Source organism: Haemorhous mexicanus, chromosome 7 (genome assembly GCF_027477595.1).
Source record: "Haemorhous mexicanus isolate bHaeMex1 chromosome 7, bHaeMex1.pri, whole genome shotgun sequence".
Classification (NCBI taxonomy): domain Eukaryota; kingdom Metazoa; phylum Chordata; class Aves; order Passeriformes; family Fringillidae; genus Haemorhous; species Haemorhous mexicanus.
Window position 1 is genome coordinate 18399619 of NC_082347.1, and position 60510 is coordinate 18460128.

The 60510-nt window shown below is 41.7% G+C and overlaps 2 protein-coding genes across 6 annotated transcripts; one reads left to right on the forward strand and one right to left on the reverse strand.

The window, feature by feature from the left end:
* The first annotated feature begins 10041 nt into the window (after positions 1–10041).
* On the forward strand, positions 10042–16745 carry TMEM254 (transmembrane protein 254). Its single transcript, XM_059851271.1, has 4 exons — positions 10042–10203; positions 11729–11832; positions 13015–13074; positions 15195–16745. Exons 1-4 carry the CDS (start codon positions 10099–10101, stop codon positions 15313–15315), a joined length of 390 nt encoding a protein of 129 aa, XP_059707254.1. The 5' UTR covers positions 10042–10098; the 3' UTR covers positions 15316–16745.
* A 1318-nt stretch (positions 16746–18063) lies between these two features.
* On the reverse strand, positions 18064–49816 carry LOC132329805 (putative threonine dehydratase). Of its 5 annotated transcripts, none has more exons than XM_059851265.1 (12): positions 49599–49816; positions 45414–45440; positions 41890–42232; positions 37639–37755; positions 36513–36754; positions 32687–32852; positions 32139–32235; positions 31179–31254; positions 30417–30542; positions 28997–29164; positions 28627–28684; positions 18064–20989 (listed from the first exon to the last, which is right to left on the reverse strand). In XM_059851265.1, exons 1-12 carry the CDS (start codon positions 49697–49699, stop codon positions 20891–20893), a joined length of 1620 nt encoding a protein of 539 aa, XP_059707248.1. In that variant the 5' UTR covers positions 49700–49816; the 3' UTR covers positions 18064–20890. The 5 variants fall into 5 exon arrangements, with proteins under 5 accessions (XP_059707248.1, XP_059707246.1, XP_059707249.1 ...); XM_059851263.1 differs by having other exon boundaries at positions 49405–49741; XM_059851266.1 differs by lacking the exon at positions 45414–45440.
* Positions 49817–60510: the final 10694 nt, after the last annotated feature.

The window sequence follows — 60510 nt, forward strand, 5'->3', positions numbered from 1 at the left end:
CATAAGGCTCAGAAACCACTATGCCTAAATAACATTTTCAAGCAGAAGTGCATATGTATCTGGGTGCTCAATTACAATAAGCAAACTTATAAAGCTTGGGGGCATGGTTTTATTGACAGTGTTCACTACAGCAAATTCAGCTTCAGCTATTAATTCTTGTTCTAGGCATGCAGGGTTCACCTCTAGCTGCCATGAAGTCCTCACAGGGCTTTGCACCCAGTCGTGCACAAGCCATCTCCAGTGCACTCTGGGCTAGCACAGCTCAGGCAGCTGCTCCTTCAAAAAAAAACCTGATCACTTTTTTTTTTTTTTTTTGGCCAGTTTTTAGTTTTTGGTGAACTTAATACAAGCATCAGCATGGGACAGGGAGGCACAGGGGCAAAGGGTAAGAGAGAATTGGGGAGCCTCAACTTGAACTGGCTCAATAAGGTGTGGAATTGCACATGATGTTTCCATCTCTGCAATTCCAATACAACTGTCCATGGGGTTAATGCTACACTGAATCAAGGATCACAAGGATGTTTGTAGGGTACGAAGAGAGATTACTCATTCAGTCTGGACAGAGGGAATGCTGGAACAAATGCTCAAAATTTTCTTTCTGGATTTCCAGTTTTCATAGCAGAAAAGATCATCTCATGGCAGGAACTACAACACAAAGCTGCCCCTGTAGGCAGCCTGCAATATTGAGCTCAAAAGAACAGGGAAGCCACCTCCTCCAACACACACATATAGACACAGCCAGTGCAGAAGAGATAAGAAGGAGCCAGCAGAGGCTTGCACAGACTTGCACTACTTGCTAACGGTGACTGTCCATCACTACAAGCTCGGCTCAAATAGAACAGCTTTTGTTAACATCCCCTAGCATAGAGAGAGCAGTTCACACTTCCCGGAGTTATTGTTTGAGGAACTCTGCCAGGCAGCCTCTTTACACCCTTCATTTTCAGAGATTTTCTTTGCAATGCTAATCGATAGAGATTGCGAGTTTTAAGTCAGATTCCAGGAAAGAAGAGGACAATCGTGTCCTCCCCCTCCTTTTCCTCCTTTTCTGCTGAGGCATATGGACTTGGCCTAACATAAGAGCTAATTTCTGCCGCAGCTGCAGATGGAAAATAATATTCTGACCCCTACTTTTGATTCATTTCACAAATAGAAAAATGGGAGAAGTGTGGGAAAAGAAGCAGGAATACCCAAAGCAGCATGCTTAACAAAACCAGCATCTCTTTGCTTCATAGATTGTCTTCAGACTTCCACAAAAATCCATGAAATTTTGCCATAGATTGAAGTAGAGTCCGAATGTGGAAACCCATTCTGCCGGGGTTCCTTTATGCCCTCTGTGATACGAGTTCATCTACAGAAGAATCCAAATCAGAGGTGGGATATGCTGAGAATAGAACAGAAATGAAGGATACAAAAGTAAAGTATATTTAGGAGCAACAACATAATTAATAGACAAGGACTAGCCTCGGTGCTCTTTAAAATGGCTCTCGAAAAAAGGTTTGCACCAATCCTATGCAGGGCACTGGAAGCAGCTCTGTTCTCTCCCTCCAGAGCAGCAAAGTCATGGTAGCATGAATGGTATGCTGAATCATCCAGTGCAGCAGGGCCCTGTCACCAGGCGCCTGCCTGGGGAGTCTTAGGACAAACACCCTTCAGAAATCCCTACATCAAACATTTTCTAGGGCAGTACAAAGCTATTGATGTTTGAGCAGAACTTTCAGCCCGAAGGAAGCAAGATCAATTTCACTAGTTGGTCTTCAGGCATTAACACCTCATAAAAAGGGTGCTCATGCCCTGCTTATCTGGAATGTGTCTTTAATTATCTTTTGGTACACCTTTTGCAGCCCATTACTTACCAGTCAACACTGCTTTAATTATGGGCTTGGCAGTAACAGGCAGCTCTTACATCGTTGAAATAAAAATGCCAGAAAGCAACTCGGGAGAATTGCAAAGAGATTTCATGTTCAAATGGAAAACGGTGGAATTCAGCAAAGGGACATGGATTCTCATTCACAAAGATTTCATACCATGAGCAGGACTCTCATGGCCAGGGGCACACAGGAACCCTCCAAAGAACATGAGCAGACAAGTGATGGTTGTGCTGTCACCTGTTCCTCAGGGAAAGGAGCACTTCCAGCAGCCCCACGTGCTTTGAAAAGTAGTTCAGTGTCCAGACATGTCCAATTCCATGGGGTTCCAGCAGGATAAGCAGGATGGAGGTACGTTTTTCACCGTGAGCAAAAAGAAGGCAAAATTTATGACAATCCTTGCTTTTCAAGAGTATTCATTCCCCAGTCCAGAACCGGCTCTTGAGGGAGCTGTCACCTACACTGAGCTTTTCCTAACAATAAACAGCTTTGTTAATCCAAGGCATTGCTCTAGACTTTTCTCCTACCAGAAGTAGATGTTGTTTCTAATGCTTGAAGGTGGAGGCAAAAAATATTGCTGAAAACACCATGCACTTTTGGGACATACCAGTCTTGCTGTAGTTCACACTAAAATCTATATATTTCAAGATGAAAAAGGCATTAGGTCCATTTCAGGTAACTTGGAATAATATTACACTTCAATATTTCTTATATTTAAATAAATATAAGAAATAATTTAAATAGTTTATGTGACTGATTGTAATGCTCTGAAATCCAGGGTAATAATAAAAAAAGACTGGATGTCTGTCTCACCTGATATTTAACTCTTCACCAATGATGAAAACTGAATACCTTCCATGGGAAGGTAGGAATCTATAACCAGCTCAGTAAATGACATACTGGTACTTGAAAATTATGATGGAGACAGCGGTCATTTTCAGCCCAGAGCTTCTATTTTGTGAATTCATTCAGTCTTTCTCTGAATGTATGTAAAATGTTTAGCTTCCAGAGCATCCTTTCACTAGGACTTGTCACGTGAAACAACATTTAGTTTTCTGTGTTCTGAACATGTAACTTGCTAAAATCATTTGGTGCTTGCTGCTGCCCACATAAGAATGTGGAGTGACCTTCACTGATTCCAGCAGTTCACACTGACCATTTTTTCATAAAACCCCTTCACTCTCTACCTTCAGCCACCTCATTTCCAGACTGAAGAATCCCATCTTATTCATGCTAGCTGCTCGATGCCTTCCTCATTCACATTGTCTTTTCCAGAGCTTTTTCTGGTTATGCTGTGTTCTTTGGGAAAAAAAAAAAGAAGACAGAGTGACTCTCAGAATTTAGGATGTAGAGACTAATGGTGTTTTAACTATTATGAAGGTAATGTGCAGGTTTTTTTACCAGTGCTTTCCTAACAGCTAACATTTGCTTTGTCTTTTTGACCCTCACTGAGCTTGTATCCTCACAGAATTATCTATCAAATTCCAAAATCTAATTTCTGCATTGTAATGGTAATCTGCTGTGAAACCTGAAAACAGTTCCTTACTTGTACTGACACTATGCTGCCTACTGGTGAGTTTTTGAGTCCTGTGGCAATCTTGAAAGAAATTGTCATCCCGGTCAAAGAGAAGGCTGCCTTAAATTTTAAAGGAAGTAAGACACTAGATAATACCAAAGCTGAAGTATCTGTAAAAATTGTGTATTTTATGAAGTGGTAGCCCAGCAGTACCCAACACTGTTCATTTTTTCTGGGCAGTAGAAAAAAAGTCTTAGAAGATGGATGTAGGATGGCTAGGAAAGTGGTGATCAGTGCCCCCAGCCTCATGCAATACAATGTCTCCTGCTCTGGTGGAGGAAAAATCTGTGTTCTGTGGGACAGACCTGCCCTCCCACAGCCACACATAACACTGATCTGCTATTTGGACAGGCTGAGCCTGAGTCTGTAAAGGGTTAGGATGACCACAGGGAAGGGCAAATCAGCAGACCAGAATCCACACCAGTGCAGGAATGGCCTGGAGTAGGATTTCCCTGTTCAATAAGCCTAATGAATAGTTTATCAGTGTTCTTGACCCCGTTGAACACACAGTAGAAAAGCCACACAGCCATGCAGTAGGAAACCTGCGGTCAGTAAAATCCTGCCTCAGGAAACATAAAAAAAATTGTGGATAAAATATCCTCCAGAAATCCAGCCTGGGCCTCCAGAGAGTTACTGAGCACAATTCAGTCTGGCGAGCCCTCGCTTGCTGCAGCACCACTGAGATAAATATGATTTCCTTTAAATGTCATGGTATTTCATGCCCAGTACAGTCAGGCTCACAGGCTACCTTATGTTATGGTAATCCTTTTCCCTGTACTCTGTGCTGTGTCCTTCCCTGTCTCCTTTCCTTTGTAATCGTCCTCACCCGTGCTGTTTATGTAACTGCAGATCTATCCTGTGACTGATCACCTCCAGAAGCACTACTGGACTCTCAGACCTGAGAGGATCAGACCTCTGAACTGCAGATGTTTTAGGAAAAGGACTATCTTTTTCATGTGCTGACAAAATCCAAGCACACCACATGATACTATAGGAATACAACAGATCTCAACATCGTAGTCTGCTGAACTTGATTATGATAACTAGTCACCTAAGGACGAGTGAATTTGGCCTTAAGGCTAGTCTGCTGGGACTGGAGACAAGTTGTCTGGAGTCTTCTCCTCCCTGTTTAAAGAACTATTGCTCTAACCTCCCTTGTCAATCCTATTCCGCCTCATCTCCCAAATAACATCCCCACCCATGTGGCTGTAGTGAAACATGCTTCCCACCTATCTCACCCATCTGCTAGTGAGTGACCCCATTTCTTTGCTAGATCTGTGCTGGCTTTTTCCTACTGCATTTAGTTTTTCCATCACAATATTTCAATTCCAGACACGTAGGAAAAAATATTCAGGACTATAAAACTGTGTCAATTGATATGACTTGTTCATTAACTGAGAAGCACAAAAAAGATCCATTAGTTGGTCCCGATGGACCCTCAAGAACAGTAAACTAAATGGAAGCCTTTCCTTTTTCTCAACACTGCACTCTGTGTTTACTGCCATACCACTTGGCAACATAAGGCAGTGTCTTTCCCAACAGGAAGCAGTAATAAAGAGTTAGGAATTCCTTCAGAGAGTAAGAAGAAATAGTGTCAGATTCCAAACACTATGTATTAAAATACACATGCATTGTCATGAAGTGATTAAAGGCCACAACAAGGCATCAAGATGCTGAGGGTTTGCTGGAGATTTAGTCCTTCATCCTGTTATGACCAGTGTATGTGCTGTAGGATGCTGGTGTGCAGAGTCACAGCACTGGACCTGTATGAAATATGTTTTTGAATAGTCTAAGCTGCTCAGGGTTTTCCAACATGACCAATTTGAATAAGGCTGTCTGTCACAATTTATCCTTGCAAAGTACATTCAGCTTTATTAAATACCCTCCCCAAATGACATAAAATCTTTCTTTGCTCCCATACCTTAAAAAATATCTTGTAATATGCTTCTAGTTCCTATCCAATTTTTAAAATTCTTCCAGATCCATGTACCATAAATCCAACATTTATAAACTGAGATTTCAAATGGACTTGTTACTTCTTAATATTTCATTTTTTAAAGCTACCTCACATAATAAAAAAGACATCAGAGATATCCACAAAATATTTTTAGTAGGACTCAGGTTACTGACTCCCAGCAGATATGAGTAAAAACAAGTAAACAACTGTAAACTGCACAGCTGTGGTCAAAACTGAAGCTCTCTGTGCAACCTGGACTTCAAACTAGTGAGCCTTGGCTGTCTCTTGAGAAAGGCTTATTAAGGCAATGTTGGTTGAAGCAAATCCTGATAAAGATGGCTGTTTCACCCTCCTCTTCCTCTTTAATAAGAGAAGAAATCCCACAGTGATATTGTTAGGATGAGCATATGGAACTCTGATATATTCACCTCTAAAATGCACAAACTGAATTTGTAGTAAAATCGATGAGAATTTCATGTTTATAACTTATAGGTTTATAAGTGTTACCTAGTTCTTAATCTTTGCAAAGAATATTTAGCTGGGACCTTTATAGCTGACAATCTCCAAGACTTGAATTATGCTCATAATTGTGTTTGAAATATGATAGAAGTAGTTTTATCAAACACCCAAGGAATCCAGTGACAAAGGAGGATGCAGCAGACAGATGCAAAGGTTAACTCACTCCAAGTTGCAAAGGCTATTCACCACAGTATCAAACAATTACTATAGCACATTGTTTCCTATTATGCACATCTCCTTACACTCAACATTTCCTGTAAGTATGGGAATCTGTTGAAAATCTTGTCTATTAACCTAAAAATTTAATGCTTGTCAAACTGCAACACAAATTATTTTAAAAGACCATACTTTCCTTAGCTTCTCGAGTCTTAGAACTGAAAAATTAAGGTGATACAATTCTGAGTCCCCACTAAAAATTAAAAATGACAGGTGAACTAGCTAGATTAGGAACCAGACATTGCTTGCAGTGGTTTCATTGCAGCACTGTGCCATTTAGCTCTGATTTAAAAAAAAAGTCCTGTTGATAATTCTATTTCCTTAGGTGACTTTCCCTGAACAGATCCCATCTCTTTTATCCCAGCTTCAAATCCAGTTTAAAATAGGCTCCGGTTTATTTCCAAGTAACTTCCTAAGAAAAGCCCAATCCCTAAATCCTTACTTATAAAGAAAGTTGCTGTTTAAACAAGTCACCTCACTGACTCTAGCATGATGACTCATGCCATAAAATTTGTTCCGAATTTGACTAATCCTCCCTCCCTCCCCCTCCTCCTTTTTTTTTTTTTTTTTAAGGAATTTTAAAAGACAGGGAAGAGCTAACGTGTCTCTATCTATTCTCTGGCATCCACCAAGAACACCAAACAAAAGAGGCCGACTACCTGGCAAATACCCTTTGTGCTTCCCGATGGAAGTGAGATAGCCAGTATCTCTAAGTTAGAGATAGCAAATGTTTCTAAACTGAAGAGGCAACAGTTTTCAAAGTAGAAATCTCAGAAGTTATAAAATAGTTTTATTTTCTGTAAACTCGACAAAGTGAATTTGTTCTGCATTTTTTCAATAATTCGCATAACAGTGTTTGGGATTTGTTGTTTCAAGTTTAGATTATACCTGTCAATAAATGCAATTCACTGACAAATAACATTTCCAATGCTGAAGCCACAAAGATAAATAATCTGTCAAAAATATGAGGGCAGAATTGCAAACCTTTGCAAAATATGAAAGAGCAAGCTTTTCAGCTACTCTGGGAAATTACTCCCTCAAAATTAGTCATCAGATGTATGTAACAACACCTAAGAAACACAAAAAAGATAAATCACTGAAAGCTGTGGACTTTCTATTTTATGACACCTTGAAAGAAAGACAAAATGATCCTTGAAACGTATCCTGTAAGTGTAAGTCACTGACCTCTATTCAGAGAAACTAGGTAATATTTAACGGCGTGTGCTGGCCAGACTAGATGATGCTACAGGTCTTCTGGCTTTCAATTATTACAACTGGAACTATATTCAGCTTCTTAAATACTCTAAAGACTCCTCTCTTTGTCAAGAGAAACAGCCTGTTTTAAAAAGTCGGGTCAAAGACACTGTCCTGGATCAGAAATGGAATCTCTGAATGTCCAGCCCCCAAGAAAGGCCTGAGCAGGGAGTTGCCTGAACTATTTCACATTCAGGTCCAAGGCTGCTGAGATGCCAGGACTGGTAGAGCTACCCATGACAGTCAACAGGGCTGGCAGCGAGTGGGGGGCTGCTGCCCCACGTGAAGCTGGAAGAATATCACTTGATAAAAAGATATATCCATTATTTTTGGCAAAAGAGAAACAAAAGTAAGCCAACTCCCTGTCCTCTGCCCACGGTGCGGGCGGTCCTCGCTGGAGTTTGGCAGTACGGGTGACACGATAGCGTCTCTGACCCCACCTGGCCACTCCTGGTCACCAAGGCCAGTCTAACGAGGCAAATGCAGCGGCAGCGGCTGGTGCTGGCAGCCCGCGCCTTTGCTGTGCATCCACCGCCCTCTGCAGTCAGCGCCGCGCAGCAGCCCTGCAGGGAGTGCATCCCTTCAGCCCCGGCACTTCTTGACTGCGTGCCCAAACACGGGCCGTGCTGTGACCGCGGGGATGGTCCTGGGCCGGGCAAGGTGGGCTCTCCTGGTGCGGGCCCGTCCCAGCCTCTTCCACAAAAGCTTCCACAAAGCTCGGCCCGGATCAGGATCTCAGCTCCACCTTTGGGCACGGCATTACTAGCAGGCAGAAGCAATTGTGTAGAATGTTCTAAAGAGGAAGAAACTAACGAATGGGCTACTAAAAAACAAACTAAAGCAAAACAAACCAAACCCGTGAGAAAAAAGAACAAAAAGTTTAATTTCAGAAATTTCTTCCAGATGCTAAGATGTAAGTGGGGCCACACGCTCTTCTCTCCTGCATCAGTAAAGCAACACAGGGAAACTTATGAATCAGGTTTAAGTCCACATAGCCAACCTCACTGGGTTTTGTAGATGGGATTCCCAGCAACAGTTTTACCACAGCAGGATTTTTTATCAAGCTGTCTCGTAATCTCCAAAGAACACACCAGAAAAAGGAGGAAAAAAAAAAAGGGGGGAAAAAGCGCACAGGTATGTCATTAACACATAATTAATGGAGCAGTGTGTTTAACCTTCATGCAAGGAGAAACAAGAGCACAGCCAACATTTTACAGCGTCTCTACACTGTCAGTCGTGCCAAGCAAACAGGTAGCAAAGCTCAAAGGAAAGCATAAACCCGCCCAACCCACTCCCCAACATTTCTACCCCTGAGCATCTTTCCCAAGGTCCTGGTGACTCATCACCAAGGCCATATTTCCAAAACGGCACAGAATAGAAAATGCTGGACTTAATATGCTTTGAATCGCCAGTTTTCAAAAGGGAAGGCATTCTGTACTGTTCTAGATAACGACTGAACTGCCCAGTGGTAGGAAGGTCAATAGCTGCAGGAGAGAGCGCCACTGCAGTCTGCGACCCGGGCTGTGCTGCGGCAGGGACAGCGCGCGTGTCGCAGGGACAGTCCCGACGCTCCAGGCGGCACCGGGGACACCCGGGAGCCGCCTCCGCCCCGCGGCCCCGCTCGGCGCCACGAGAGGGCGCTCCGGTCCCTGCGGCGCGGGCTGGGGCCGGGCCGGGGCTGCCCGGGAGCCGGGGGCGCGCCGCGGGCCGCATCTGCTACGATTGCTCCATTTCGCATTTTCTCACCCCTCGGCAAACCCTGCAGTAAAGTAGCAGGGAGTCACGTTGAAAAGATCACTCCAACTTCTGTGCTGTTCCACGCTGCGTTCGGTACAGAATCGCAAAATCGATTAGGTAGGAAAAGCACTCTGTGACCAAACACAAGCACCGAACACTTTGTCAATTAGACCATGGCACAGTGGGCCACGCTCAGTCTTTTCTTAAACACCTCCAGGGAAGGTGACACCACCACCTCCCTGGGCAGTCCATTTCGGTGTCTAATCACCCCAAACTGACCTAGTGTGGTTCTGTACTGTCTTCTTGTCCTGCCACTGACTGCCTGGGACAAGGGACCAATTCCCACCTGGCTACACCCTCCTTTCAGGCGGTCGTACAGAGTGGTAAGGTTTCCCCAGGCTAAACCCCAGCTCCTTCAGCACTCCTCACAGTGCTTGTGTTCTAGACCCCTCACCAGCCTTGCTGCCCTTCTGGACACATTCCAGCAGCTCAAAATCTTTCCCAAACTGAGAGGCCCCGAACTGGACACAGCACTCAAGGTGGGGCCTCCCCAGTGCCAAGTACAGGGGGATGATCCCTTGCCTGGTCCTGCTGGCCACACTACTGCAGATCCAGGCCAGGATGGCATTGGCCAGTGGTCAAACAGGCACACTGCTGGCTCATGTTCAGCCAGTACCGTGCAGCAGCCCCGCTCTTTCTCCGCTGGGCTACTTCCCAACCCCTCTGTCCCCAGCCTGGGCCTGTAGAGGCCAACTGCAGGAGGCGACACTCGGGCACACCGGGACTCCTTGCAGCCCCGGGCCGGCGATGCCGGGCCGCTCCGCGCCCGGGCCCCTCCCCGCCCGGGCCCGCCAGGCGCTGGGCGAGGCCACGGCCTCCGCCCGCCGGCCCCGCCCCCTCAGCCAGGCCCCGCCCCCCTCAGCCCGGCCTTAGCGGCGGCGGCGCGGCCTCCGCTCACAGCGCGGCCCGGCAGCATGGCGGCGGCGGCGGCGGAGCGCGGCCGCGATGGCAGCTGCCACTTCCAGCGCTCCCGGCTCATCTGGATGGTCGCCATCATCTTCGGCATGGTCCTCCTCGGCGTAAGGAGCGGCGCGGGAAGGGAGGGAGGGAGGGAGGGAGGGAGAGAGATCGGTCAGAAGCCGCAGGGTGGGTGGAACAGGTTCCCTGCGCCGTCCCCGTGTCCGCGGAAACGCCGCTCCCTAAAATAAACGGGGAGAGAAGGGAAACTAGAGGTGCTGCTTTGGCCAGGCAGGGAGGAGGCTGGACAGAGCCGTGCAGGAAGGCCAGAGTGAGGAGAAACCTGCTGGTCTGCGCAGGGAAGCGAGGCCGTGGCGCTGGAGGCGCGTCCCGGGCCCGGTCAGAGCATCCCGGGCGCGGCAGCAGCGAGGGTTTGCGGGGCAGGTGCCTCGGGAACGGGGCTACAGCACTGCCGGCACTGGGAGCTGAGGCACCGAGCATCAGCTCAGCTCGCTCCGGGACAGCTGTGGGGCGTGTCAGTCCGTAAGGTGCCTTTACAGGTGAGGGCTTTGGGCACAGGCTGTACGAACTGGTGGTGTTGGGAAACACACGAGTTCTGTCACCACGTTGTGGTAATTTCCAAAAACAGACTTCAGCTAAGTTAGCTTGGATTACTGGAGCAGGGATATTAATGACTTCTTGACGTATCTGATAAGTTTTTTCTGTTTGCACAGATTTTCTAAACTTTAGAACCACCACTGTAAAAATGATAGTGAGGGCACGTCAGGTCACTCACAAAGCAGTTTTTGGGCTGTTTCAAGAAACAGAAGAGCTTTAAGTGGATTCCCTGTTTAAACCCATCACCTCGCCACATCTTTGGTGTAGTTAAATTTACATGTAGTGAGAAACTACAGTGTCGATACCAGAAGCAAGATAAGGCACTGTGAACTTTGGCCTGGCGCTTACCTTACATCCCCAGTGGCCTCTGAAGTGCACAGCTCATCACTCACTACCTGCTTCTCCTCCCAGCTTGTGGAAGTCAGTGTGCACAGTGCTGAACACTGCGGACAGCTCAGTGACAGGAAGGAAACCAGGAAAGAAATTCTGCATCTCTGGTCTTGAGATTTGTGCTCAGCTTTCTTCTGTGCCCTGTTAAAAATAGACAAAAATCTGACATTTTCTTTTTTAGGGGGTGAAAGAAGAAAGACTGATCCCCTAGTTTTAGATAGTTATTCCTCCTAAACAGTGTATTTATTGTTTGGCCTTCTCAGGTCACTTGCCTCAGATTAACTTCTTCAGGACAAAGACAATGTAGGTTTTGCAGCTTCCATTTCTAATAGGTAATGAGCTTAGAACTTAAATACCACTTAAAGTGCAGATGCACTCTTGGTACTCAGACAACAGCCTTAAACTTATCCCCTTGGCATCTGGTATGTCAAGGAATAGAAATTTCCTAGTTGGAATCTTTCAAAGGCTACTGGAAGAATATGGTCCTTGGACAAGGTTAATAGAATTAAAGAATTTAAGTACTATGAATAAATGAGCTCTGAACTCATGGGGCTCAAAACTAAAGCTATTTTGAAGGTTAAATTGATAGTACTTCTACCTTGAAGTAAGATAACTTTTTTTTTTTTTTTTTTTTTTTAGTGGGTAACACTTTGGCCTTCAACTATACCTTATAGTTACTTGGGATTATTTGGTACCTTCCTTAATTATTTAGTGGAACACCACCACAAATGGGTATGCTACGGGTAAGTTGTATTTGACTGTGTAATTATTTTGCCTCTCTCTGACTCTTGTACTTAGTCTGTGTTAACAGGCTTTCCTGTAACCCAGTTGTTAATTAGATTTAAAGAGCTCTCCTTTCGAGCTCATTACAATTAAGGGTGTGGGGTAATAAGTATGTAGAGGACTAGACAGGCTAAGACCAGTTTGATACTTTAAAAATTCAACTTCGAATTTGGCATCACTGATGGTTTAACAAGAAAGAGAAAAATGTTAAGATACTACTTTTGATGACAGTTATTAGTCCAAAGTTATACTTGTACCATCTACTGCAAGTCTTTTTCTTCTCTAGCTCTTACTCGAGCAGTCCAATTCTTTCTTTAGGAATCTTTTTTATCCAGCTTCAATTAAAGAACATTTTCTACCCTGGTGCTCACTTCTCCTGATCTACATGAGAAATAACCTGCTGAACAAACTGCATAGTGCTGTTTTGCTGGGTTACAAAACTTAGTTTTTGCTACTGTAATTAACAAAAGAGCCAGAAAATATTTCCTCGACCTCACTGACTCCCTGTAAAGACAGAAATCAGTAGGTCTTATTTATTTCACCATGTATCATGTAGAACCTTCATCTTAGAGCATCTTTTGCTTTAGCAAGGTGTTGAATTGATCCTAACTGAATATCTTGTCTTTTTTTTTCCTACAAAAGCCTTTATATAAAAATTTGTAGGCCAAGTGTGGCTTATCAAGTCACATTATATATTCTGAATATGTACACACAGTTGTTTCCATAGAACTATATCTGTAAAAACTTAAGTAGCTCCTTAGGACCATTAAAAATACTTATGTAAGTAAAAGGATAGATTTTGCATGCTTAACTAAGATTAACTTGTACTGCTTTCACTAAGCATTTGGCTTTTTGGCTTAATCTGAGTGCTGAGAATTTTGGAAGCCTAGTGGATGCTTCAAAGAGCAGGTCAAGGCTTATTGCACAAGTTACAGTTGCTCTGATTTTCTCAGTGGGCTTCAGTTTCTTTTAAGTGTACACTTGTGGGTTTTTTTCAAGATGAAAAACACCCCTTCCTTTCTAGTTTAAAATAAGTTGTTGCTTCAGTGCTTTCAGATTTATATTCTCTGCATAATGCATCTTGGATACAGCAGTCTTCTCCCTAATTTTCAGCAAAATAAACCATATTTTCTTTCCACCAGGTTCTGGATATCCTGGTTGATTCACATAGTGGAAGCCCTCTACGGTATTAAGTTATGCCAGTAAGTTGTTCCCTCCTCTCACTCCAACACAGGTTCTCTGTAAGGGGTTTCTGAATCAAGTAACATAAGCTACAGACTGATTGTGGTGGCTCTCAGCAGCAGTGGAGTCAGAGGATGCTGGTAAAATTCTTGCTGCAGTGATAATTTGCTGTCCTCCACAGTTGGTTGCTGCCACTTCTCCCAGTGGTTACTGTTGTGCAAGGCAGCAAAACCAAGGGCTGGCAACTTGCAGAAGTGGCGGCGGCAAGGTTTGCCAGAGCTTGTCTGAACTCCCTGTTCACTGGGTAACACTGCTGCTCAGGAGGCAGAGGGAACAATAGACAGTGTAGAAATAGTCTGATAACTCCAGGTGTTAGAATTTTATCAGATCTTACCTCATCAGGATTTTGATACTGCTAATTACATGCTTAAACAATCACACTTGTATTGTGGGAACACAATTGGGCACTTTCATTTGGGGACTCTTTCAGATCTACTTGCATCTGCAGGTCCCTGGGATAAAGTCCTGGAACTAGTCAGACCATACAAGCAAGGCCATCGGAGTCTTAGGTTAGGATAACCACATACCTGGAAAGGAGTGCTGTCCAAACACATCCTCCTTCTGGTCACTTGTGGTTGCAGTAGTTCAGAAGAATGTAGATACTCATTGGGCTCTCATGCTCTGCAGAGTCAGGCCAGTCTAGCCACAGTCAGGCCAGTCTGCCGTGATGGGTTTCCACTTCATTTGGGTCATTCACTGCTGTCTGCCCCAGGCTTCTCAGGTGACAGCTCTTGGGAGCAACAGGATTTTGTTTCATGGAACACTGCATAAGTTTGTTTGTTTGTTTTTAAGATAGAAGAATATGGATGAATAATTTCTGCCTTCAGGATGAGAATTAGTAAAAATTTAGTGTTTATCAGACTCTCATTTTAAGTCTGAGTGTGCAGATAATGGGTATCTCGGCCTAAGGCTATTCTTCTAAGTATGAGGAAACTTGACTACCAGTGAACATTCCAAATGAGTGTATTGTAATTAATTTTACAAATGAAGTTTTACAGAGTAGTGTTAAATTCGTCAAAAAAAAAAAAGCAGAGATGGACTACCCATCATCATCTCATCAGGAGTGCTGCTTTAGATTACCTAACAGTTGTACTTCTGTGAGCACCAAACACCATTTATTTTTATTTATGTGAAAGTTATGTCTACTTGGCAACATCACAAAGGAGGCACTAAGTACACTGTGGGGACTCAGATACAGATTTGTTAATCAGCAGTAGTACTGTCATTGGCTCATGGCCTGTATTGCTGCACATGGTCTATTCATTAAGCTTGTTGTGTAGCAACAGGTAAATTTCTTAAGCCCTTGTTCTCCAGGTTTTGCATTAATTTGAAAACACTGCAGCTGGGATTATAAACAAAAAAACCCACAGCTATGGAATTGTTTACAGGAAATGTGAAACCCCTTGGGTTTGCTGTTGTGTTTATATTTGTTCCTTTCAGTAGGAGTACTTCTCAAGAAAAATGGAGGAGAAAATGACATTTTCTGTAACATACAGAAAAAGTCATGCATGTTATGTTGAAACTAACTAACACAGGAAGGTCTCTTCTTCATAAATTAAGTGCCTTCAGCCCTTTTACTTCTCTTTGTCTAGCCACAAACTCAGGTACCAGTGTTTCTCCATCCCCCATCACAGTCATTGTCAGGTCTCTGCCCTGCCAGCATAGTCTCCCACACCATAGTGTGACTGACACAGTCAGCAAGAAATTATATTCAGACTTGTGTATTAGGATCAGTATTAAGCTACTCCAGTTTCTTACTTCTTTGCACACAAATTTCAGGGTTAAGTAATTTCAAATAGACGGAGATTGCAATTTATATATTGTTGAGGAAATTGTATGCATAGAATGTCTGAAAGGAGTTTTGTTCAATAAATAGCTTAAAATTCTAAAACCACAAAAACTGGTATGTTTAGTTAGCACAAGAAATGTCTCAGTAGATGAAGACTAATGTGCTGAATTGAAATGTTCTAATCCAGTCTGAATCTCAAGGATGGGTAGAGATAACTTACCTTACTTTATAAGTACCAGTACAGCCTGCAGGAGCATAAGTTTTTTGACACATTTTGTGTTTTTGTTACAGAGCTAAAGGAATCACTGACCCAGCTGTTCAGTTTCAGTGGTTTGTTCAGACCCTTTTATTTGGATATGCTTCCTTCGGTCTCCTGGTGTCTTACAAGCCTGCAGACAAGAAGCAGTACTAGAAGACAATGCAAGAGGTCACCTCTCACATACTTCATCTCATTTTTCTGCAAAAGACCCCACATACATATCTAGGTGCTGTAATTAGCTAAATTACATTCCTGCTGCATGATGCAGTGCCCTTCTACTCAAGCAGCTCTCCTCTTACTAAGCAACACAATTAAAATTCACAGGGCCCTGTGGATAGTTCAGTAGAAAATCAACTCTTCAGTCTTGGCACTGCCAAATTTTAATCCTGCTTGTTATGCAAGAAGCCAAAAGTTGCTCCTCTGCAGATTTTGTCATGTATACTCTGTCACTGACAGCTGGTAGCAGTGTTTGATAAATTACCTTCTCGCGAGGAGAATTGTTCTTCTACAACAGGGAGGGTTATTGACAGCCACAAGGCAGCTTGCACCTGTTTTGTACTAGGATTTAAATTTACCTATATTTTCTCTATGGGACTGACATTGTTGTTAAAGCCTGCTCTTTGCACTTAGTTTTGTCTGCTGATTTTGTTCCACAGAGGACAGACCACTGTACTGCTGCAGGCACATTGAAAAGACCAGGTCTTAGCTCAGGCTGAGGGACGGCGAGCTTGGATACATGAAGCACTTTAACTTGGTTTAATACAAGTGCCTTAAAATTCATGCAGCATGACCTCATCTTTGTAATGAAGATTTTAAGTTATGAGTTATTATCATATAAAGTAGCATTGAGGGCAGCTTTTTTGAGAAGTGATTTATTATCTGAAGAAAAAAAAATTGATCAAAAATATAGCTGAAAAGTTGATACTTGGTAATGAAATTAGATGCAGTGAATAAACATATACCACTGGTTCCCAGATGCTGGTCTGCAAAACCTAAGGTTGAGAGACCATCAAAAGCACACCTCAAAAGTATTTCCTGTATGTGTAGTGAGTCTTCCATCAGATTGTCTTTTACTTTTGAATATTTGAACAAGAATTTAGCCTGTGTAGTTTTAGCACTTTTAAAAGGAATAACTATTTAAAGTACTAACCTTGGTGTGGGGAGAAGTTTTACCATGCCACTTGCCATGAGACTGTTCTGGAAGAAAGGTAAAAAAAGGTTGTTTTTTTACCCTCTAAGAGCTCCACAAGGTGGTAACAAGTAACTTTGTGCAGTACCTACAGGCTGTAATACTTCTATGTGGGAAGCCTTATTCAAGCCCAGATAGATCAAGTTTTTGCTTTCAGTGGGTACTAAAAGCATGGAGAACTGAAGGGTTTGAAATGGTGGTTTGTTTGTCATTTGGGTGTTGTTGTTGTTGTCTAATGGCAAACTGTTTAACTTAAATATTTTGTAGAGAAGTAGAAACTCATTTAGTGACTAGAAATCCAACAGGAATGTCAAGAGCCTGAGCTACTGTTTTACTGTGTAACCTTTTGTCTTAGTCTGTGACTCTGGAATAAAGATTTTAAAAAAGTGAAGAAGTTGTTTTTAATACAGCCTAGAAATAAAATGCCCATACAAAATACATAGACACATTCTTGACACCAATATCAGTGTTCACACTTAAAACATGCTTTTGAACAATAGGAAATTCATCAGCTCAGGAGGGCACAAGGTACTGAAGGATTCCTTCTCCTCTGAGATGTAGCAAAAGTTTGGGAGCCCATGAAAGCAAAGATTTGTAACAGAAAAAACTCTAAAAACTTCAACACTCTACACATGGCAGAATGTTTAAAGTTAAACAAACTGCAGAGAAAGTGACAGGAGACCCACAGGCATCCAATAAACGACTGGCAGGAATTACAGCCCAACCCCAGAGTGTTGCAGTTTACTTTTCCATTCAATAAAATAAATTTTTGTTTGGGTCTAGCAAAAGTTAAACAGTAACATGTCAAATTCACTAACTGTGTTGTAGGATGGGGAGTTTGTGAATCTCCCAAAAGCTGTAGGCCAGAAGGCAAGGGGCTGCCTGTGAGGACATGCCACCTGCATGGGAAGATAAACTGCTCCTAATGCAAAAATGTACTGGCAGAGATTTAGATGTTAATCCCCAGTTTACAGGACCTGGTTGAAAAAATGTTGGAATTAGTGTGGGAAGTTATTTTGTTTCAATTTAAGATGCACCTTGTTTGCAACAGTCCTGGGAAGAAGTTGTGCTGTGCCCCTGACAAGCAGCGTGTGCCTAGGACAGCTCCCAAAGAGCCTTAGCTCCAGTGGACCCACCTGGGTCAGAGCATCTTGTGCCCCTGGAGACAGGACTGTGCATTTTAGCCAGTGGCACCCTGGAAGTGAAGGACAGGTTCCCCAAAGTCGGTGATGATTGCAGTGAGAATCCCAGAGAGCTGCCTCAGCTGGTCCCATGGACTTCACTGACCCACCTGAGCCCAGCCCAGGACACGCTGCACCCACACCCAGGAGCACAGCCAGGCCCAGAGCAAGGAACAGCACCTCCATCCGTGCCACTGAGCAGAGTCTGGGCTGGAATGAGCACAGTCCATGCTGGAATGAGGACAGTCCATGCTGGAATGAGGACAGTCCATGCTGGAATGATGACAGTCCATGCTGACTCCCACCAAGCTGGGGAGCAGCCAGGAGCCTCCCCTGCCACCACACAGGTCCAGAGCAGCCATCCTGCCCAGCTGCTCTCTCCTCCCTGGCAGCTCAGAGCTCCCCCCTCACATGAATGATGTGGATTTTGAGCCAATGTCTATGACAGATAAAAGAAAAATATTAACTCTTATTTTTTAAAGTGAGGCTGCTATCGCTGTCACACAAGAGAATGACAAATCTTTCATTGCTGAGGTGGCGTAGCAGAATTTTAATTATTTTTCAAATAAATACAATGTTTAGATTTATATTTTGCTGATTGAACCATTAGTGAAATTTTAAATAATAATTAAATTTATTTTTCAAGGTACATAAGAACACTCTATATAAAAATACTTCTTTAAATAAAACATTCAAAACCACATTATTAGATCTTTGAAATGCCATAGATCTTATTATATTTCATAATTCAAATGGAAAAGGTTAGCAGCACAGGTGTTTAATTATTCTTTCCAAGCATACATTCATTTAAATGTCTCATTTTGAGGTTTTTTTCCCCCCTTGGAAGACCTTAATTTTGTCTTTTAAGCCAATGAGACTTCAATAAAGGCAATATAGAATGTAAAACACCTCTGCTATTATTATAGTCACATATAAAGTGTTTATTACTGAAGAGTGGTTTACACTTTAAACTATGTTTATACTTAAAACAATAAAAATAAAACCAAACAGCAAATATCACGTTCAACATTTTAAGCACCTTCTGGACATCACCTTCCTTCCCCCCACCCCAAACACATTTCCAAAATCATATAGTGCTTTCAAGTGCTGATTTTTGGTTGCTCTATCTGCTACATCTTCTTGTCCCAGGTTTGTGAAGACGTGCTAACTGAAGTTCCCACTGATTAGGAAAGAAGTTGTTAATGCTCTGAGTTTCTAAAACAACAAAGTCCAGGATAATACAAAATGTTAAACCAAATACCCAGACAGCAGAACCTGTTGGCCACTACTGAGAACTTTGGTTATAAAGCTCCGTTTTCTTCTCATGTAGGTACCTGAGACATCTTCAAAATTTCCTGGGACTTTTGCCAAAACACATGAGAGGGTAGTTAGACCCTTACCAATAGTGGGTTTTCATCCCCAAATCTGCTCTTTGATGATGTGGTCCATTTCTCATTCCAATAGAAGTAGCAAGTATGTAATATGGACTCTGTCATCTATTCCCATAGAGATTTTTAAGCTCTCCTGACAGTGGAGAAAGGAGCTGTGTCTGAAAAGACACAGCTGTGATTTACAGGACCAAGGCATATACCCATCATTCTGGATGGCAAGAAGGGAATAAAACTGATCATTGGGGCATCAATAATTTTTAGTTCCACATGCAAACCAATATGGTCCTTCCAAAAACAGACCAAACCTGTAAACTTCTATTTTTTTGTCCACCATTTTTCAGACTCTGTACTCCTGCTCCTTTGTGAACTACAACAAGAAGGAGAAAACAAATTATTTCTCAGAAAAATTCTACTGCAGAGACAGCCAGAATGTTGCCCTTCTCATCCCTACTTGCCTGTACAAGCTACAGGGAGAGATGGATCATGGAACCATAGAATGGTTTGGGTTGGAAGGGACCTCAAAGAGCATTTAGTTCCAACCTCCCTGTTGTGAAGTTCTTTTCACTAGACCAGATAGCTCAAAGCACCAACCAACATGGCCTTGAATCATTCCAGGGATGGGGCATCCATAACTTTTCTGGGCAACCTGTGCCAGAGCCTCACCACCCTGACAGTAAAGCATTTCTTCCTAATACCTAATATAAATCTGCCCTCTTTCACTTTAAAGCCTTTGCTCCTTGTCCCATGCAGCTTTCCTGTGGGCCCTCTAGGTACTGGAAGGATCTGTAAGGTCTTCCAGAGCTGAAGTCAAATTCTGCCCAAATGAAAAGGCACAACTGTGTTGTGTGCACATTCAGAAGAGGGCCTGAACTTCTCTTACATTTCTTGCCATCCCACTCTGTTATATTATTAGTTGGTCTCTGCCTGTAGTGATAAAAATGGTATTTGGGTCAATGTGTTCTTTGTTAATTGCATTAGCCACGTGCCTAAGACTTAGGCTTCCTCTTCTCCCAGCACTGCCTTTGGCTATTAACATGTGGTCTTTAAATATATGTCACTATTAACAGTGTGCTCAATCTGTCAGGTGAGATGGATAGAGCCTGTTTTAGACAGGCTAAGATAATCAGTGGAATGCTATTTACAAAATTCACATTGGTAGCGAGACCCCTTTTTATATAGAAACACAAGCCAGTTGCTTGTGTTTCTATATAAAACACTTTTTATGCTGAGTCTCCAAAAGCAGAGGGAAGAAATATATTTGGGTTCCTTTTAGGAGCTCTAATAATTCTCAATACTTTTTTTCAATTTCTGCAAAATCTGTTTGAATTTTATTCTGCAAATAGGATCATTTTCCCTTGGAAAAAATTAAAATTATATTGGCTTTTATCTTCAAAGGGTTTTTCTGTGTTTAACTCACCTTCTATTAGCTTAGTTTTTCCTCACGTGGTAGCAAAGATCAGAACATATTTGTGTTCAACCCCACACATCTCCTGAAGCAGATTTAGCAAACAGAAAACTGCTTCTGGCTTGGAAATAGAAAATTTCTGTACTTGTAACGTGGCTAAGTCCAGCAGAAGGAGCTGCGTTACTTCAACAACAGGCATCAAAACCAGGATATAGACCTTTGAGAGATCTATATTCAGATGTAAAGAGAAATGCCTTCTCCCTGTTTATGGAATATCATTGGGTTCTACAAACCAGCTAAAATCCAGGCAGCCAGCTGATAATGAATTGAGGAATTCCAACACCAGCAGAGACTAAGAGCTTCCTTTAGCTAAACTAAAGTTCTGAGTTGGACTTTTCTTTCCCAAAGACATTTACTACATTTTGAGCAGGAAATAAATATCCTGAAACTATTTGCTAAGTGTTCAGCTTTGAAAGATAATATTTGTTGTGAAAGCCTCAAGGCTGGGGCTCTGCAGAATCCTTGTCAGAGGCCCTGGTGCCCCCACCCCGCGCTGTGCCCGTCACCGCTCAGTCCAGGCAGCTGTGGGGTAGCGTTCCAGGAGTGCATTCCTCAGCTGGGCTGTGTGGATCTTGTCTCTGGTCTCCACAGTGCAGATCACCTGGAAAAAGAATTTGGACCATTCCTGATGGCATGGCAGCAATCTCAGACAAAGCCATTTCCAACTTAAACCTAAAATACACTCATAAAAACAATCAGTTCAAAATAAAAACTCTGGCCCTCACATCCGCTCTCTATGCAGGTAAGAGAACTGACATTGCAGACATCTGGGGCTCTTCCAGCCCATCTGCAGGACCATAAAACCTTCCAAAACCCTACTTTATTGCCTTCAAAGTTTAAATAAGGCAGGCTGATCCTCTGCTGGTTTTTGGGCAAGGTACCTCTCTGCTCTTGGCCTCCCTGAAGACATCTGTTAGCAGTTTCTCTTTTCCTTTCCCCGTACGTGGCATTGCTGCCACCTCACCAACCTCTGAGTCTTACTTCATCACATTTTTGTATTTCTGGCAAGTGTTATTCCAGTACCTCCATCCTTCAAGCTTTTTATATTCTCCTTCTCTTGTCTTTCATGGAGTTATCCCCCAGTTCTTTTTCATTCCTGCAGTATTTTGGCTTGTTTCACTTCTCACACACCTTCTTGCTTCATTCTGTTTTTTGTTTGCTTATTGCATCACGTCTAGTTTTCTTTTATGGTTGTTCTGCTGCTAAATACAACAACTTGGGCAAAACCAATCTCGATAGGTTTTTTTTAATTGTTCACTTGCCTCCACAGGTACTACTGAAATCTGGTCATGTACCCACTAAAGATAATAACTTGAATGGCATTTTTTCAATTTTTTCTATAATCTCTCTTTTTTGCATACTCACATCTCTGCCCCATCACTTGAAAGCCTGGGCACTAGCAAAGATGAAGCACCAAAATAAAGGCACAGAAAGAAAATTATACTTGACAATTTGAGGCTCCTAACTTCCATTACTGATAGTCCTGATGGAAAAATCACTGGTGTTGAAAGTGCCACATGGGGAAAAGACCTCACAGAAATGTGGAAATCTAGCAAGGAAAGGACCCAAGATGAGTTACAGTGCAGCTACAGAGAGTTCATTGTAGCAGCAAATCTACAGAGAGCAGAGAAACAAGGAGCTGTGTTAACCTGGTGGTGGGCTGCTCCAGACATGCCCTGTCAAAATGTTCCTATCAAAGCTGCATCCCTTTTAGAAAGCAACTAGGCAAAAAATACTCTAATTTGTTTACAAGGACATTTCTAAATAAGAACTTCAAATTCATGTTTTCTGGAACTGTCTTAAAATAACAATAAACCTTTTGCAAAGCTGTTGAATGAAAATATAAAACACTAACACTCCAAGTTAATCTAAATAGCCATAGCTCACTTAATTAGAAAACTGGCTACAGCTTCTCAAATACCCATCCTGAAATGAGCCACAATTCTGATCCGGTCTTGTAATTCTTTGCCTCTTGTGCTGCACATAGTTCTATTTGTTTGGTTCTTTGGAATGCAAATTAGAGGCTAATTTATTTCTTCTTCAAAAAAGTGGACTTTAATCTCAAGAGAAGGATAGTCATAGAGGACAAGTAATAATGAGGAAAGGGGAGAGAACACAATGATTGGGAAAAGTATCTGAGAGCACCAATGTACCCAACACCCATTATCCATTCCCTGCTTCATGCAAAATCCCCAAAGCTTTGCAATCACATCTTCAAGGGGACACACACATATCTCACATGGAGTCTGTAATTAAAAAAGCAAGATTTTTCTTTTTCCAGAGTAATCACGCCTGCTTTGTCCTGAGTAAATCAATTGCTGCTCCTGGAAGCAGTCTGCATGTGAGAGATTCAGCCTTGAATGTCTGGTAGCAAGCTGTGGCTCTGCCCTGGGAGCAAGCATGGGGAAGCATTTTGATTTATGGCTAATTATCCTCTCTGCCCTTTCCTTTCTGCTCATGATGGAAACCAGGCAGACCTCACTAGACTGGAGCCAGAGAGCTTGTGAGCAGGTTGGATAAACACTGCCATTTCATTCTAAGCATGCACTACAACCAGCTGCTGATAAGGGAGATTCTATGCTGCAGTGTACCATAAAAGTACTAGCAGCCACAGCAGTGATAAAAAGCAACCCCAGAAATTCACCTGATTTTTCACAGTTGTCAAAGAAAGGAATAGAGAATTTGGTCCCAGCAGGAGTGAGGAGAGAATCACACAACACCTCAGAGCAGCTCCAGATCTCAGCAGCAAGGAAGGCAAGAATTTACTGTCTTGCTTAGATTAAGCCAATTTACACTGCAGTTATACTTTCAGAAACTTTCTCTCTTGCCTGGGACACATAATTTACATGAGTGTCCAACAGAGCAACCCTCACATTCACAGGGAGTTGATGAGATTATATTTTATGTGAGATGCTGAAGCACCCCAATACCTATAGGAGGTTGCACAGCTATCGATGACCTAAGAGTAACTGCACCAAAAGGTTCTTATTTAAGAATAAATGACAAAACCTATTGCCTGATCTTTCTTGTACAACAGACAAGGTAACTTACAACAACTAGAGAAAAATTTACTTTAAAGTTATTTCATACTGATAAGTCCTCAGAACTTACATGGGATTTTTGAACCTGCAGAGCTCTTATTGGCTGCAGGGTCAGCTGTGCACAGCATACCTTGCTTTTCTGTGTATCAAAAACCCCACAAAACCACCAATAACAGAGTGCATTTTACAAATTTCTCTGCTACATATTTGTTGGATTAAACATATAAATAAATAAATAATTGTCTGGTCCAGTAAGACCAATAATATAACCAGACAGATGGACCTTTTACTGCATTTCAAGTTCCATTCCCTATGACAAGTAATCTAAAGATACATTTCAGCCAAAGGGTTTAGTCAGCCTGTAAGATTTTTTCAGAGCAGGCCTACAAGTAATTAAAGACAGAAGAGATTTCACTGAATATTGATGGCTTGTGGGGTTTATTTAATGACTGGAAATTATTGAGGAAGCAGGACAAAGTCTAAAAAAAAATTTAAGGAAAAAATTTATGACAGGTTATTGCCATACAACACCAAAATCCAGATGCATAAATCCAAATACTCTTTGGAATTACGCTGACTTCAAAGAGAGGAAATTTCATAACTTCACAAAAGGAAGAAATTTGCAAAGTTCTGTGCTAAATAGGGTGGACAGCTCTAGTCCCTTTTAACTGCAAGATCTCACAGTGGAGGCACTTCACCTTTTAGACCATATTTTCCTAGATTTTAAAAATGAATTTGGCATGCCTGTCAGCTCCCTGATGCCTACTATCTGTAGGCTGCGTGTGCAAATAACAGTGGGTGGACATGCTGAGCCAATGTTAGAGAGCAGAAGAAATGTGAGTAGTACTGCTGAATCAAGAGATTTCCGTCTTTTCTGCTTTCCTAGGTTCCATGTAAAGCTAATCCTAAATAGCCAGTGCAGTTCTTTATGTCTGTGCATCATCAATTGAACCTTTGTATTCTGCTTCTTTAATTCTAGAAATCATCGTAAGCTGTCTCTTTGCATAACTTAGTATTCATGATACACCACATTTAGCAATGTTATAGGTTTCTTTGCAGGAAAGTCACTGGAGTTAAGAGTGAAAACTTCATTTATATATGCTGGTTTCTGTTCTGTATTTAGAAAAAGGGGTTTCTTTTAAAAAAAATCAACAACTGGGCAATTTTCTGAATTATTTGGGTAAACACCCAGCGTAGATTACGTCACATTACAGATTGTTTGGTAACAGCTGCTCAGCTGATGGTTTGGGGATCAGCTGCCAGATTGTCCTCATGGTCAGAGCAATGGAATGCTTGAGAAAGAGTGCAGCAGCTGTCAGCTGGTTGTGCAACCTGAGCCTTTATCTTTTGGCACTTGGGGCATTCAGGTGGGTGAGCACGAGCAGGAACAAGCTGCAGCCACGTTACGTAAGGCAGGTAATAACCCACAGGAATACCCAGACCCTCCCCAGGGCCAGCCTCTCCTTCTCCAGCTGGGCTAGGCTGCCCTGTGCCACAGTCTGCTGTGGAATGCCATCAAAGAACATGACCAAATTCTTCTGGAGAGCCTCAGAAGAAATGGAGTGTTGAGCTTCCCACTCCCAATTTGCAGTTGGGAATGGAACATGGAAAGAGAGCCTTGCCCAAGGTCATGCAGGAAATGCTTTGGGAATGATAGCATCCTGCACATCTTAGCTGTACAGCTGCCTGCTCCTGTGTATTTGCTTCACAGGGCAATAACAGGTAATATGTTGGCAACTGGGGACTCTAATCCAAAATATTCCCTTCCATCCTTTACAGAATGCAAGTTGGCCCAAATGAATTTATTCAAATTGATCAGAGTAGACTAAAATAATTCATTGAGCTCTGGCCTGAGGTGAATGAACTGTATGAGAAAAACAGGCACTATACCACACAAAGCCAGGAATTTCAGCACCCCTGGGAGAAAGTGTAATGTTACTGAATAGAGAAGGAAATATTTATGATTTAGCATTTTCATGCACAGACAAGAGGGAGAAGTAATGTGGTGGATGTTCTTTTTACAGGCAGTCTCTTCCAAGTTCTTCAGAACCACAGCACAGTGAAGCTCCCAAGAGCTCTGAATGAACAGACCAGACAACCCATAATGCCAGACAGGAGTGAGCCCAGACGGAGCACTGCCACCACTGCAGTGCAAACACCACCCACTGAAAAGCTGCTGGGGCAATAAAAAACCTTACAGAACCCTTCTGGACCTGCCAGTTTGATTCTGATGGAGTTTCAGTGGTGAGAAGACTTTTCTAGAAAATTGATGAGCTCAAAGATTTTTTTTTTCAACTAGGTTGCCCGAGTCCAAAAATTATACACTTATTAAGCAGGCAAGCTGCTGAACTCCTTCATAGCAGAGAATGTCCTTACCTTATTAAGTTGCTTATTGATTTTGTTCATTGACTTCTCTTTGAGCCAATAGTAATATGAAATTAAAGGGACTACTTAAATGGTTTTAAAGAGATTTATGTATGGAAGTAATTTAAGTGATAAGTTGTCCCAATTGAATCTGAGGAATATTACTGATGGAGAAGAGAGAAAGTTGACAGAAGCAAGTTGTAGCTTCCTCCCATGAATGGGTAGTTCTTTAGATATCTGTATCCACTTAACTGGTGATATCAGATGATTATTTCATTAGCTCAGATTTTTTTTCTGTCTAGATATTCCCAGTCATCTAACCTCCTTCAACAGGTGTCAAATGTGAAGCCTACCAGACTGGTTATTTGTCTGATTTGCTAAGAGTTATCTATTTCAATAGAGGGGCTTTGGAAGTAGTTTCCTAACCAGTCAGGTAAGACTGAATTAAGGTGCAGCCCTCTGTGAGAAAGAAATCCAGAATCAGTCACAAGGGAAAAGAATCTAAACTGGAGGTATGAGCAGGCAGAATCCTAAAGAAACTCCCATAATATTCCATGAAACACAAGCAGCTGATCCCTCTGAACAAGGCACTTCTTACTCTAGTACAGAGTAATATATTCTTTCCTTATTTTTTAGTAAAGAAAAAAATCTCTTATTTTTGCCAGTAAAATGTTCCAAAAGTTTTTTTTTTTTTCAGAAGTGTAGTTTGAACATAAAATTTCATTTTAGAAAGTCCTTACTTTTTCATGAAATCAGGCTATCAGCAAAGATCTTCTCACAGAGTGTTCCAAGTGTGCACTAGGTGAACAAACACTTATCCAGAAAGGCATTTCACTAGAATGAAAAAACCCCCAACCAAAGCAGCTCTATCATCCTGATAAGTGACTAGAAGCCAAGTTTCTCTCTGTTAGAAATAAAAGGGTACATCTAAAAGGATGATTAAATACTGAGGCAATAATCTCGACAGGACAGATTTAGTGTTTCAAATCAGGATCTATGCTCGCTGCTCTGTTCTGTCAAACACCTAATCTACATCCACAGTCAAAAGTCCACATTAAAGTCAGAATGAAATGGGTATAGCTGCAATGCCTTTCTTGTTATTACTGCCAGTCCAGCACAAGGTGGTAATTTTGGTTCTTGATCCAGGTTTAAATTCACACCTTATTTTATGTGCTGTAATTTATATTACAAATGCTTAAAATGTTTCGATGATACAGGTCTTTGGCTCTTAAAAACAACAAAGAAAAAACCAAAACATCCCTCACAGGTATTAGCTTTACTCTGAAAATAGGTATTTTTTTCTTGTACCTGGATAGAGCAAATTCATTTTGATGCTTACATATAAACTCTATCTTTTACCCTTTTTGATTACATGTGGTTTAATTTTCAAAGAAAGCTTCACAGTCTCTAGATATCCCCAGATAGAGCTGCCTGCAGATGTCTGTACATCTGGGTCACTACTTTGTACTTCACATCTAATTATTCAATTCGCTCTCCCAGACTGATTGAAAGCCATGCAAATCTAATATCCAATAAAATTATTCAGGGATGCAGATTCCTCCCTTCTACCCTTTTGTACAACATTGTCAGATTCTTGAAGTGAAATTACACTGTGTTTAAAGTACAGGAAATAGTATATGGCACTGTTTTCATTCAGGGCCTGTATTTACTAAAAACTAAAAAAAACCGAACCACAAACCAAACCACAAAAAAAAAAACCAAAAACACCTAAGACAGTAAATTTAATTTGATTTGCTTAATAACATTAGTAAAACTACAAGCCTCACTCCATAAAAATGGCATTGAAAACTTGATGAGAGTTACAGGTTTTATTGAATCTAGCCTTCAGTGAAAAGCATTTCCAGAGCTAAATTGGTCACTCAGAGGGATTTATCCACCTCATGCAGCGAGTGCCATGTTATCTCCAAATCAGCCAAAGCAGCAAGCTGGCCCATCATTATGGCACACTGCAGAACAATGTGGGTTAAGTCCTAGATGCTTGAGAGTATTGATGGTATCAGGCACTACAGTGATCTTTAATCTACCTCTTCTTTATATCTGCAAGTAAAAATATTGGGCAGGCTTTTGTATACAGGCAGGAAATTAAATTTAAAGGCCAAAATCAAAGATTGCTTACCCAGTAACATTTCTGCACCCCACTTATGAGCCTATTTAGCAAAGATCTCTAATTTGACTTCCACTTGGGGTTTCACAAACTAAGTCAGGTTGGACCTGAACAGCAATAGCATGAAATCAGTAGGACCACACCTTTGCCAAACCAGTTGAAATAAGAGATGCATCATGAGAAAAATGGTCCTTTTAAGAGACACCATTAGCTGGTAACACCTCTTCTCTATTTCTGCATCCAATACTCAACAAAGGAATAATGGCTTTCCTCTGTGCTCTTGGTGGCTAAGCAACAAAACGGAGTCCCTAGTTTAAAATGAGTATTCCCTAAGAGTAAAGGTGTTCTCTGCATTGCTTTAAGGCAAACATGTCAGACAATTACAGCCAGCCTACACAGCTGGCTCTTCAAGTTCTGGATGGATGCTGCAGCTTGCTCACCTCCTCCAGCACCTGCCACACATGTCACGAGCAATGCAACACCTGGAGTACTTCGCCAGGGTGTTGCAACAGCAAGTAAAACTGGTCCTGTGTTATTTATATGCCTGCTAAGTGTTTGGCAAGAAGCTCTATAACACAGAGGAAATAATCTGTGACACTCTGCATGCTCTGTTTGACTTCTTCAACATGGGCATAAAGAGACAGGGAAACAGAATAAACCAGGGGAGGCCAGTACTATTAGAGAAACTGAAATTGTATCTCCTCTTACCTCAACAGTGAAGAGCTCAGATGTCACAAATGTGCGCTCTTGTTTGATATCCAAAACTCTAAATCAAATAAGGGACAAATTAGACATCACAACAATCCCCTGTCATTGCAAAACAGTTTCTGCAAGTGTTTGGAGAGTAAATATCTTTCCTTCTTTCTGAATTAGACACAATTCTATGCTACAAAGGTGTTTTCAGATTGGAATAAAATAGAAGGAAATAAAAACTTTTCTGCAATATAACAAGAAAAAAAACTTTGATGAATTAATTACTTACAGACTTGGTTTCAGAGATGCTTGGAAACATTTCCTAATCTTTAATAATATTTGTGCTAATCTGTGATTGTATTTCCCAGCTATTAGTCTGATTTACCTTGCTTCCTCCCGAGCCAAAATCTCCAGTAGCTTTGACATGTCTCCTGGGCAGTCAGAAATCACAAGGGAAAATCTGCACACTCTGTTATCCAGGGTCAGGGCACGAGCTATGCACTGTTGCAGCAAATGTAATTCCAGGTTTCCACTGCATATAACAACTGCCACTCTGAAAATAGACAGAAAAACAAGAGTTTTGATTAGCACTTGCCTAAGTAAAGGAACTGTAAATCAAAGACTATGCCAATATCAGCCTAAGGTCTGCTAGAACCTCCCCTCAATAAGTATTACAGATCAGAGGGCTCCTGCCTCAGTATCCATTGTGAGCAGGTAGGGGAGACCTATAATTTGGCTGCATTAGTTCTTCTGAAACGTTGTTTTCATTTCTCATTTCCTGGAGATTTGAGTTTTGTTAGAGATAATGAGCTGGAGAACTGTAGGTCTAGGTTGCAAGTTTTAAGAATTTGATATAATTCTCACCTGGAAGTTCTAAGTTTCAGCCTCTTATTGATCAGACAAATGTAAGTTCAAGGTTTTCTGTAACCATTGATTAAATTCATCACAACCCTGAAAAATGAGTGCAGAAATGTTTGAAGTGCAAGTGAAGAGCCACAAGATTAGTCTATGAAAATCTGTCTCTGCAGAGTCAAACCTAACCTCTTTGCATGTTCCCTTTTATTGTAGCTGTACTAAAATGTGTTGCTGCTCTGTGTGCACTGCCAGCCTGTTCTGAAGAATTGCCTCAGCAGTATTTTGGTGTACAATGCTGTGCACTAGAAATTTTATTTTGTCTTGAGGACATGTATGTTTAAATACATTCTGGACTATGACCTGAGCCAAGGCTCAATCCACTTAAGTGCTGAGTCCTCAAGCTGAGAGCAAGGCAGCACTTGGCCACATGCTGAACACTAAGCACAAGGACAATCCCTCTGACTGTATGGACAGTTCTCAGGACTGGGAGGCAGGTGCACTGGGTCACTGCAGCAGACAGCCTAGCTCCTGTCCCACCACATGCAGGGCTGGATTCCACAAGTGGAACAAGAGGACACAACAGGCTGACAAGGGCAGGACCCTGTCCTGGCAGGTGTGACGATGCCTCATGGAGCTATAGCTGCCTCTCCTCCAGATATCTGAGAATCAAGGAAAGGGACAAGATTTGTCAGGTCTCCAGGCTGCCATCTGTCCGGTTCAGCACAATCTTACCACCTGTGACCAGTCCAGTCAGTCTGAAGTTTCTGCCACCGACGAGCCCCTTGCCAGTTCAGGGGCAGGAACTGCCTGGTCACCCATAGAACAAGTAGATTTGTCCCAAAAACAAGTCCCAAAAACATGGGACTGAGCACCTTAGTCCTTTTTCCTAGGACCAAGGTGCTCAGTCCCATGTTTTTGCCACAGTTCCCTGTTTGCAGTAGCTGCTGTACCTTTTACCCTTCAACTCAGGCAGCTTCCCTGCCACCAGTGCTGCAAGCCCAATGGCCCCTTCTGCATCAACCGTGGCTCGCTCATACTCCAGCAGCCTCAGCATTGAAATGAGGATGTCCTCCTCCCTGAAAGCAAGAGACTTGGGTCAAAACAAATCAAATCAAAAGAGCTCCCAATAGCATAAGATAATACATTTATGGGTAACTGGGTTCTTGCCATCCACCCAGATACATGTGATCCCAAGGTGGTGCTACAGAATGCTCTGCTGCTAGGGGTGAGTGTACATCTCAGACTCATTATTAACTGAAAGACAGGATGGCTTGCTACCTAGAAATATTACCTAAATCCTAGGAGTAAGTATATTCCACAAATGTGGCCTTTTTGTGAAGATTTAGAAGAGGTTTGTCAAGGGCTGCCTTCAAGTGTTATAGAACACAAGGACAAGTTTTACACACAGAGAATGACCAGGTAGTGGTGCCAGGTGAAATTTGGCCAGAGGGTGAGTTTAGACAACACTTTTATTCATATCACTTAGTCTTAGGTAGTCCTGTGAGGAGCTGTACTTGATAATCCTCCATGGATCTCTTTCAATTTGAGATATTCTGTGATTTCTGTGATTTGTGGGTCTGGGTTCAAAGTCTTCAGTGCCCCTCTTGGAAGGAAAGGTACCCCATCCCCACACTCCCCCAGTCTGCATGTTGCATTTTTCACATACAACGTGCATCCAGTCTTATTCATTTCACTGTTTTTTTTTCACCTACCTCACAGCAACAACTTTATCCACAAGCTTCCCAGTCAGCTGCAAAGAATTGCTGCCAAAGCAAACTCCACTCACATCTGCAGATTTCAAAAGACAAAAATATGAAGTTGGCTGCTTTAGACACATTCAACATTTTTTAAAGTCCTGGCTAGTTTGTGCCCTTAATGAGTGCAGCACACTGCTGTTACATGACCTTAAGTTGCTTGGTTTTTTTCATGCAACAGAAATGTGTTCGGCAATGAAAGACCAAATCTCACAAGAAGATGTTGCCATTTTGGACCTCTTCCAGAAACTTCTGATACTACACTGGCATTGTTGCAGTCTGAGAGTGACCCTACAGCCCTGTGCTTTTCACTGTTCAACGAGGATTAAAGGAGAGGAGACTCCAGCATGGTACTGGCCTTGTTAGCTCCAGCAGAACAGCTGGCTAGGATTACAGACACAGGTAGAGCTAACCAAGAGAAATTAGAAGTTTCTTACAAAACTCCCATTTAATCCAAAACTTCCAGAGATTTGAACATCAGGCAAACAGGATGTTCTTAAATTGCTTAACAGATGAGGTTTTTTGAGCAAATAATAAGGAAACAACTCTACTATTTATAAACACTTTTGTTCTGAGAACAGTTTTGTGTCTAAATATTTAAGCACTGCATTATTTTCCTGCCTTTTCCACAAGAGCTTTCCCACTGACTTCACTGGTTTAGATGCTGTGTGTGAGCACAATGTTCAGACAAATACTCTCATATTTCTAAGTATTCATGTGCACTAGAAATAATATTTTACCCCATCAGGGTGTGGGGGGAAATGTGGCAGAAGATGCTCTTAGAGCTTGAATTAAATTCTGACTCTTCAGAGAACTCCCTTAAAATATGTTTGAACTGAAATAATAAAAAAATTACATAGTTGGAGAAATCTCTTAAAACCTTTATTTTACCTTCAAAAGAATACTGCATTTTCTCACCTCCATAGAAGTGATGATTGTTGCAGGCCTGGTCATCATTTGGGTGGCCAGCTTTTAAGGACTGTTGCAATACTGGGAAACTTTCAGATTCAACTCCCTGAGGAAGAGAGAGGTTGTCACTTTTTTATTGAACCAGTTGTAACAGAAGTTGCCACCAAAGTAGACAGTCAAATCTACAGAAATTTCCTCTTCAAATTAACAATAAATTTCAAGTGTCAAAACAACCATGTTACCACTAAACTTATTCCGTGGCTTACTTAGAACCAAGTGTTTCCAGTAAGAACTTATTTCAAAACACAGAACTGGATTTTATTTGCTTAGGCAAAGTCTTCCCACACTTTTCTCTTAAATCCAGCCAAGCAACCAAGGGACAGGAAACTTCCCTGGTTCTTACAGGGTCTTCTCTGAGGCAAAGCCCATGGGATCAGATATTTCCTGTCCCCAGCACAGGCAGTCTCTGCAAGTGTCACTAGATACCACTGTCTTTTTTAAACAGCTGTGGTGAAAGCCACCCAAATACAATGCTTAATAGGTGAAAGACAACTTACAATTACAGAAATATGTGGGTTGAGGTGTTTGAGTGCAGCAGCTGACCCTGCAAGCAAGCCACAGTGGCCTCCTGCAGGGAAAATCACTGCATCCAGCTTTGGCACCTGCTCGTACATCTCCAGCCCCACGGTCCCCAGGCCTGACAGGTACACAGCACTGTCCTCCCTGGGGGAAGGAAGGGCACACATCAGCAGAGGTCACAGTTGTCAGTGCAGGAATAATAATTTCATCTACTACTTTCGAGATATTGTTCAGCAGAAAAAGATAAATGTGAGAGTAAATCAGCATTGGTAGAATACTTTCAGGCAAATGTAGTATAAATAATAGGGACAAGCAGCATCAAAAAAAAAAAAAAAGAAGAAAATTCCACTGTAAAGTCGTGACTGACTTGGATCTATTTCTAAAAGCTGGTTTGCACTTTATTTACAAGTTAGCAACGATGTAAATGTAGACCTACGTGTAAGAAAATAAATATGAGCTCTCTGTACAGTCTGCTTTTTCTGACAAACAGAATTGTAGATCCAATGGCAGTACTTGATTTACTTGACCCAAGGATGTTTGGGTACTGGGAAACTGTTTTTATTACTGTACCTGTTAGACAGGCACAGAGAGGCTCAGTGTAGGAGCACAGAATTCCTGCAAGGAGGAGACAAAGGCCCTTGAGAAGCTGCCTCACAGAAAATTCTTCAGGGCAAGGGTCTATATAACTACATAAGAAAGGATAGGATTAATGAACTTCCACTCCTGTAGTGCAGCCAAAGACAAAGGCAAGAAATCATAGTGGAACGAGTAACTGAATCCTTGTATTTATGGTCTTTATCAAGATACTGAAGGAGCTCTCTCCTCCTCCTTATATGTGACAAAATACACCACTGGCCTCCTGAACAGTTCTGGAGACTTATTCCCAAATAAGATTCAGATCCAAGTTTGTGGAGCTACCCCTGCCATACTTCCATGGGGTACAACGGGACCTGCAAAAATGAATGAAGGCTTGGAATATTCACTGAAGGAATAAAGCCTCTCTAACAACTGAAAACTGTCCAGAATAAAACTGCTCTAAGCATGGAGAGCTGTTAGCAATTTGAACCAGTATTTCAGATCATCATGTTTTCCTTGCTAACATCCAGTTGAAACATCAGTTCACTGATCAGCCATCAGCTTTTATAATAAAATGGGTGAATTTCTTGGCATTGTGACTGATAACTTTTGCTTTTTGAAAGTAAAAAATATATCATAGGCTATTGAGGTAAAATGAAGGAAGAGGGCAGATAAATCTAAAGACTGCAGACTGAAACAAGCATTTTTGAGCCAGAGCCAGAAACTTGGATATTTGCCTTCTGAAATGTGTGATACATCAGCAATCAAAGATGGGCTGTCAGGCTGTAGTTTTCCAATGAAGTTTTGGTGTGGCATCTAGAAGGCTCTGTTCCTATCTCTTCCAAGGAAAGAACTCAGTCTGTTGGATAGAGTAACAGACTAACCAGATCAGAAATAATCAGGTTTGATCAGCATTTAGATATGGAGTTACACAAGAAGAAATGGGCTCTCAAGGATGGAAGGTGTGCAATGCAATCTGCTGCACCCTTTCCTCCCTGATTCACAAAGGAATGTTTCTCACATCCTCACAGAGATACTGAATTAGTTGTTGGCAATAGTCACATTGCACTTATAATGAGGTCCTGAGGCCCTAAGCCCCTGTAGTTAGTAAAAATTTCACAGCACCTAGGCAGCAATTAGGCAGACTAAATTATTGAATTCCAATTTGAAAAATCACATTTCCTTCCTGGGATTCCCCAGGAAGTTGCAATCAGGTAAAAAGTGTCCCTCATCTGTTTGAATTCTTGCATGGTCATTTTCATGACACAGTATTTTAATTGCACCCAGCAATGGGAAGAGCTGGCAGTGACACACCCAGCTGCAGGGCCCAGCCCAGTCACGTAGGGTCTGCCTCAGGAAGGGCAGAATGAATTCCTGGGTGAGGAGACCCAGAGACCAAATTGCTAGGGATTGTATCCAAGCTAGAATTAAACTGAAATACAGTGACATTTTGGAAGTTCCATTCCAACACTTGGGAGCTCAGCTAGTATTTTACAAACAGTTTTGGCAAGTGACAAGAATGTGTGTCAGACCCACAATGGAGAAGACTGGCCATCCATAAAGGCATACATTACACTGGGAAATCTCTCCAGATCTACACATAACAAAATATTTTTCAGATATCAAAATATTTTTCAGATATCCCATTATGAAAAGCCTCAGAATTGAAGTGGGGGTTTTTCCTTTTTTTCTTTTTTCAGTGAAAAATTCCATCTGTGTGGTTTTAATTAAACACAGTCCCAGATTGAACAACTTGTTTCTTGTAACCTGAAACTGAAATAAATCAGAGTGCTTTAGTATTATTAATGGTGGTGTGGACATTTAGAGTTCCTCAGTGTTGGATGCTGAAATTCTACACAAGCATTGTCCCTGGAGCTTCATGAACCTGGAGAATATCTGCCTTATGTAACTTAAATCATTATTGAGTGATGAGGGGAAGATTAAACATGAAATTACAATAAAATAATTTAGTTCTGTTATGTGAACGTGATAGTTAATGCAAGCCAGCTATAGGTTAACACATCAATTGAAAAATTTATTTGGGAATCACCAAATTATTTGGCAATCGCCAAATTACGGAAAACTGTGGTTTTCAAAGGAGCTTATAAGTGTTTAAAATTCATTGGGATTCAGGGCACCTCATTCCCCACTGAAAATCCCAGTCTGGGACAAGACTGTGCCCATGCTGGCAGACCAGGCCCAGGAACCAGCCCTCTGTCCCCGGCTGCTGGCAGAGCTACCAGAGGTGTTGAACAGTACAGTCTGTAGCATTGCCTTCCCAACACACCAGCTGGGAAAGAACTGAGGACTTCCTCTGTTCTGCTCATTCTGGGATCTTCTTCCCAGGCAGCACCCCTCACCATGACTGTGTTTGAGGCAGCAGTGCTGGGAGCTGGAGGGGAATGGGCCCTCCCTCCAGGAGATGCCATACAAACACCAGGAGTGGGATGAAGCCTGCACAGAAGCAGCAATGGTAGGGGGACAGTAACATTCCAGATCAGGGTATCTGATCAGGTGTTAATGATTAACTCCTCTGTGCTTTTGGAAATCTTTCTTGAAGAAAGGTTAAAAAAGAAAAGGGGGAGGGCCAGGGGAATGCATGAGAGAGATTTGAGAGAAAAGGGAAAAGGTATGAGTTCTAAGTGGTTTTTGCCCATCTTACCTATGTTTTTGTTAGATCTGCCTTGTCCAGTGACCTCAAATAGTTCAAATTTAGATCTATGGTCCTCCTTAGCTACTTTAAATGTATGTGTGAAGTAGCCTCTTAATCATCCTTTTTTCAAGACAGTATCAGTTTTGTTCCTCACACCAGATATGTGAAAATCTTGGAGCATTAACCTTCTCTTGTTCCACATTTTCCCACTGAACCGTTTTCATTAAAGATTAACTTTTACCCACCTAACTTCAAACAGAGAGACCAGAAATGAACACCAGCCTAAATGCTTTCTGACAGAGTCACTAAAGAATTAAACTATCGCCACTATCATAGAAGCTCATAGAAATCAGAGTGTGCCTAATTGAGGGGCAGAGAAGTGTGTTTCATTTTGTTCAACATCCCTAAATGCTACAGAAAGACACGATTTGTGCCTGGGAACACGTAACTGTCCATATTCCTGGTAAGAGGAGCGTTTGGATGAGCTGTGGTAACATTTTAATGAAACTAATTGTTTTTGCAGAGCTGTGCAAGCACCTATTTAGATCTCTCTAATGTGCCTGGCTTTCACTCACTCTTCCAGGTAGAGGTAGCCGTTCTCCTGTGCCAGCCTGCGGGCGTGCACCTGGGAGTCCTTGGCAGTGGTGCCGTAGGAGATGACCATGGCCCCGTACTCGCGGCACATCCTCACGCGGGCCAGGGCCGTGCTGGTGCACAGGATGACAAACACGGGCACACGGAGCTCTGAGGCGTGGTGAGCAACAGCCATGGAGAAGTTACTGTCCGAGGCCACGATCACTCCTTTTCTTTGCTGCTCCTGAAAACCAGGGTTGTTATTGCACATTAGACAGGGTCACAGAGCTGTCCCATATGATCCGGGACCATTCTGGCTTCCTTTTTTCCCTTTACTAGCTGATTGAATTGTGATATTATGGTACACTATATGCATGGCTGGTGTGATCTCAGGATTTACACACAAAGCTAAAACAGCACAAAATCAATCCCTGTGCCTGCACTCCTCTGGGTTCAATTCTTGTTCCATGGGAAAGAGCTGAAAAACTCCAGCTGATCACAGAAGAGCTGGTAGCAGGTCCCTCAGAGCATATATCTCTGCTCTGCCTGTATGAAATTCATTTCTTTTTATAGAAGATTTCATTTATATTACGAAAGGCAGGAATAACCACTGCTCTGGGCTGCTGTCTCATGCCTATTTTAACAATTACTGCAGAGACTCCTATGACAATGGCAATAATCTCCTATGACAAATGATGAACAAGCTATTCATGGAAGAAAACTGAAATTCATTACAAAATCAATTGGTGATGTAGATCTTTGTCATCACTCATTGTAATTCAATTTCATCTTTGCTCGTCAGTTTGGTGGTTTCAACACATCAGAACTACAGTACACATAAAAACACTTGCATCTTAATGCCACAAGAAAATGCTGATGATTCAATTTTGCAAGCTTTTGTTTCAAACATTTTTAAGAATTTCACCGGCAGATCAGCCAATTGTAAATAAAGTAGTATTTTACGTTCAGACCTATCTCTGTTCACATGCTGTGTCCAGTACAATGATTCTAAAGACAAGAAAGACTGTGATTCCATGGATATTAGAGGTAAATTTATCTTCAACTCTGTTCCATTTTTGGGAAGCAGAGCTACTCTACTTCTTTTTGAATGCTGACATTTTGCTATACCTGAGGCAATGACATCAGAAGGTAAAGTACACCTCGTTCCTTCACAGACCCTGTGTACTGGAGGAACTCCTTCTTCAGGTAGATGTCCATTCCATACTGCTTGGATAGCCTAGAATACTGGAGTAGATAAATAATATTATGTCAATAGGCCTACCATTACGAAAAAACTTCCACACCCCATCAGCTGCCTGTTGAGGCATGAATTCTACTGCTATATATGAGCTCTAAAAAGCAAAATTCATCTTCTGGTTCTTCATTCACAACAGAGTATTGTTACCTACCAGGTCCTTCTGCTTTATGGAAGTGATCTTCAAACTCACTGCAGTGAAATATGGACCACATGCTGTCAAGAACTCTGAAAATAGCACTTGCTTTGGATCTTACTGTTCAAACACAGGCATTAAAATAAATATTTTCAATTATCTCAAAACCCATGCTTCCAGTACTTGCCAGAACTGGATATTGACTACCCAAAAAATGAGGTAATCATCTAATAGATACAAAGGCCATCAGAAAATACCTCCTTGAGCCCCATTATGGGGTTTCTGCCACTGATTCACTACTGAGTGTTGTCTATTTTGCATCCTAAGGCCAGTAGAAAATTATTAAAGACATTTCTTACTGAAAGAAAAATGGAAACAATAAAAAACAATTTCCCATGACTGCAAGTGTAAGCAGAAGCTGTTTAGAAATGCTTAGTGTTTGGAACAGAAATGATGCCTGAGCTGAGGGGAATTAGGAAGCACATTACATGTGATGCAGTGCCCAAGTGCATGATTTTTAAAAATTTTTAATGGCAAATATTTGTTAAGTTTATAATAAGACCCTCCCAGCATGTATCAACATATTAATTTCCTATTACCATATTCATTAAACCCAGAGTTTTACACAAGATAACTTGTGAAATAGAGCTGCAGTAAGCCTGTGGGTGCCAGCTCCTCAGGCTTACTGCAGCCCTATTTCAGAATTGGCTCCATCTCCTCTATTGGCTGCCAAATCAAATGAGGCCCTGGTGATTTAGGGGATCAAGTCCTCATTTAAGATAAGTCATGAAGCGAGACAGGTCCAAAACCAGCATGACAAAATATTTCTCTCAAGCAATATCTGGCAGTGTCGTACATACAATGTATAGTGTACACACTGACATGGTTTCAGACTGCAGGACTTTCCAAGTGAATTTTTATAAACTAAATATATCTGAATCAGACCCTTGCTTTAAAGTATGCAGTTAAACTACATGTTTCAGGTGAATGTTTCAAGGCTTTTTAGTGGACTTCCAAGCATATGTTTAAGTTTCTCACCCATAGGTGGGGCCAGATTCTCTATTTTGCTTCTGAAAATCCTGACATGAGAGCTACCACTTGCTGCTCCTTTGCAAATCTGGCTGCAGAAACTGAAACAATGGAAAGTGCTTAGCACTCTAATAGGATAATAGTTTATATCCTAAACATCCTAATCTATGAGAATGCCTATGCAAAATAATACAAGAGCACTATAAAAGAAATGCTACCAGTGCTTCACATACCGTACTTGTTTCTGTAGATAATCTTGGATTCTCTGTAAATCCAAGATTCAGAGCAAACAATCAGAAAAAGTATTTAAGGAGAAGAATCCTGTGCATAATAAAGTTGCTAAGCCTCCTACATTTAAAAATGTGTCATTAAGTCACTCTTTTCCACAGGGGTGATGTATTTTAGATTGATATTTATCTTTAATTTTGATAGTCAGGATTTTAATTCTTTAGGTTACCCTTTTCGTCTTCCTTTAACTGAGGATTTTTTCATATAGCCTAAATATAGCAACTACTTCTAACAAAGCAGGCATCAGTGCTATTTGCAGTTGAACTGACCTGATGTGTGACCTCGTAAGACTCATTGAACCAGCCTGTAAGCTTTCCTTTGAGTCACTGTGATCTTATCTAAGGACTACAGATACCATGTCCAAGGTACAGCACACAGCACAGCCTCCCTCTGGCATCCACAAAGCTAACACAACACAACCCTCACAGCTCCTTCATCAGTAGCCAAGCCAGGTGTCCAGCTTGATGTCAGTTCCTCGTTTTCTTAGGCTTACTACCTCTTGGACATGTTACAATTCACTCATGATGCCATATCTCAGCTCCAAGGCAAACTCCTGCCTAAGGAACCAGGATGCTCCACCCATGGTTTTACCTGCAGATTAGGAATCACCCTATGCAAAGTGTTTCTCCCTTCAATTAATTAAATGGATTATAGTCACACTCACTTTGTTAGTCTAAAGAAATTTCCTTGAAAGGGGTTCTTACCTCTACACAATGAGTTAAAATAAAAGTTTTCTGTGTTTTTCTTGACACCACTCTGCGCTTTTGAAACAGTGCATGAAATGCACTAAAAACTTCTACTGGAACATTACTTTGAATAACAACAGCCATGGACTATTTTTACAGTAAAATATACAGGTTTTTATATGAGTATAGGTTTTCCACTATTTGGATAATTTTAAAAGAATAGTTCATAAAAAAAGACTTAAGTGAGACTGTTTAGCTTGAAACAGTAAATGCAGAAAGGGGATACAACTGGGTTGAATAAATCTGCCAGGGACAACCAGGAGAAAGGAGCTATTTAAGTTGAGGGGTGTCATGGTTTAACCTCAGCTGGCAACTGAATATCATCCTACCACTTGCTCATTTCCCTGCCCCTGTGCTCTGGGCAAGATCAGAATTAGAAGGGTAAAAGTGAGAAGTCTCATGGGTTGGGATACGAACAATTAGTAAGAATAAATAAATAAATAAATAAATAAATAACAACAATGCAATTAAAATGAAAATAACAAAGCGAAATAATAAGACCCAAAAAAGACAGCTTATGCAATTGAAAACAATTGCTCACCAACCATCAGCTGATGACCAGCCAGGCCCTGAGCCACAGGCCCCCAGCCAACTTTCCCCCTAATTTTATTGCTGAGCAAAGTGTCATACGGTGTAGGATGTCCCTTTGGTCAGTTGGGGTCAGCAGCTCCAGCTGTCTCCCCTCCCAACTCCTTGTACATCCCCAGTCTTCTCACTGGTGGGATGGAGTGAGGAAGAGAAAACACCTCGACTCTGTGTAAGAGCTGCTCAGCAGTAACAAAAACATCTCTGTCTTATCAACAATATTTTCATCACAAATCCAAAATCCATCACAGCCCCATACCAGCTAGCGTGAAGAAAATTAACTCTACCGTAGCCAAATATTTTGTGCCACCTTACAGCCCCAAACTGTCTTGCACCATTTCCTTTGACACAAGATACACTTCGGGAATGTGCTACAAAAAGCACAGCTGTCCTTATTTTGGGAATGCTATCCTAAAAAACCCACAGTGGAAGCAGTTACGATGTCTGTGCATCAGCAGGCATCATATGGGAACAAGGAGAACTGCTGCACTTTGAGAACCCAACCACTTCACTCCAGGGACTGCTAACCCCAAGCAGATTGCAAGATTCTGACCCTGTGCATGTCAGAAAAACAATCCACAAGGATTCACTGAGACTGTGATTTGGGACTGCTGCTAGGAATTGCCATTTGGCAAAGACACTCTTTTCACCCACCAAAAGGAAAAGAGATTACCCAGAGAACCCAGAGTAGCCTGCTTGAAGAGCTCCCAACAGTAGAAAAACACCCTGAAAAAGTACAGAAATACAGTACAGCTTGCCACTGTACTTCTCTTATGCTTTGGCAGACCTTGCACGTTGATGGGGGAATCTCAGTCATTTCTACACCAATGACAGGTGCACATGTTTGTGTGCCTCCTTATTTTGCTGGGGACATCTGTGGCAGAAATACCTGGTTACAGCACATATCCAGCCCTTCCTGGTTGGCCTGACTGAGAAGGCAAACCTGTACCTTCAAACCCTCCAAATATGAGGGCTGGTTCCAAAGCAGACCCTCCCACAAGAGTGCTTACCCAGACACTGATAGTCTGCCACCTCCAACTCAGGTTCCTTATAGCAGGAGTTTTTTACTGGGAGCATAATACCACAGTGCATTAAGCCTAGGCCTAATGTGGTTTATCCCTTGTTTACAGGTCACTGCAATCTTTGAGGATTTGGGTTAATGTAAACAGATAAGAAGAAAATTATTACTGACAGTTAAATACAATTAATATGAACATGAGTCTTCTCACACAGATCTATCTGCTGCAATTCACAGATAACCTTTCTTCATTTCTGATCAACTTTCATAAGGAAAATGAAAAGAAACATTGAAAGAATGCAAAACCATAGAGATTCCCTACCATGCAGGGGGTTTTCTGAACACCACACTGGATTTTGAAGGCTGCTGCACTAATGTCTTCAAACCGAATCAGCCTGTTACAGCTTGCCAGGCTGGTCCTACTGCTTGGCTGAGGGATGCAGGAAAGGGCATCCCTAAGTAACTCCTCATTTCGGCTCACTATCTTCATTTCCCAGGTCTTCACATCCCCATTCAGGTAATCCTCCTCACCAAAATCCTTCAGTCTCTCGGGGTTGATAGAGGGTGGCTTCTGCCCAATAAGGCCATTTCTTACAGGGACATCCTTACAGCAGTGAAGATCACAAACTGCTGGGATATCTTGCTTCTTTATTTTATTGTCATCCCTGAAAACAAATAAAAGAAACTTGTTAAAAAGGCTTGGATGATTAAAGATTTGATACTTAGCATTTTAGAAGGATGCCCATCTCAGTTGCTCTTTGCAAGCCTCAAACAGGCAGAGTGAGTTGCTACTGACATAATACTTACCTGTAGGTGCACTGAAAGATACTGTAAGCCTTCCAGCTGTTAGAAAAGCCACAAATAACTCAACATGTGGGCAAACTTTGAAACTGTCCTACCCAAGAAAATAAGAAATATACAATCTGTGCTGTCTGAACAGCAAGACCTTCTTTAGTACTCAGTATTCAACCAGCAATTATCCTAGTTCAGTGATTCCAAAAATTTTGGAATAACTGAAGTTGTATTTTCTGTACACAATTCTATCTTTTTTAAAAAAGGCAAGGAGCTGCTGCAGACCATTCCCATACCCTATTAATAGCAGTAACAAATGCCACTATGTTGTGCATGTGCTCTCTGCCCTTGCATACTTGCAGAGTGTACTCTTGACAGCCATCAACTGCCTTGTGAGGGGAAGGAAATCACTTTGATAAGGTATAATAATTATACCCTCCTACAGAGCTAAAGAATGAGGTCTTCTGATCTGTGGGTTTACATTTCATGGGTAAATATCTGTGTAGATATGGCAGAAATGGGATGGCACAAAAATCTCCTTCCTCAAGAAACAGTTGAGAGACAGCACTGCTAGAAAAAATTGCAGGATTTTCTACCTTCAACTGCCTGACTCTATGGTCCACAGTGTCCAGTCCACAAGGAACACTGTACTGTGGTGCAGGATTCTGCAGCCCTACTAACAGATACATGCAAAGCTTCTAGGAATTCTTGGAATTTGGGGATTATTATGGGGAAAGGGAGCATTAAGCAGAAGACCAGTGATTTGGAAAAGAGCTGATGCCACCCCTGGTTTGTAGCTGTGATTAGACAGATGGTATAAGCTCCTCTACATGACTCACTATTAATCTATTTGGTGGAAATGGTTTTCTAAAAGCAAATATGTTAAATTATGTCAGAGATTCCAGCATTATCTCCAACAAAAAAATATTTACCTTTTTCCTAAAATAATTTGGGTCTAAGTTTTGCAGCTATCCATCAACAGAACTGGCTAAAGCACATCTTACAGCAGTGATCAACACCATAATATGCTTTGTAGCAACTTCTAAAAGAATTTTTAAATATTTAGAAACATCTTTTTTTTGAGCAATTGCCCACTTTGGGCAGTATCATCCATTTCCTTAATGGTATCAATAATCTGTGCCAGTAGCTCTGGCTCCTATTACACTTCCAATTCCTCCACTGAGGAATTCACATAACAATATGGGCAACATAAAATGTTTTATTGTTAGAATTAAGTATCAATCATTCTGTACATCTTCACAGGAGAAAATTTTTGTAGCAAGACCTTCTCTCTCTAAAATTAATGAGAACACTAATTTTCTAAGATAAATAAAGTATATACACATTTTTAACCTCTTTATGTAGAAATTTGTGATCTAAAGTATTTTCCCAATACTTTATCTTAAAGCTGATACAGCCTAACACCAGGCATTCTGCTTCAAATCAAGAAACTTATCAAGGAGCTCTGTTCCATACATTTCTGCATCTCTGCTCCATTGGGGTTAGACAGCTGGAACACTTCATAAAGATGTTAAGCTTCCAGTGTTATCTCGGGTGCACATTAGTCTGCTTAATGCAAAGCTGAGAGCCAGATCAGACTGCCTCCCTGTGAACTTGGTACAGCACAGCCCCCAAAAAACAACAGCAGCAGCAGCATCCAGGAGGCCACAGTGCTGGCAGAGTTCGTTCCATGCCTCTCCCTACCAAAAAAATATTTTCCATATCACAGTCTCCCATAACCACTCCAAAAGAAAGAACAAAGAGGTCTTATTTCTGAACATACTGTCTAAAATGTTTAGCAAGCATTAGCAATAAATTATGTTCTTACACTGGAAATGGTTTAAAGGGGTCTATGTAGGGCAAAAAAAAAAAAAAAAAGGCAGATCAAAAATTTGTGAGTTTATGTTCAAATTTTTTAACCAACTGGCATTTGAGATTGAAGAACAATTCTCATTTTTCATTGCATCTGTTGCAATCAAAAAGTCTATAAAAACACCCAGCCAAACATGACCACAAGAAGTTTATCAATGAAGCAGGATTCTGTGAGAAAGTACAAGTGCAGGGTAATGCCTCATCACACCAGTGCTGTCAAATATTTGTATCTGCAGGTAGACTAAAATGGTATCTTGATTTTTTGCCCATCTTCGGTTTCCTTTTTTTTGGCAGAAAATAAAAGGAGGGAAGTAAATCAGATTCTCAGCCCTTGATGTGCAGTACTACTCCCATGACCAGTGAGTATCTGCTCAAGACTCCAATGGAAAAGAGAAACAGAAATCAAACAGCTGTAAAATATGCATAGGCTTTTCAGGCTTGAGTTAGCTTTAGAGCACATCTGAATTATTACCATCTCAATATTTAATACAACAACTATCATACATTTGCATCTGAAAAGTCAGCAGCCTCTTTATCGAGAGGATATCATTCTATTGTACATATATGTATTGTGTGTATTTATTTCAGAATAACTTTGATTCTTCTTCTACACCCTCATGTTTCATTTACATTAGAGAACGCCATTTTCCCATATTGAGCCCACCTGGATGTGCCACAGACCCTCCTAGAGCTCTCAGACTCCCAAGGTAAAACAGTGGGCTGAGGTTTGATCACATATCACAAATGGGCAACTGATGGCCCTGTTGGGTCAAAAATATTTCTTGCCTCAAAAGCATTCCACATGCTTGGCAGAGATCTAGATGGATTTCTTTTACAGGAACAGCCAAAGCAGGCAGCAAAGCATGCAAGTGCTCACAAAAACACAGCATGTGGCTTCTCAAGCACAGTCAAAATACAGCCCCTACTCCAGCAGCCATGTCCACCAGCTGAAGATCTGAGCCAATATAAATCCAAACCCCACCATTATAAAGCACTGCTTCTTTCAAATGGAGCTTTTCCTTTTTTGGAGCTTGTCACAAGTTTTCATTAAAAGGTCTGTTTATTTCCAGACATAAAACAAACACCCAGCTGGCAAGCTTTTTTAAGCGGTTATAAATTACAACATTTTACCTTTAAAGTGATTAGTAAAAGCAAACATGAAAATACAGTTTATAAACCTACTTTTTCAAGAAGAGCTGCTCAGCATAACTGGAAAAAAAAAGAGAAGATCCATATGCAGACTTTCCATAAACAATTAAGGCACAGGAAAAAATATAATTTGTTTTACATATTTTAAGATCTCAAAGTCAATGCAAAAACAGTGTGTACCAAAATGTACTCCTACAATAATAAAAAGCAACAACTTGGAATGAATCATTTTTCTATTTCCAGTTTGTTTTTTTGAACATACTGATAATATTCATCAAGTTAAATAGCACTGGGGAAAAATTTCAAAAATAGCAATATTAACAAACTAAGAAAATAATAAAACCAGCAAAAATAATTTTGGGAAGATGAAAGGCAGTAATGCACACTATACCTAAAGACCACAGCTGTTGCCTTTGTTAGACAGAGAAGTGTCCAGGTGTGCAATGATGGACAGTTACATGTCCCCATGGTGAAGCACTTCAGATTGCCTCCCTCAGGACCCACAAAACAGACTGAACAGATTAAACTGATGCACTGGATCTCCTCAGCTTCTAAAACTGAAGGAACAAAATCTGCAAAATCATGCATGTCCAGGGAATAGCAAAGTGTAAAAGACTAGTCACCATTCTGCCCAGTATAAATGTTAGGGGGAGATTGTATTAAGTATGAGATAGAAAATTTAAAATTTCGCTTCTTAGAGAAAATAATTAGCTGAGAGAACTCATTGCAAGAGGACTCTATGAAGAACAACAGTGTAAACGGGCTCCTAAAAATGCACAACTAAATGGAAGTAGTGAGCAATACACACCTTGTTCAAGAATTAATCTGTGATTCAGGAAGTCTCTGAGCAAACTCCATGAAGGCATGTGAGACAAAGTGTCTAAGGTGGCTTTTATTTTTCTCCCAGTTCTGTTACTGGCCACCCCTGGAGAGAGGACACAGAGGAGGACTGCTCTTTGGCCTGACCCAGTGTTGATTGCAGATGTACCCAATGCCAGCAGTTAGCCTATTTGGCAGCTTTTACACTTTAAAAATGAGTCACAACAGCATGTTTTGAGGCAGACATGAAGTTGAAATTATGGATATACATTCCCATGTACTGGTTCCCAGATGGAAATTCAACTGTCACAAAAGGAAACTAGTTTTAATATAAGACTGAAAACTCAGCCTTTCTTTGTCATTTCTACAGCAGCTTTTGTCATCTGCATTCACAGTGATACACATTCACTATAAAGAGGGACTGACAGTGTTGTGAAATGTGCAGTTGAACAGCCACAAAATTTAAAGATTGAATACCACTTCAAACTCATATGCACATGTTGTCTACATGTGGATTTTCATTTTGTCCTTTTTTAATGTTTTGGGTGTAGGGGTTTCTTAAGGTCATACCTATATGCTGCCATCACCTTCAGGCTCCCTGAAGACTTTCCTGGAGCATGCTGACCAAGAGGCATTGGTAAGAAACAGCTTTAGACAGATTTGTCACCTACTTTCAGGTAACTGGGCTCAGATATTACACCTGCAAGTTCAGAATACTTAATAAGGCAAAAGGTGACCCCATTTGAAGTCACTTCTGCCTCTTTGCTCAGTGTTGAGCAGAGATGGGTCAGGTACAGGGGGCAAGGCAGGGTGAGCAGCCTGCTGGAGGTAGCAATCTCCTTGGCTTATGACTGCAATGTGGCTGGGGCTGGGATCTCCTCTTACAGGAGTGAGAAAGAGGCAATCCCAGGATATGACAGAGAGGGCCCTTTCCCTCATCCAAATCCCTTTTACTCAGAACCTCTCCAGCTCCATTAATCCTTCTAATTCCATGTCCCGGTGCTGTCTCCTCTGACCCTTCTAGCCACCTGAGCTTCCCAGACCCCTCTGACACTTTCCTTGTTTGTTGCAATCCCCTTTTCAAGTAGCTCATAAACATTCCTGTTCCATCTCAACTCCTCTTCTACCTTTTTACCCATTCCCAAATACATCCAAATACTGCAATAGCAGCAATTCTTTAAAGCATCTCACCAACTTGTGCAAATGTGACTTAATGAAAGAAAAATGTTAGAAAAATAGAGGCTTGATGAGATAAAAGTATCAAGAAGGATCATAACAAATGTCATCTTCACTACCAGAAATTCCAGGTTAGGCACTCAATAGTGTCTGAGTGCCCTGCACACCACTACAGGGTGACAAGTAAACTCCTGCAGGCACAGGGAAGGAACATAATAAATTTGACAATTCTCTTGCTTTGACAATAAATTCAAAACAGATCAAAGACAATAATGCACTCTAAATGTGACTGTCTTGAGTTATCATTATTTTAATATTGAATTATCAGTACTTTGTGTAATACTAGTACTTAGAAACACCCATTTGAGACTGTATCACTCCAACTAGTGGCACATACGGGATGGAAATATAAAATGCACATCTGATCTTTATATATCTAAAGCCTATGCAAAGTGATTGCTCCTAAATCACATAGGAATCACCACCACCTTCCCCTAAACAGAAGGACAAGTTCAGCAAATATTAGCTCAACTTTATTGATGGAAACTGGGACACAGACAGATCCAGTGACTTGCCTAAGACTTCCGCAGGGCTATTTATCAGAGTGTCTTAAAGACAAGGAGGTCGGAGCAGAGTAACCATGCTGGGTGACAAAAGTGTAAGCACTGTGACCATACAGCACAGCTACATAATAACCAAGCCTTGAGACTGAGCAGGTCTTTAGAACTCTACTCATAATATACAGATCTGACAAACCTGTGTGATGCTGCACCAGCAACACACACTAAGAAAGCTCAAGCTCATGCAGCAAACAACCAAGCTGTATTATCACCTCTGATAAAATCTCTCCTTACTTTTAGCAAGTCAGATTTACCAGAACCTGAGCTTAGCACTTTATATGCCTCCATCTGTGGTCATAATCTATTGCCATTCTTCTGTACACACTATGCACATGTCATTGCTTACTGCTGTCAATGGCAACTGGGTGTCAGCTGCTACACTGGGAAAAGCAATCTGAAAGCAAGAGGAATTCACAAGGCCACCCATGATGGAAATGTTGAAGCAGAGGTAACCAACTGTCCCTCAAACAGACCCATCCCTCTCAAAAGTTCTTGTAAGACATTCACAGGTGTGAGTGTCAAATGATAGCTATCCCACACTGCACAGAGTTTGGCAGCCAAAACACATTAAGCAATTAAACTTTTTTCTAAATTGAATGTATTCTGAGTGTAGAGGTTTTCTGGTGATTAACACATCTCCATAATTCAATTCCAGTTAGGAACGAATAGCATAACTCAAAATAGAGGAAAGAGTGGTCCTATGCTGAAAGGAGATCTACAGTGCACTGCAGAACAGGTCATACATGGGTGACTTTGGGCAAGCCCTTTTTACAGTGCAGAAGACCTTGTCTTCCCCTTTATGAACAGCATTAAGTCCACTGAAGCAATTTAAATGTTAACAACATCTGTGACAAGGAGATGCAGGAAATGAGAATTGTTCCTAGTTTGTACCACATCTGGCAAAACCAGAGCGTGATCTCAGTAGTGGTGTCCAGATAATAAAATGGAGGCAAAAACAAACTATGGAAAAGGTTAAGAATGAGGTTGCACAACACCACCATGCCATGTGTGTGCACAGCCTCAGCTCATGCTACACAAGGACACTAGATGACTCTTAAATTCCATCTGCACCATCCAAGTCTGACAACAGGAATTTAAGATCACCATAAGCACCATAACAAAGACAACCACAGAATTGTAATAACAGGATCTGACATGGGCTATCCCAAGATAAATTTTCAGCAGTCCACTGGCCTGTGTAGGGTTATTTTTGATACCGTACTCTTGAAGAAATAAAAAAGCTGAACTCCGTGGGCTAAAAATATTAAAATCTCCACCACTTCTACTCCAAGAGCAACCCATATCCACAGGACCCTGGGAGATTATGGAAAATTACAAACAATTTCTCGGATTTTTTGCTTGGTTTGTTTTTTTTTAAGAAATTAAGGAAAGGAAAAAGAAAGCATTACCTATACAGCACAGCGACTAAATAAACAACGAGGCGAAGCAAAACTCCAACTACGACACCATAAGGAGGCAGGAGGGGTCCAGGGGTTGTCATGTCCATGGGCCTGGCCCTGGGGTGACCCCGAGGGCTGACCATGACCCCTGAGGGGGATAAAGGAGCACTCTAGCTCTAAGTCAGACAGCAATATTCTCCAACCTTTGCCAGAAAGGATCGTAGTCTTCGTCTTCTCTGTAGCGCTCCCTGGGACTTCTGTTTTTTAAGACCCTGAAGTAGATAAACTGTGCTGCAAAATTCATTGTAACTCCTGGTGCAAAGCAAAGCTGGGGCACTGCTTCTCACTTGCCTGAGAGAAGTGTCAGCCCTGCACTGCCTTGGTGGGAAATAGCAGGCAATGTGCTGTAAGCAGCTCTCAGGGCTGGCTGGGGGGGAAGTGCCTTGGAAAGAGATGGCTGCTGCTATTTAAAGAGATTATTTCAGAGCCCAACCTGTCCTTGTCAATTTGAGTCAGGGCCTGGATTATGCTTGGGTGACGCTCTGTTAGCAGGACACTTGAAGCTTTAGTTACTTACTGCTTAGCTGTGGAGCATGATCCCCACCAGCTGCAGGGCCCATGACTGAGCAGCGGGGCTCTGGCAGGCAGAGCAGCAGGAAAGGGATGCCAGGTTTGGGGTGGCTGTCTCTGTAGGGATCCTTTCAGGCAGCACCAAGGGACAGGGCTCCTCATGACTGAGGCACAGGAGACAGCTCAGTTTGTGTAGATCTTCTGTTGGCACAAGTCCCTGCAGCAGAAAAATACAGGTATCTAGATCTTAAAGAACAGAAAACACCATCTAGGGGAAGGACTGTAGCAACAGTACATATCTACGTACATATGTGTTTAATCTATTTACAGCTATTTGGGGTTTATATATCTATACAGAAATACATATGTGTGTGTGTGTGTGTGTGTGTGTGTGTGGGTGTATGTATATATATAACTCCATCTAAATTTGTCTTTCTTTGCCGTGAGAGAGAACTAGCAAAGGCAGAGACACAGCTCCAGATACAGAATGGCTGTACAGCAGGGATGGGGCAGAAGTTGCAGTCTCCAGACTGCCTGGAGACAAACGAGGTATCTATTTCCAGGTATGAGTGGGCCCTCAGTACTCTCTGCTTTCTACTGAGACCATACAAAATCTTCATCTCCAAGATAGAGAACAGACATGTCATAAAATCTAACCCAAGCTGTGACCTAACTCTCCCCACAGGATATCATGAGAAATGCTATATTCAGATTTATATGGGAGAGTCAAAAGAAATGCTCAAATAGTCTTCTGGGATCTCTGGAAAGTCTGAGCTGTGCTGGTGGAGCCTTCCCTACACTGGCGTGGCAGGCAGGCCCATGTTCTCTTGACTTCATCAGTACTGATGAAGCTCCAGATTCACCGTTTTTTCCAGTTTCTCACACACAGACCCCTTTTATTCTCTCTTTTCCAGGTGGTGGATGTGCAGGTTGTGGTGGTGCCATGTGCTACAAGTGGCCACAGCCCAGCAGCATGCTGCTGCCAGGGGAGATGAGGAAAAAATGCACTCAGCTGCTGCCAACACTCGCAGCCTTGCAGCCAAGTTACCTTCAGGCCAACTTCACTGGTGGCTTGAAGCACAGAGGGAAGGCAAGGGGAGTGCCTACTCTGTTCACAGCACAGCTGAGCTGCAATGGTGGGCAGGAAATGGAACTTTATAGCCATGAAGATGGCAATTCCTTTGGCTCTTGGGTATCTGGGGGTCCAGACTGATGTGCACACGTCTTGACATGAATTCAGTTCCTCACAAACAAGGCTCTGGTCTGTGACTGACACTTGTAGACCATGCTTCATGGGTGAAAGGACTGCTGGGACCATTTGATCAAGAAGCTGGAAAAAAATTTCACCAAGCTGCTGCATGACAGAAGTACATGAAGCACTGAATTGCTATCCCTACAAAATGCTCCCAAACAAGCAACCAGCTATAGAAAAAGGATCTTTGGGAATTTCTGCTGCAGATTTCAGCCCATGTCAAGCATTCTTTGAAAGCCCTTGCCACTTCCAAACCTGTTCACAGTGCTTTAAAACACACCACAATTACCACAGGAAGGAAAAATTAGCTTCCAGCTTTGATTTTTTTCTTTTCTATGGATGAAAGGAAGGGATAAGTAAGATACAATTGCAGTGCTGGTACAGTCAAGTGATATCTAACACAATTGCCATGAAACTGTCAAAGACACTAAGTTACAGGTCATCCCAGATGACATTTCTTTTCAAATCCAGAGTTTCTTACTTTCCTCCAAGCTGCTCTTTGGTGGGTCCTAAGGGAAGGAAGCCAATACCTCAGTGCTGTAGAGCTTTCCAAAGGTTTCACTTACAACTTGCATGCTGCCACCACTCACACTTTGTGTGTTTGTGCAAGGAAATCATCATTCATATCTGCCCAATTTTAGGTTGAGACCTCAGTAAAACCAGACTTGGTCAGAGGCACTGTGTACATCTGAAATGGCAGTTATTGGGAAGTGGCTTTATCCACATCATCATAAAATATTATCTTGTACTTAGACAATTTTGAGTCCAAAGAAAAAAATAAAACCCACAGTTAAATCAACAGAGAGGACTGAAATACAGTGCTCGTGTGCTGGTGTGTAAAAAGAAAGCAATGCTTAGCACTGGAAAGAATGGGAAAATTCAAGTCTCAGAACAACAGTTTTACACTCACCAGGCCATATATAACTGCCAGCCTTCCTCCCTCAGTCCCTGGTGCAAAACCCATTAGGAGTAGCATAATGGGGAGAGCAACAGCTGCTTCTTTTTCTAGAAAACCTTTTAAACAAGGTTATGCTGCACTTTTCCTGAACTAAAAAATAAAATAGAACCATTTTGCTGTCAGAATGGAAAACAATGCTTCATTCTCTTGTAACCAGAGAGAACTCAGTTTGGACAGCACCGAGAAAAATAGCTATGGCCATTGTAAATAAGGACTTTATTGAATTACAGGACTTGAAAGATTGTTTTGAAGGGTTAGCCAAGCTTTTCCCTACACTAAATAAAATTAATAACATTTCCAACCTCAGTGAGAACAGCATGGGTGGGAAGTGATAGTCTATCCAAAGCAGAGAATTCTTTACAGAATTTGATCACTCACAGAAGGAAACAGGGTGGAGACAGTCTATAGTTAAGCCAAGAAAAACAATAAAAGTTTCTCAGAGAATAGCAACTCAGAAAACCAAAATGATAATTGAGGATTATGCAACATATTGATGCAAATGTGGTGGTAAACCACTGTGATAATCAGTATGGATAAAAAATATAGTCAACTCATAAAGAATTGCCAACTGAAAAAAAAAAAAAAAAGGAAAAAAAATATAGGCACCAAAAAGATTCCCATTTCCTTCTAATTAAAGATGCTAATTTAACTCCCATCTCAGATTCTTCATAAATTAATATTCATAGAGCAGACTGAAGTTTCAGCCCCCAGTGTTGATATTTTTATTTGTTTACATTTGTCAGCAGCTGACCCACAACAGTAAAATGTCACATTCTCATTTACTATCTTTAGGGATCTCAGACAAGGTAGATTCAAATCAGTGGAAACAGAAGTAGTTTCCCCAAGCTGTATTTCACAGAGCCTGAAGTAAAGAGCAGGCATCAATTCAAAGAACATATTTGCTGGAGCAAGACACACAGGGAAGCCGGGATGTGCTTTATCTAAAGTTATGGAACAGATTGTATCTGTTAGTGTGGGACAGACTGTATCTGTTTTATGTAAACATTTTGCAGAAAGGATGAGATATTTCTCAAGGCAAAGAGCAAAAGCTTACATTAGAGTCCAAAAATTATCTCCTCAAAATAGTATCTATATCCATAAGAGGTCTAATACTAAGATGCTGAACCAATAGCATCAGATGAGGAAAAACTGGCAACACAAAGCTTGTGCCTTGCTGTAACAAAAAAAAAAAAAAAAAAAAAAAAAAGTATGTTCTCTTCTACCGAGACTAAATAGCTGGTAAGAACCAGCAAAATATTTTGTGCTCCCATTTGGGATATTTAACATCTTGCTTATCTCAGTTTCAAGTAGTAGGATAACATTTATAATACATGCAGAGGCAGCAGATTAGCATTGCAGATGCATGAAAGCACCCAGGAGTCCATTCTAAGCCACCTCACAAAATTATATTACTGAGCAACGACTGTATCCAGTTATCTTGGAATAACACCAGATCCCTTATGCTGTCATGGCTCCAGGGTTTTTGCCCATGTGGTCTAAAGCACTGGCCGTGCAGTTGTGCTCACAGAGAGTTGAAGGGCCCTGGCTGAAGCCCACACAGGGAATCGCTGAAAATCCACATTTGATTCTCTTTGCAGAGAAAGGCAACTGCAATCAGCTGTTTCACTTCTGCTTTTCCAGACACATTAGACCATCAGAATGGCACCATATAATTTCAAAGTACTACCGCAATAATTTTTTCTCACTAATGGAGATCATCAGGCATTCAAACAGCAAGTGAACGTGAGCTGAAACACAATTAACGCTGGGTTTTTAACAAACTGAACTCCCAAAGGGATTCTGATTTGCCACAGCCTATACAAAACCACTCCACGATGCTTTCAGAGGCTTACAATGCCTTGGAGGATGTGTGAGCCAGCAGCAGAGCGGACAGACGGCGTTTCGACTGAGCGCGGGTGGGGGTGCCTGCCGGGTGCCGCTCACCAGCCCCCGGCACGGACACGGACCGAGCTGAGCTCCCCTGGCGGCCCCAGCGCGCCCAAGGTCAAGTACGAACAGCCGGGGCTGTGACCCTGCCCGAGACACTCAGGGACCCAAATCCTCTTCCCTGCCCTCGCTGTGGCTGTGTCTAATTAAAACACTGAACTCTCGGTTGCAGTTCACGCTGTACCGGAGATCAGCTCACCTGGGCTCTGCCCAGCGCTGCTGCGGGAGGAGGAGAGAAGCAGCCGCCGGAGCCAAAGATGGGGCAGAAGAGGAAGTGGCCCCGGCCAACCTGGTGGCCAGAAACAGGTCACCTCAGTGCCACCTGTGGGGCAGCTCCCCAGCGGCCAGGGGCCAATCACACGTGTGTGCCAGCCCGCTCCCCACGGCCCTTCCCCTGCCCTTCTGCCGGGCTGCTGCCCCCACCTCGCCTCGCCTCAGCCTGCTCCCACGCTCTCCTTTCCAACAATCCTGTCAAAGCTGTGCAATCAACTCCCTCCCAGTGGCCCTAGCAGAACACTTGGTGCACCCTGGACTGCTATAATTTCTTCTAAATTCAAATTCTTTTGCCCATCAGCTTCTCCTAATTCACCTTTTTAATGATAAAGAGATTACTTTAGAATTATTTATAGTATCCTGATGATTCAATTGGCTTCTGTCCTCACCTTTGATGATTCTTATTCCTCAAACACATGCAATGAGCCCTCCATTTCCCTTCGACTTTTTTATCCTCTAATCTTGTATTTCCTCTTTTCTCAGTGTTAATGAGAAGAGACGTTAGAGAGTCACCACTGTGAAAGTCATACCTTCATTATTCTGTAGATAGCAAAAGGTAGTATTCAAGAAAGATAGAAACAGATAGCACTTACAGAAATAAAAATTACAGAATGACAGATTAATATCTGCATTAAGACATAATATTTCCGTTACTCTTACAAACAGTTCCAGAGGTGAATATGGATTAAAGAACATTTGGAACAGATAATCTAAAGCATTTTACTACATCTGGACAGAATACTGTAACAGATCTTTTAACTTTGAGCTAACTGGTCTCTAAAGGCAAGGAAGGCTGTTCTAGAAACATTGGAAACAACATCCATGCTATCCCAATTTCCTACATGGATGCTGCTTCAGGTGATAAATCTTGCTCCTATTTCTTTCATCCTTAACACTAAACTATTCATGCAGATACAGCAAACTAATAGCAAGTGTAGCAACCAGCAGGCTCCCTCCTAAATACATATGGAACCAATTGCACTTTAATGAACTCATTAGAAAAAAATTTAGAAAAGGGGTGGAGGACAATAGTCCAGTTCACATCTGTTTTCCAACAATTGGATTTAATGTTCTGCCTCTAGAGTTTGTGGAGTATGCTAATCCATTAATTTCTTCATCTGCTCACAAGGTTTTTCATGCCTTGAATCAACTTTGAATAGAAATCTTTTCATGGGCCCTTCTTTCCTACAGTTATACTATTTCCCTGTGGCAACTACCACACATTCTCCTGTTAAGTAGTGGCATTATGAAAGTATTTAAGTGATCTTTCATGGCAGTTTTTCAGCTGGAATTAAAGAGGTGAGAAGCCATCACTACCGTACAGTAATAACTAGCTGTACTGTTGGGGAATCTTGCTGGACAGGATCCATCATGTGATTAACTACACAGGCAGCGGGATGAAAAAAAATTCATACACATTCTTGTACACTCTCTGCCTGGAAACATGTACTGGAAGCATGTTTGAAGAAAAATTGCAGCTAAAGACATAAGGGATCTATAATAACAAAGGAAGTACTATCATCCTGCTACAGCATTGTATATTCACTCACACACGTATTTTAAAAGGAATTTTAACCAGGGATTTTTACTGCATTGGCTTTAAAATTATACACATACTGTAAATTTTCAGAGAAATGGCAGTAGAATTATTAGCTTGGCTTCTCTCTCTGGCACACCATTTCCCCCCTTGCAAGTCTCCATGACCTTGTGGTAATTAAGAGGAAAGGAGACCATGCTGCGTGGCAAGCAAAAATAGGATTTATTTCCAGCTGTTTCTCTGTTTTGTTAGGTATCTCCATGGTAAATATTACCTACATTCAAAGGCTTCACATACACGGCTGATGCCTTCCCTAGTGGAGAAAGGTACACAGGTGTTAAGTAACAGACCTTTGCTATTGTCATGACTCGTGTTCAGCAAGGTGCTACTCAACACGTGAATCGCTTCTCGGGTATTAGCAGGTCCTTCATGGAACAAAATTGTGGCTTCAGTTTCAAGTAATTATCTCATTTAATTGGTGTGGTTTGCAATACCAATCTGCTAAAGACACTAGCTGAGTAATTCTAATTGGGGAATAATCAAGTGCTTCCCCTGTATTATTTTCCCCGAATATTATCCACCACAGACTCACAGATCTATCCCATTTTCATGTGACGCAAATGGGTGCACGTAAAGTTACAACAGCAAAGGGCCACAACCTTCTGCAATAGAAAATAGAGCAAGTATCAGGCCACCATGTGTGCAATACAAGACTGGGAGTAAAGAGTCTATTCATGAATCACTAATTTTGCTGGGAATATAGTTGATCCAACTTTCCAATGTTTCTTTTAAAGAAAAATAAAGGTTTCTTTTCATTAAAATGGGTGGGTGCACTGCATATCATATTTCATAGGGTTCCTGAGGCATGGCCAGCCTTCATAAAATGCCTGAAATCTGTCAAATAAAAGGACATAACTTGTTAAAATACAAAACAAACAACAGAATTCACTAACATTCCATGTGACCCACCTTTTCCTTCAGCTTTCTGATTCAGTTTCCTTGCAGCTCATTGCTCAGAAAGCTGAAGCCACAGACTGAAAACAGCCTGAAGCCATAGGATGCTTACCTAATGCTGGCAAACAGAATCCAGCCCAGTGTGCTGGCACCTAGATGACACCAGAGAGTCAATTCCTGCAGCTGACTCACTGCTGGCTCTAGGCGTAGCACAAAATGTATTGTTTTGAAGAAGGCTGGATCAGAGTTGTTTGCTCCATGACACACAGGCTTGTTAACTTCTCCAGGGAGGGCAGAGACAGAGCTGATCTTCACAGTGCTTCGCACTATGAACCACGTGATACAGGTTTTTTAACTGCATCAGAAATTATGCCTTTATGACAATAGCAGGAGAACTTGACTTTTTTTTACGTCCCCTACAAATCAAGATAATAAACACGAGTACAAGTTGATATGCAACAGATCAGAGAGGGGCTTGCACTGGCACAGGGAAGGTGAACACTCATTCAAGGTGATCACTCATTCAAGGCTGCAGATCTGTAACTCCAACAGAGGCTGCCTGATAATGACAGGAGGCATGGAGGCTCTGTGAAGACTGCCAGGGATGTGTGCTAAAGATCACTACTATCCAAAGCTTTCAATGGCAATGTCCATTTCATTCTAATGAAATCACCACTGCAAGAGGCCCTTCATCCATTCACCAAACAGAAGTACTGTTGCAGAGCAAACTTCTGCTTCCCTGAGAAGCAGCCCAGAAGCTGCTTGTCTACTCTGCACAAATCAGCCTCTCCAGGTAATAAAATTCTGCTTCTGCATCTGTCCAACAACTGCTCCAACCCAGCAGTCAGAAACCAAATGAATCAAGAGAGTGAAAGTAAGTGACCTCTTCCAAATGGATCATGTAACAAGTTTCAATTTACATTAGGTATTCAACAGCCTCCAAGTAGCAAGAACTCCTGGTCATGAGCAGCTGACAGAAGTTAAGCCTGTGACAAGAGCCTAAGGTACCTCCACAGTCTCTAATGGAGACAAATCTTCTCTCAGGGGCAGGTAGGCAGACTACACAAAGCTTGCCCAGATTTCATCATCCACCAGTGTTAAATCCAGGGTGGTGATTATACTCTTTCATTTCCTTCTCTTCAGGGTAAGGCGCTTTCCTCTCCCTACAAGGATTGCTTTCCTACCATATTTTTGGCTCCTGAAGTAATCTCTGTGTTTTACAAAAGGTCCTTTTTTTCCCTGAAGAGTTTGCTCAGCTATATCCTTTGTCAGGCCATGCTGCAGGATTTCATGCCCAATAGCAATGTGATTTTTTCACACGGCACACATGTCCTCTGTGAACATATACCCTTTATTCAGTCCATTCCTTCTCCTTGTGCACCCTATGGGATCATTGTGCAGTTATTTATTGCATTTGCTGAGCATTTAACTAGTCCAAGAAAGAGATACAGAAAGACTGTACCAAAAACAAACAAAAAAAGCACCTCCCAAAATAGACTTAGTCCTTATGTTTGCTCTCCCTTTCACCAAACTGCCTGCTGGCATAAATTCACATCCCTGTTCACTGGTATGCTTTTTTTGGCTGCCAGTGTCTTGGGAACATCTCAACAGCTGGATTTTGTGCAAACCTACATTCATATGATCTCATTGTGTTCTCATATATGGCCATTTCGAAGATGAATGTGCTAAAGAATCCTTTCTCTGATGGCCATCAGTTACTAACTTCTCAGAACACAAATATGTTTGCATCATATTCTCTCTTTTGCTCTCACATCTTCTTTCTTCTGAAAAACCTGCTTTACAATTTAATGGGTATTGTCACATCCCCAGATTTTTTGTACTTTAGTTGCCAGTTGTCTTACTCTGCAGCTTCCTTCTGAGTATTTATAAATTACAAATCTGAGGTAAATACCCAAGATGACCAAAAATCTCAGGAAAGGTAGTCCTACTGCAAAGCAGAATCCCACTTGGCAGAAATATTCTTTCTGGCTGCATTTCCCTGCAGTGGAAAAAACGACTCTCTGATTACAGAAACAACCCCTGGAGGATAATACTAGAGAAAACCCACACTATTTTGTTTAGTTCTCCATGGCTATCAGACCAGCACCTTGCTATAGTCAAACATAACACAGTATGCAAAAATATGCAGCAAGTGCCTTAGAGGGACTGAACTGTTCCAGGAGAGCAATTCAGGAGGAACCTCAAGGAAATGTGCTCTAAAGTGGGTGAGTGGCCTCAGCAAAGGTGGTCTGTAATGGAAATTGCCATATTTTTTACAGTGTGTTGAAGGGAAAACTGTTTCAATAATGTTCATTGCTTTTTAGTGTGTGGCATAGAGGATGGCAGAGAGAGCTTGCAGAAATCCTCCATGAACAGGCCCCCTTTGCAATACAGAGATTGCATTGGGTGATTCCGCTTAAAAAAAAAGGACAGAGCCAAAGGACAAACACATTCAGAAAACAGCAGCCAACTATTCAGAAATATTCTTCTTGTGCTGCCCAGTGCCTTCTCTTTAAAGCACAGACAACACACAGATAACGTCTCACTTCAGAAATCACAGCCTACCACAACAGCATCTCATATAGAAACACAGGGTCCAAGTGAGGCTGGACTCACTGTTACCTTTTGCAGTTCCCCTCTCAGGACCTGTTAATAAGAAATTAAGATTTATCCAAGTTTTCAGAAGGCCTAATCAAATTTATTCTCAAAACAAGAATTCGTAAGAATTGCAGTACACTACATAGTGATTCAAGTCAAAACCCCCAGAAAAAACACTGCCACTCCAATTTTCATAGCTAATTTAAATTTTCATTTCATAAAAACGTTAACACATTCAAATCAACCCTGAGGGCTTAATAAACATTGAGGTTGTTCTATGCCTCATCAAAGTTACCAGATAAATTCCAATCACAGAATCTCTGTTACCGAGACTATTTTGCCTTGCAACTGAGCTTACAACTTAACCTGTAATGGAAGTCACTGAGGAGGTTTACACTTTGAACTCTGAGATAGCATCTCTACAGGATCATTTTCAGATATTCAAAGAATTTGATTTTTTGACTGCTGGGGGGGTGGTAAAGACCAAGGAAATCTGTTCTAGTTTGCAGGGGTTTATTTTCGGTAGTTAAAACACTGTCTATCCTGAACAATGGCCTTTGGGATTAAGTAGGATGCCTTACTGGTCTCTCATTTTTTCTTGCAGTAGTTTGAAAAAAGATAACTCAAATGATTATGAGGAATAATACCAGGAAGGAGACACTTTAGGTGTTTGAACACCGGCCTAGAGGGGTCAAAGACTGATGCTTATCCAGTCAACACCCAGGAACCTGCAAGACAATGTTCAACCAAGATCCTGCTAAAAATCACACACACTGCCAGCCTACCATGAGTAGTGCTATTTATGCATGTGATGTTACCAAACCCAACCAATTTTAAAACCCTGCCAAACTGAGAAGAGCCCAGATGGCTCCTCAGGAGATCCTATGATAATGTCCAAACATAAAGCACCACAGACAGTTGTAACCTCCCACAAGACTGCCACACATTGTACTGCCCAAGGAAGATGTTTCTGTGCTCTTCATAAAGAGCATACAATGGTAAAAGCCTTATAAGCTCACGAGATCT

Bases quoted from the DNA above. Each gene is read 5' to 3' on its own strand.
- TMEM254 (XM_059851271.1), top strand. From the start codon at position 10,099: ATGGCGGCGGCGGCGGCGGAGCGCGGCCGCGATGGCAGCTGCCACTTC. The intron at 10,204-11,728 runs GTAAGGAGCGGC...TTTTTTTTTTAG, and splicing joins TCGGCATGGTCCTCCTCGGC to TGGGTAACACTTTGGCCTTC. The intron at 13,075-15,194 runs GTAAGTTGTTCC...TTTTTGTTACAG, and splicing joins TACGGTATTAAGTTATGCCA to AGCTAAAGGAATCACTGACC.
- LOC132329805 (XM_059851263.1), bottom strand. From the start codon at position 49,538: ATGGTCAGCCCTCGGGGTCACCCCAGGGCCAGGCCCATGGACATGACA. The intron at 45,441-49,404 runs GTAATGCTTTCT...TTTTTTTTCCAG, and splicing joins TTAGTCGCTGTGCTGTATAG to TTATGCTGAGCAGCTCTTCT. The intron at 20,990-28,626 runs GTAAGAGGAGAT...TTCTTTTTCCAG, and splicing joins CTGAGCTCTTCACTGTTGAG to GTGATCTGCACTGTGGAGAC.